Below are 72,089 nucleotides of genomic sequence, written 5' to 3' on the forward strand. Positions count from 1 at the left end.
TTTCTTAATTTGAATCTAATTAAACATCTGCTATTGAGCAAGAAATGATTCCCAATTCCGTCCATCAAAGGTAGGCAAAGGCATTGCTGATGACAGTCTTGACAATTTCCTATATTAAGCTTTCATGAAACAATCTCGTTGATATGTTTTGAAAACGTTTGTCAGTTCAGTTCATCACATTAGCTACCAACCGATAAAGCTGAATCAATAGGCACATTTAGTCGTATTAATTAAACATGAATTTGTATAAAGACGTGTGTTTTATGGCCCGCTAACAGGTAATAGATTTTTATTGATTATTGTATAATGTCCATTGATACCTCTTGTTATCACTGCAGGATATCTTTGCTCATAATATACATGTAGTGTGTGTGTTAAATCGACAAACGAAATGTCATAAGTCGTGCCAGATTGTCGCAAATTAATGTCAAAAATGAATTTAGTACTACGATTTCATCTGAGCTGCCCATATAAGTGGTAGGATATGCTATTCCTTCTTAAAGCATCCGATTCCGGGTAGACAAAGGCATATTATTAGTATATTGAGGGCTTTCAATTATATGGCTTCCATAATTTCAAAAATCTGCCACTATCCCCCTAAATAGGAAAAGGTATTGGGTGGTCTTGAAGGATTTGAGCATACTCTTTGACAAATATTGGCTATAAGGTACCATTTTGGACAAATGTGTTACAATGTTTCCCATATGCAAGAATAAGTGATTATGTTATTTGAACTATAATATTATATGCGTATATGGTCGGTTGGCACCAAAATTTTAAACATCGTACAGTGATTTATATTGTACACCTTACTGCTCCACCGAACCCATCCTTCCCTTCTAGCCTAAATAAATGTACTGTGAATCACTGCATGAATTGTTCTTCAATATATACACAAATTGGTCTTCACTGACTCCATTCAACACGCGACATCCAGGAACTGAACCGGCATCACGATTTTAGCCCTGGATCCGCGCCAAAAAAAGGATCGGATCATAAATTTTACATTTGAATTGTATTAATTAATCATAATGGTGTGTTGTGAGTTTCCTTTATTATAGTTAAGCTGTTGAGCGTTTAAGGCAAAAATCAATATGGCCGCCTCTTTTGTAATAAGACGCTCTTGATGATTGTAGATTGCTGTAAATTAACTTCTTCGATCAACAATTTGATTCAATCAACAATAGTCTACTTAACCAATTTACTTAATCATATAATAAATATCTTAGTAGGTGTACGTAAACTTTTCTTTGATCATTGAAAAATTCATTATAGTACAGGCTTACAAAGTACAAACCTTGCGATATAAGAAAGCATCTTCACACACAAGCGTGTGGTAAACACGGAATTCGCAAGGAGACGCTATGCCCAGGGGCTTTTTTATTGCAGACATGAATGGTTTATCTGAATTGTCGATAACGTCTTATACAAGAATATCAGTGCAATTCCATTGTTTATCCTAACCTTTCCCCTATCAAAAATTCTAGGGGGGTTGGATGGTTAGTGTGCGCGCGCTGTATCATAAAGTCTGTCATTGAGTCGACTGGCGTGGTTTCGAATCCCCAGTTGTACGTGACGTAGGGTCGCCTGTCCAAACTCGTGGGTTTTCTCCGGATCCCAAAATGACCTAGTTTAGTCCCGAAATGACCTAGTTTGTGTCGAGTGGACGTTAAACCCCATTTTTCTCTCTCTCTCTATTAAAAATTCTACAATCAAATAAATGATAATATATTTTAAAGTTTTTCTGTTATTTTTTTCTGTTTTTTTATTATTATATAGACATTGAGCTTACGATTTACTTTGGCGAATTGTGTGTGTATCGGTGTCTTTTGAGAAATTTGATCCATAGAAGACTTCTTCTCAACAAAATATATATTTCTTGAATCAATGTGTTAAAAATATCAGTTGAGAATATGCAATTATAAAAACAGAAGTCAAAGAAATATTTGACTTTTATGTCGTTTCATATTTTACATATTTCTGTTTATTTAATATTAAATATAAATGTGAAGGTTGCATAAATACAGATGGCTAATAGATAACTAACTTCTCTTATTTCATTGTACACTTTCGCACAATACATATCCCTAATCTTTCTCATCGAGGATATAGTTTCACGGTACAGTCTCAATATCAATTGTGGGCTGAATATTCCTTAAGGTTTGTTTTACCAGATATTATTTTACATATCTCTTTCACGAGATTTCGGGCGTAAACCAAATTTGTGTGTATTGTCCGTTGGGTGTTCATTTACATGACGATTTCTCGTTTATAAAACTGTGATCGTGCACGTGTGATAATTCAAATGGGTGTCCATTGTGAGACTAATATCTGTTTGTTTGTTTGTTTGGTTGTTTACATCGTACCTTCATAAGTCATTGGTTTATGTTAGTTTATATATAGGACCATTATATAATAGTAAGTATATTATATTAAAATATTGCATGCTAATCAAGCTAGTCAAAGAGGGACAACTCTGTAATACCGCTCCCCAAATTAACTACACCCCTTCCTTTATGCGACAACCAATCAGAGCGTGACAAAGTTCCGGCGTATTGACACTGTCTAATTTTGATTGGTTCATAGATGTAAAATGTCAGTTAATGCAGTTACGTCGGGGCGTTAATCTATAGATCTAAGAGTGTCATGTTACACCGGGCCAAATTGACTGTCAGTTTTAAAACTTGATATAGCTACACTATGTACAGTGAATACAAATTTAAATATTAGATAAGATTTGACAACATTTTTTCTTGTTCTTTGACCCGTACTGAAACCATACATTGCGCCATATAAACTGAACACAAATGTATAAGACAATAGTGTCATATTAATGGCGGTTTGTCATTTTTGAAAAGTTGTGTATGTGGGTCTTGCATGGAAGATTTACCAGCATGGTGATTATTTACATCCATTTACTAATAATTTAATAGTACGATATTGTCGTTTTCTTGACAACCGTTTTCGGGTGCTTTATTGTTCAGGAAACTTAACCCCTTCTAAAATTAAACTATTTCTAAATTTGTAAATGAGAAACCGAGAAGTCATCACGTGAAACGGACCTTAACGGATGATGGATAGTATAGTAACAGAGCAATGTATATGTCTACGTTTGAAATTGGCGGGAACAAACAAATTTCAACAATTCCTTGAAATCAAAGCCAAAGATATTTCTCAACTGGCGAATATTTTTAGCTTTAATTCTCTCAATTATCACAACCATCCCGGGAATTTGTAACATGAGATATCTAGTCGCAGCAGTTTACGATGGGAAGAGTTGGGGTAAAGGTATCGCTCCCTGAAACACGCCAATCACAAAACTATCAGTAGAGTTATACTGCAATCACATCTGGGAAAGAGCATGTCTTTGGTTTTTATTGCACCGGCACCATCGGTACTGTTCTGGTAGTCGAGTCTTTATAGCGTACTTCCAGGAAATGTCTGGATCCCATTAAATAGGTTGATATTTAAACATTCTGCATCGTAAAAATAAGGATGTGTTTCATTGAAAGACAGCAACTCTTTCATGTGAATCTGTATTATCAGATAAATTTTGTAAGAAATCGCAGATCCCCTTTAAATTGCGGTGCAATAAATTGAGCCACATTATTTAAATTCAAAGTAATTCGCCTTGTACATTTGAAAGGAGTGACAAATATATGGAAAACTGTATTATACAGATCCACAAAAGAGATTGACGCTTTCGGCAGCTGAAATACTGTTTCAACAATATCATTGCCTTACAAAGCTAAAATAAACGATGCTACAACTGATACCACTCTTAAAGCTTATTTCTTTTCAAAGGAAACAAGTAAGAATAGGCCTACACCATGTGTGACATTAAAGACTACTACAACTCTTGACTCAATCAACATGGACTGTTTATAAAACCTTCTCACAGACTTGTTCACATTAACCCGGTTCGCTGCACTTATATACATTGTAACCAATACGTTTACTAAAGCGACATAGTTTGTTTTTTCTCAGTAACCTAACTACTTTCTTTTCTTTTCGTTTCGTTATTTGTTTTCACAATCCACAATTTGATTTTTGTTCCACCATGTTTGTTTTTCATGTGTCAGGATTCCGTTGCAAGTATTCGGTGAGTTTGCCGATAATATACTTGTCTTAGCAAGATCATTTTTGAAGATAAAAGTTTTTGGCAATATCTTGACTTCTCTTTGTGTTTCAGTTACGTGCGAAATCGTTCATATTTCTACTTGTGAATTTTCTTTCAATCCGCATCAGTTACAAAATAAACAGAGATTTGAATTGTTAAACATAATAGAAAAATTCCATTGTTTTAGGAACACAGAGAAAGACAAGTATGAGAAGCTGTAATATTGCCTCAAATATAACTGTTACTTCAAATTAATCTAACATTTCTCTAAGGCATTGTGTGACTTTGTGGTATCAGTAAAGATCAAATACATTAAAGTGATATTAAAATATGTCATCTCATAAAATTTTATATTATTTAAAGAAGTTTCTAGAAATTGTTACTTTAACAAATTTATTTGAAATATTTTTGAATTGATGTCACAAGAGGCACACAATTTACACATTAGAGAAATAAAAACAACACAATATATTTCACTGTTTGCTTAAAAGTTTATTTTAATAACATAAATAAATAATATTAATATTTTACAATAATATGTTTCTACAAGGTAACAATTAGTTTGGTTTTATTTTTGGGGTTTTTTTTCTTAAAAAAAAAGAAAATATTGTCGCTGTATATTATATTTTATAATATAATCATGTCACAAATGAAATAGATTTTAGTCTCGGATCCTGGAATATTTTTAACTTACTATAATTTAAGATGTCACACGCGTTCTAATATATTTTAGTTTTAAAATTAATTTCATTTTTACTCACTGAAAGTTTCTGCATTTTGATCCACACCGACCAGGCCCTGAAAAAAGCACAAGGGATAACAATATATTAATATAAATATTAATTGTAATGTTCATGTTAGAAATGATATTAAATTATCAAAATTATGTTTATAGCTAGTAATACAATATAACAACAATTTATTTATTTTTTTTAAAAAAAGAAATATAGATAAAATGTTTTAATAGTTTAATAAATAATCCAAAATACAAAAAAACGTGGTCATAAAACATTAAATTCATTACACATTTTATGTTTTTAATCATGAATTATTTCAACAAATAACTATTAATATTACCAATAAAAATCTTAATAAAATAAACGGATAAATCTTGAAATTGACAATCCGATTTACATAGTTATTATGTGGAATTTGTTGTTATTTAACGATACCATGTAACGGCAATCTAATCCTCATTATGATCTAATAGTGGTTAATGAAGCATTACGAACTAAATTTAAACCCCACTCTCTAATATTATCAATTTATTTAACTATTAGTTAATAACTGTGTTGTTAATATTGTGTATTTCACGTCTTGATTGACAGGTACGCTGTCAACTGCGGACATAAATGAATTTGAATAATATGCTTTATTCCTACGTTTTGTTAAAACGCACCCATCCTAAATACTAATTCAACAGATTCACTCAATCAGGAAATATGCACCGTTTTACTCACTGTTGCACATTTTCTATTCACAAAATAAATACTCGATAATCTAGAACTAAAATGATATGGTCTCTCTTCCAGGGTCAAATACCAACAACACTAGTTGTGTCGGGGATTTTTATTGGTGGACTTGGATCACGTGATTAATGTTGTTCTCGCACGAGAGATTTCTACTATATATATCACGGGGTAAGTAAAGCCTATATATATACGCCACTATTAACATTAATTGAACAATCTTAACTGCGGTTTATTGCAGTTATGACCCAGAATGAATGGAGAAGCATTAATAGAGTATAAATCTGTACTTTATTATATATTTATGGGAACCTCTATAAGTATGAATGAATGAAAGATCATAGTATTTTTTATCCGATTCATGGCATGAGATGCGTCATAAATTGTTTGCGGCTATAAATTACCCTTTTATAATTTTATTGGCAGTCAATTGCTGTAATTCTTTTAGCGGAATACGATATATTTCTCGCTCCCGTAATAACCGTACATTATCTTACAACGATAAAATAGGCATGTTAATAGTTATTGCAAGTCACTTACCGTAGACAGTTATTGTTTTCGCTTAGTTAAACAAAATATATATCTAATATAAATACTGCACCGACATATTTAAAGGTACATTAAGTCATATCCAGATATATATATTATATTAAAATACCTCATTAATATCAGTGGAAATATAATACAGAAATTGTCGTTTAATATTATTTTGTCATCCAGCTTGTAAAATAAATTTTAAAAATGCCTGGTTTAAATTAATTTTCAAACAAATTTTTATGATTCTGTTTTTTGATATAAAATTGTCACTTTAAATTGAAGAGATGGAAATGTGATTAATAAATATAGAAAAGCTAGTGAGCGTGTGTTTGATAGACTTCAAGCCGTCATATATTTCTGTCTACCCCTACATGTTTAATCCTTGACACGGTAAATTTATCTATAACTTTATTTATGAGAATTTTATGTTGGAGATGCAATAATTTACATGTAAAAGTAAATCTAGCACAAAGATAAATAAGATTTTGTTGAAATATTTTTATAAATTGTGAGACAGTGATTACGCTATTCTGAGCTACTGAAACAACAAAACATCCCTCAAGTATATATTGTCACTTTAAAGATGTATATTTCTTAAAGCTATAATTTTTAAAAACAATATATTAAATTAAAACATACAGCATCTTTTATTTTTTAGATTTATATTTCCATGTTGACATGATTGCTTTTTTTAAAAAATAAAATATACAGAAAAGAAGGGAAAATGAGATAGAAAGAGAAGCATTGATTTTTGTGTAAAACGTCACTAAAACCTGTGTACATTATACAATGCATTACTTAATATATTACGAATATATTACGAATTCATGGTGTGAAGTCTGTATAAACTATGCGTCTATTACCACCCATATGACAAATTTGAAATTCATGGTCAAATATGGTTTCTAAAGGCATATCAACTACAGTCATATTTCTTTTGCCCGTTTGATCTTTTTTTGTATTATAAAAAACGAAGCGAAAAGGAGTGAGGTCTGGCAAAGCAAATTGTATTATAAAAAGATTCAAACATTGACGAATGATAAATGTGAAATAAACGAGAATACGAGTAGTGTTGGATATGATATTTGTGTTGGCGATGTTAACACACCGATCTGTTCTATATATTCATAAATTTTATACACACGTTGACTTAAACGATTACCCCACGACACAAAATGAATAAATAGATTTACATACGCTGTTTTATATTTTCGCCAGACAACCTCAGAATCGGCAGTCTTTGATCACGAAGGCAGAACGTCTGGCTTTTCTATACTAACGATCTTTGCAAGCCACAGTCGGTAAAATTCGGGTAAATGTTCTATCGAAAAAAAGTATTTTAGCTGTCTCATTTGAACTCGCAATAAACAGACCTGTATATGTGTATGTTTCTCCGACACGGCAGAAACTGTGTCAAGAATATCATATTTCTAATAAGCCTATCTATATCATGTTTTAGATAAACGATACATAAATTATCATATCGTCGAAATATCATTATACAAGTATCAAATTCAATGACAAATGTTATGAATAAATGTATAATATCAATATATTTTCATGAATATTAAATAAATAAATTATTTATTAAATATAATTAAATGAGTTTTTGATTTCAGGATAAATATTAAATAAATAGCTGTCATAAATTTATATATTAAAAATTGATTCGTTTTAATAATAATAATAATTATAATAATAAAAAATAATAATAATAATAATAATAATAATAATAATAAACATATCATGTGTAAACAATAATAAACGATAATGAAAAAGGGGACAATTAAAGTATTTTAAAGATAATAGTGAATATTATTTTAATACTTAATGCTCTTATTATTATTATTTTAAATATATTTACCATAAATCACTAGGCTTATAAGAAATAAATTAAATATTAAAAATCTGTAGCTAAATTACGTGTGCTCAAAATAGCCTTTTTACATTAAAAATATGTTTTGCTTTGGTTTATTTTCTGTTGTTTTAATCTGTCATATATATTTAAATGAAGTAAAATAAAAGTCGTTAAAAATCACCAGAAGCAATTCCAACGGAAAAAATCCATTTCCGACAATTTGGACAATAAAACTTGAATTTGAAATAAAAAGAAGAACGGGAATGTTAAGAATCTCTGTGTTTTCATATACATCATAATAAATCTGACAGGAGTTGTCTACTAGTTTCTAAATAGGTTCCGACATATACATCCATAAAAAGGAAAATAACAAGACGGCCGGGCTATGTTTATTTTAAATAAATGTTTTTACATAATAGCCAATGACCCCATGTAATATTTCTTTGTTTTAAGGACGATGACCTATATACCCATATAAATCTTAAAAATATATTAAAATTATATTTTAAGCTACAGAGGATGTTCTATTAATGTTAAAAAATCAAATTAATCGCCCACGTGGAAATATTATTATCTAATAAATTTAACATTTATCCTTTATAATGCTTCTTTTACTATAAACAAACAAAATGTAAAAAAATAAAATCATTGTTATGTTTTAAAAATATAAATCATGGCCGTTAATCGACCAAGAAATGTCTTTTAGCCGCTTTAAAAAATAGGACATTTTCCGCATATTTGAACGTGACTAAACTATAGTTAAACACGAAGGTGTATCGATCGATAAATGTTCTGATCGATAGAAAAAGACTATTGATCAATTTGCACATTGATTAAAATTTGAAGAAGCCTGGTTTCCGTTAGCAATATGGCGGACGGATATCGCCCGTACTGTATATGAATGGTGGGATTGATTTCAGAAACACGGGGTGAATAAAAGTTACTTCGGTTCAATGAGCACCAACAATGACGCTATTTTGACATCCAAGGCAGAATAATTATTAGCTTACTTTAGATGGTGGCTTTAATAGAAACTCACGAAATCGTATACTATAATTTATTTTGTTATTAAGAAATTGGTTGGTATATTTTTTGTCATCTCATGACGGGCTAGCGTATCTAAACACCCTATTAATACACAATACCTGTATGTACATCGTATTTAGAAACTTAACTTTGAAACTGACTTCTATCGCTCCCATTTTCTATACCCCGTAATCTTATTCACGCTACGTCGCGTTCACAAGACAGATATCGTATTCTTCCCTTTCTTATCTATCCCTTAACTGTAATGGAGTAAATTTCTGTATTATAGTATCTACTCTCCGTTGGTTTTACATAGTCATCAACGAAATTTATTCAATTCCATATGACTACCATTTGACACGATAGAATCATCCCCACGTGATCCGTTTCGATAATATAATCTAACCACTATTATAAAACGTATCAGGTTTCATCCCAGACATCTTTAACGGGTATAAGATTAAAATAAATGAAAAACATACCCCAACATCCAAGCAGTATTCGACGTGTTAAAAGAAATCCCAAATTTTTCTTTCGTTCCATTTCCGATGTGATCTGTGTCTAAAACAAAAAAGAGAAACGCTATGGCAGGACTCCGTTTAAAAGACACTGTCGTCGGTACGTCTTTTGTTAAAATGTGTACATCACTTGATTTAGTGTTTTAGCTGTGTACGGTAGTTTCATGTGTTTAGTGTGATAAGCACATATCCTGCACGCAAAAATTATTCTTATCTCATTAAGAATGATTTATAATGTTATCACAAAGGGCGGTAGCTTTGTTGGGAATGCTTTGTAGGGATTTTGAAACAATTGTGGGGCAAAACCTTAAAAGCCAACAATCTGTGTGCCCAGGAAAGTATAAGAAGCCTTAGTCAACATTGTTGTGATATCTTATCATCGGGGGTAAATATTCAAAAAGAAATTTGTGAAACTTACAAAGATTTTCTGCACTATATCCTTGACAAGTCGCTCATGGTGGTATCCTAGAAGTATACTACGTCCCATGTTCTCAGCCTGTGAAAATAGCAACTGAGACGCTATATCTTCTTAACAACATACCAGTCTTGTCAGTGTTAATAATAGAGGTCTATCTATATAGTTGTTAACTCGTCCATGTTCTAACTTAAATCTGCACAGAATGTTAGAATCTACTGTAAAAGTATTGAGTTTGGGGGAGCAGTAAATAACATTTAATGGGTGATGTATAGCTGTCGTATTGTGTAGTAATGGCTTCACGTTATTGTTAAAACCGCCGATCGCGCTTCATTGCCTCGTATGATGGTTTTATTCCCCTCATAAAATATACCTTGTCGTTCAATAAAACTCCGACATTGGCATTTGAAAATCTTTGTATTTTATTTTGCAGGTCTGACGTTTTGAGCTGTTTATGAGAGTCGAGACCAAACGTTAATTTGTTTGGTGGTTTGTGGGAAAATTTGGATGTAGCCTCTAATAATCACCAGTGTTGTGTTTTCATTCAAAGCCTCTGTAATGGAAGGCAATATGAGCGCTTATATGCCTAACTCTTACAACCCAATTGACAATTCATTGATGACGCAGTGCAATGGTGGCCAAACGAATCTCACAAACGGTCCTGATTATGCCGCAGTTCGGCAAATGACAAACTATCATGCTTATAGTCCATACGGGGCTCAGCCCACCTACCCACGTTTCCCACCTTACGATCGTTTGGAGGTACGGCCCATTAACTCACAACAAAACCCAGACTATTATCAACGTCATTCAACAAGTCTACCGAACGACAACAATAACTGTTCCGATTACTCCAACCTTCAACAGTATTCCTCCTACAAACAGCACATAACAGGCCCTCGATTTATCGAGAAAGACTGCAGCCCCCCTGATCTCACACATCCCGACTCCCCTGACCATTCCCCTCATGGTTCAGATGGGTTCGGGGGAGGGGAGAACCCCGGAGAAGATGATAAAGAAGATGATTCCACACCAGTCCCAATGTATCCGTGGATGAGAAGTCAATATGGTAATAAAACTAAACTAATATAAAATACCCCTGTAACCGTCCCTGACTTTGATTATGAATTTACAAAGTATTGCTTCCTCATCTAAATGGAGTCTTGACGACAGATGTCTGCTATGGATACACTTATAAAAACGGCCCGTGTCATTAAATACATTGGTCTTTTGTTAAAAACTTAGGAATAGACTTTTAAGTTTAATCTCAGAACATTCCTTTGGCGTTAATTCAGTTCCACATACATTTCTTCAATACAACTAATAAACCTCTAGTTTCCTAGTTCAGCCAACTATTCTCCAAAATCTGTGCCAATATTCTTGTAGTACGTTTTACTCAATTATATAATGAATGCATGGAGTTATTGTGGATTGAGTAAATTAAATGCATGGAAACCATCATGTTAATATGATTGCCGCGTGAGTGGTAAATTCTTGCTTAAGGGGAAGTAACTCCAATGATCATGTTGGTCACAGGCTACGTACACACCAAAGTGTATTTGAACTTACTCCAATACAGAAATTTGTTTCAGGATTCAACTTGGATTTATTTACGTTTAATATTCAGTACAATTTTCATTTGGAAAAATTAAAAAAAAAAAAAGAAAATCGTTTAGATCAATGGTGGTAAACGATTTAAAATTAACTCGTGAAATAAATTTGATAGCATTTAGTTATAACATATAATTGGTTTGGAAGAGGATATCATTAACGCACAAACAATGCTTTGCTTAAAACGCAAAACTTCGTAACATTTTTGTAATAGTAATTTTGAACTTTAAAGTGCTTGTGTTCTTTTTTATTAAATAGCTTCTATCTTTTGCATTTCAGGTCCCAACAGAAAACGTGGTCGACAGACTTATACACGATACCAAACATTAGAATTAGAAAAAGAGTTCCATTTTAACCGATACCTTACCCGAAGGCGTAGAATAGAAATCGCGCATGCGCTTTGTCTGACGGAAAGACAAATCAAAATTTGGTTTCAAAATAGACGAATGAAGTGGAAGAAAGAATCAAAACCAGATGGAGGAAGTGACGAAATAGAGGATGAAAAGGAGAAATAAAATAAACAAAACCATGAAATCAAATGTTATTTAAACAATCAATTTTCTGATCAAATGGCGCAGAAACAATCAATCACGTCATCAAGGTGGTGACGCTGCTATTTGACTGAAAGTAAATTGACATTCATAGACTCAGAGACTGTGCTAAAATGTCAATAAACCAAAGATTTTGTCTCAAGCCAAAGCTGTGTATACATTTTTACCATTGAAATGCTCGAGATAGGGTAAACTCGGTCCTAAGGGTAATTTGATTAAACGGTATGATGCTTAATCACGTATCATACATATTATTATTATAAACATTAAACGTTTTGTCTCGTTGAACTATAGTATTAAATGTGTAATGTGTTATGTTCTGTATGTGCTACCGTACAATATTATATTAAGATGTTTGTAAATTCATGTAGATTTGTGTTTGTATGCTCTGTGACATGTAGAAACGTGTCCAGATTTCGTAATACCTAGAGTAGTGCCGAGCTGTCTATAATGGTTTATGAATCATCTGTAAGATAACATGAGTAAGTTTACCTGGCGTCATAAATGTGGCTAGAATCCATTCTTCTATTCTTTTTTCGTTTGTTATGATTACCCATTAGTTTAAATACTAAGTGCTAGATATTTAATAGATATGTTCATACCCTAATCTCGTCAAGATATCTAGTGATTCCATTGTATATTCTAGTATATATATATAGCCCTCATATGGCAATTTGTATGGTAACGGTCCCGTTTCTCTTTGCTTTGAGGGAACAAGGTGGAATCATCGGGGTTACCTCCTCTTGGGACAATACGTATTTAGAACACACGTCACTCGTATGAGTAATGGAAAGTAAAAAAAAAATATTTAACCTATATCAATTATCCACGTACTTTATATTGGATTGATCACACTGTGGTTGGGGAACAGAAATGTGAAAATAAAATGTTTAACACAAATTTTGTAAATTTTAATATTCTAAATATTTACAATAAACTTTGATAAATCCGCATCTAATTCGTACAGCAGACCCTAAAAAAGAAAATGGTGATGCACATTTGCAGGATGTATGTAATAGACTTTCCTTGTACATTTAATTGTGAATGTGAATGATTACAAGGACTTCCTTTCAGATAGTGCTAAATACGAGAATTCCTTTTAAAATGTCAACTTAAATTAATTTTATTTTGTAAATTGTATCTCCTTTTTCACTTGTATCTTTCTAAGATTTATTTATGAACGTCTTAAATTATTTTGTGTTATCTATGCAGGTAAATTTATGATATATATGCATTTTTAAAACGGCGAAATACTCAGTAAAAAATGAATTATTACATCTACTCGTTTACAATGACGTATGTACACAACAGTTGGTGACGTCGATGAGAGTTCCGACGCCCAGTGGAATTAGATTTATTATACAAATCGCCGCTGGATTACTGGTGTTCAAGATACCAGGATTGCCCCGGTAGTGTCTTGAAAACGAACATCAAACGAACATCAGTTCTAATAAGTCTACTTTATTTAATTTCTGAGGGAGAATGCCGAACCTTAAAATATCATCTAATGTTGTTGCCTTTTAGGGATTAAATCTTTAAAAGTTTAATTTCTGAGGGAGAATGGCGACCCTTAAAATATCATCTAATGTTGTTTTCTTTTAGGGTTTAAATCTTTAAAAGTTTTAAGATTTTATCCACCGTTTTCATTTTTGCCCCATAAATAAATGGAAGGCATTTTGTTGGTTTCAGTCTTCATTCCAGTTCTAGAATTATACCTTATCTATATTTGACATAAACTGGAAAACCATCATAACCCTGTATTATTTCGTTTGTTCACAAAATGAAAAACCAATCATTGAAGAGACATTTCCCTAATACCTAAATTAAAGGATATATTGAAAATTAGAATAGTTTTAGATCATATAGTTGTTAATTTATATATTGTACATATAGTTGTAGAATGTGTTGATCAAAACTCCAAAATGTGTCAATTTCATCGCATTTGTTTTACCATTGCTGTAAAAATCCACAATAAACTAATTGTATCATGTAAAATCGATCAAATAAAGCATAAATCAAACTCTTTTGAATGATATATGTAATTTCTGTATAAATCCTTTCTTTTTTGTGACATTGGTATATTATATCAATTATGAATATTATTTCCCCACTATTCTAATGAAGACAGCTTAATCCAATTATACCGGAAAATATATGAATTAATACTTTAAATTATCAATGAAAACTTATAAATTAATATTTTAAATTATACTAATAAATGGATATTTTAAAATCGTTATTTATTTAATTTATTAATTTATTAATTTATTATTAATTTATTAATGTATTTATTTATTTATTTATTTATTTCGATATTTCAATAAAAAAAACAAAATCAAAATAACTATATGAACAATAACAATTCCCCACACCTTGGAAAATTAAGAAAAATAAATATAGGAGTATATTATTTAAGAAATCGTACATTTTATATATTTATTAGTCTTGATTAATCATAGAGTAAAAGGTGCAATCATACAGCTGAAAGGTTAATTTGAAATTTATTACACGTATCATAGAGACGCCATATCATTTCTTGATTAAGCAAACTGCGCGTTCTTGCTGCTTTTAATTCAGTATGTTTGATCTATGCATGAACATGAATCAATTCAAGATTTAGAAGCAATAAAATTGACACAATTGAAAGGTATTTGCGTTCATGATTTCGCATAATTCTAAACACAATGATTCATAACACAGGAAGGGCCCAGCATTAAGCACATTGTAGTAAACCTAATTCTTGCATATCTCGCAACACACATTGTCCATATTAAAATTGTCACGCCTCTAAAATGAATTATCTTGTAATTACGGCTAAGCGAGTGTCGTTAACCCTTTATTTTTTTCAGAGCAGAGGTTGTGGGTATGCGTCTCTGAGTCAGAATGTCAAATATCTTAGCAGACCACCGACCTATAGAGGAATTATATATGCATAATTCTCAAAACATTATTCAATGTAAAATGAATGCCCTCTATTTAGACATTTCGGCAAGAATTCGAATAAGAGCAACAAATAATACACGCTATGCAAAACCAATTTAAGTTTCTGCAACAACCTAGCCGATGAAGACGGGCATACGCAATGCAGTGTGCTATGAGGGAGAGGGGCATGCGATATGCAGTGTGCTATGAGGGAGTGTGCTATGAGGGAGAGGGGCATGCGATATGCAGTGTGCTATGAGGGAGAGGGGCATGCGATATGCAGTGTGTTATGAGAGAAAGTTTTAAAATTTCTCCCCAACAGCGACGTAAGGCCTGGTCTTATTTCCAACTGTCTGAGGTCTTTAGTGTGGTGCAAATGTTCTAGACACCTCTCGCTTGCACCAATGACAAGGCTAAGCCAGACTAGAAAGTCCCGAGGAACTATCTCGAACCAGGGACCTCATAGTCAGTGAGCTAGCAACATACTCATCGAACCACCCCTACTCACACTTAATTTATTTGGTCGTATACCAGGCATTTGTAATTCACTGGATATCATTTCCAGATATTCAATAGACAATGTAGGGAAGGTGCACAACAAAACACAGACATAGAAACATAATAATGGCCAGAGTTCTAAAATGATTTCAGGGGGTTGGGTGTGGCCGAATGTTTAACGCGTGTGCGTTGCATCATAAGGTCTGTCATTGATTCTGGTGGCGTGGTGTCGATTCCCCGTGTGTACGTGACAAAGAGTAGGATTTTCTTTCCTCCCACTGATAAAGAAACCTACGCGCAAGCGAATTAATGAAATAAAATTTGAACGATGCGTTAGTTCCGAAATGATCTAGTTTGTGTCAAGTGTACGTTAAACCCAATCTTTCTCTCTCTCTCTCTCTCTCTCTCTCTCTCTCTCTTGTAAAACAGTTTATAACATTTAACAAATTTGTTTTCTTTTATCCAAGTTACAACAGAAAGAGATTGTTAACCATCATTAACATGTTGGTAATTCTAAAGAATTGAGAAAAATAAACCGAAAACGAGATAGTTAATCATGACTCTCTCCCTCTCTCTCTACAGTGATCTCAATAGCTTTATCTAGATATTTAATATAGACAATGAAGGAAAAGTGTCCAAAAACCACAGACACAAAAACATAACAATCGACAAAGAGATTCCATTAGCTATTAAAACCACAATACGAATATTTTGATTCAATTCGAATTCAAGGCAGTTGTTTTAAAGCTAATTAGTACAAATATACCTCAAACTGATCCAACATACCATTGGAAAATATAATACAAAGTAAAATAAACGAAGCTGTTAATATTATTTACCATAAGGAAAAACAATGGAAATGGTAACTCTTTTTGGACTAGTAATAGTCAGAGGCTATAAATATGGTAATTATTCTCGTGAAGCTTGTTCTCGGCTAACTAATGATTATAGTTATTTGTTTTGGCTAGCCCTTGCACATTTCATCTCCGTTTTCTATGTCTATATTTCTTTTTCAAGACGGATTGGAAATGTGACAGCCTGCACCTGAAACATATGGTGTTCGGTCATATGTAGCTAAGATAATATGCAAAAGAACATTCAACACTTTTCATCAGCGAGGGAGCAATAATTCGCCTCATCGCTTAAGACATTTATTTTACTTTGACATATTGTAATGTCGTTAACTACTGGCCATCACACTCAGTTGATTATTGGATTACACTTCTTCCTTTCCTGCCTTCTTTTTCTCAGTTTCTTTCCTCCATTCTTCCCATGATTCCTGGTCTCGCGAGATTCGAGTTTATTTGCTCCTTTTGACAAGGCGCCATTGTCACGTGCTGATTAGCCCCGTTGTCCACTTGTGTAAGGTTCAGTATCTAAATCTTAATCAGGCTTTGATTAGCTGTAAGTTAATTTGGAATATCAGGATGGCCAATGGACAGTCTAATGAAGAAATATCATTTTTGCCTATGTCACGACCATTGTTGTCTTGTACGGTTGATTTGTTATTGTTACAATCAAAACATCGCCTGTCCTGGACACAGAAAGTAATTCACATTGTTCTCCACCCAGGCGAACTAATTGGTCAACGTTCGGTCCAATTCTTTAATTGAATTTTGCATGAGCCAATATTCCGTCCAATGTTCTAATCGGATAACACCATGCATCATACATGATTTATAAGTTATATACGACAAATACGACAACAAAACATGCACTGAACAACAGCTACTCAGATTAAAAGAGAGAACTAATCGATATAAAAGTTAAATGTTTGTGGAGATTTCTCAAAATTTAATATATAAACATCCATCAGTCTCAGGCGTACTGTGAATTTCTCGGAGTTTGCATTATGGGATGATCTTTACAGAATAAATCATACTAGGGGTATACTACAAGGATCACATTTAGGGTCTCTCGTTTTTTTCTAAATGGGTCATAAACAAGGAATGGGAATCATTATACACAGATTATCACAATATTTATTGAATTTATTAGTTAAAACGTTATATTGGAATTGATCAAGTCAAATAAACAAAAGTTCACATTTCCATCTAAGAATTTTCTTTCCTCCAGAACCGATAAAAGGGGAATAACTCGAAAATAATCGATACACTAATATTTAATGTTCTTTATATGACTAAATTAAATGCAGCAGATTTACTTTTAGAATTTACACTAACCAGTTTTAAACCTTCTTTAACTACGCGAAATTAAAACGTTGGAATGGGTTGTACGACCGTTTTCCATTATGGCAATATAAAATTTTCAAAACGGTAATAATTGGAAATAATTGACGAGTAAGCAACATTAGTATAAATAAGACATACTAAGAATGCTTGATTTTTCATTTCCTTTAACAAAGTGTAAACTAGTGTTTAACATCTCGTCATCACCATACTTCTGTCATAGTGAGACTAACATGGTAATATTCATTTGTTAGGTGTACAATGAGTTTGGGAGAATTGTGCCCGGACAGCGGTGTTCCATGCTAACGTTTCTTTAGTGGACGCCAAATTGTGCATTTGTCTACCCATATTTTCGTCACATCGGAACAACTAGGCACACCTATCTTGACAAGAAAGAATCCGGCGAGCACTGTGGCCCCAACACAAGGTTTAAATATTTTTACAATGTCAACCAGAATTTTTCTTTCTAATAAGCTATAAACCCGTTAACGTCATAAGTACAAGTTATGCTGGGTGTCATGCACGAGGCTCGAACAGCTTAATCTTTTCCACTCTAGTACCACGTGTGACATCTGCTGGAGAGACATTGTCTCGTGTTAAGTTCACACAGGATAGTGTTTTGAAGAGTCGTCTCGCCATTCGAATATTGCAGTTTTATTGACTAAATGCTTACCATGCCACCGAAACTTTTGATGTTGAGAAGCTGCCCCTTTCTTAATTATAGTTCAATGGACAATGGCATTAACACTTCGAACATTCCACTCCGTTATCTATTAGAGAAAGTGACAAACAACCGATTTTAGTAACAATAAACTTCATATTTAATGTGGGGTAAAAAGCATATTTTGTTTATTGTGAAATTCTGTGTGAAAAATATTATCAAAACCGAACTGAAATACCAAAATATTAAACAAAATGGAACTGGCTTTCTGCAAGGATCATATTACAGTTTAATCTTAATAATTGTTGCGTTAAATATATCAGGAATTTTATACGAACTTATGAAATCAAATATCAAGGGTTTTTCAATATTCTAAACGTTAAACTGGAAATTACAAAATACTGTACGTAATTCATTATATGGCGTGACAAATTAAAAACAAACAAAAAAAAACAACCATTGAACATTGTAAGGCATTGTAAACTCAAGACAGCAGTCTATACATTTAAAAGTGGGGAATACATTAGAACCAAAAAAATATCTGTTTTTCATTAGAATTCTCATTTAGCTGAACAGTTAACATTATAGGTAACCACTTCTAATTTGCCTCGTTTTTGGCCCTTGTATTTCCTTTGGAAACTGTTTAATGTTTTATGTAAAAACTGTGTGCGGTCACTAAGATCGGTAATGCCCTTGGGCAAAACTTACTGAACGGAATTATATTAATAATCAATTTGATTACTATTGAATTGTTTTGTGTTTTTAGTATTCTCCTGTATGTGAAATATATATTGCCTATGTTATAGATTTGAAGACAATAACCTTTACCTTTGAAAAATCATTATTGGCACGATATCAGCTCTAATATGTATCCCAAACTATCCAGAAGACTTTATACATTTATAATATGAGTTGCAGTTTGTCTTCGGCGTTCGTTTGATTCTTAGCAGGAAATTGAAATATCAATTATACACTATTATGAGATACAATTATATATTTCTATTAATTATATTAGTTCCTAGTAGCTAACTTGACTGAATGTTTGATAATCTCAATGATATAATAGGCACCCATAATTTATAAAAAGGGATTTTCCAAATCTTTGAGGTCAGAAAGCATGATCTTCATCAGGTGATGACTGAGAAAATTGTAAAAGTGAATCGTAACACGAACATAAATAGAGAACTGATTCTGACTAATTTAATCCCAGCTTCTCCATATGTAAGTAGCAGTGATACCAAATTGAAATCTCTTTGTTTAGAGGGGTTGTATATCTCCGTCATATTCGCCATCCGCGCTTTCGTCGGTTGCGCAATTTAATGGCCTGCAAATGGCCATTAAGGTAGCAATTATGTAATAAAATGGTCACCTTAGGCCCATAACTCTTAGTTTTGCTGTCAACCACGGTAAACTTCACCTTCAAATCATGAAATTCCTGACCAACTTAAAACAAAATCTACATATGGTCATCTTTTGTCGAAATGGGAACAACTGATAAACGCGCAACAGATAAGCTGTACAATTTGCTGCTTGTAGTTTCAAATTGAATTACAGTCGTGGCTTTGATACGGGGTTTGGTGATATATATGAAATGTCAAAACGAATGATTGGCGAAAGCAGCGACAGCTGAAACCATTCTGCATTTCAATGAATTTCATTAAAAGCCGCGAAAATCTAATCAGTTGACCAACGGCAAATTTCACCATGCTTTTTGAGTGTTCGATCAACCAAACTAATTTCATTTCAGAAACCAATCGAGAATTAGCTCTACCATACAATTCGGTATTTTATGTTTTTTTGTGTCGAGTAACCCAGTAATAGTTTAAACAGAGAAATATCCCAACTCGTGTCAGTGATGTATATAATATATAAATCATGGGTATATAAAACAGCGGGAGAAGGGTGGGATTAGTAAATGATAGACTTTTCACATTTTTACATCAAAACTGATGTATGTTCATCTTAAACTGAGTAATAAATAATTCAATTCTTTACAACGTTTTCATCCTTTCAAACTATGTTTACTAGCCCCTTGTTTGCGTTTTAGGACAACAATTCGGGGGTTAATACAGTCTGTCGGGCATATTGATGTTAGTCAAAGTAGTGAAAGTGGAAACAAATGAAAAATATTTCATTAAATGGAGGCTTAAAATCTATAAACACTAATGAAAATTGTAGGTAGCCATATCATTCATTAGTACTGACCTAGTTGCATAATGTTTGGACAGATAAGAGTTTTTTTTTAAAAGAACCAAAACAATTGTTTGATTTTAATCGCTATTTAATTCGGAATGGCTGCCCTTTGATATTAGTTCCTTGGATTTTTACATATTTTTAGTTACAAATCAAATTTTAAAGCATGTTTTTAGTTTAATATTCGATTACATCTGAACAAAGAACAATGGAATCCATCTAGTATGTGTATACAAGTCGATTTCTAATTATTAATAATATCTTATAATGATTGATGTATTTGATATGAGATTATGTCTTAAATCTCCCTAAGGCCCCCCAACATAAACCATTAAACATAATACCAACCTTTTCTTCCTAATATATATATATATATCCGCGCCCATAAATAATTCATCTTTGTGTAAATGCTTTCATAGACTTTGCTCTATTTTTTTGTATCACAAAAGACAATAGTATTATTTGATTATTAATCGGAATAAATATAAATTTATGACAATTTAAGTGGTCTGAAGATGTAGGGTATAAAAATACTAGTAAATCAAATTATATAAATTTGATAAAGATTTATTATACGTAAATTGTATATTTAAAGTTCATGATATGTCATAATCAGTCCAATTCAGATCGACAGTTACGTTCAAATACATGTAGATATTAAATAGTAGTCAAAATATCAATTTGAACAATTTTCTAGACAGTTTGTAGAACAGGACGGTAGGGATTTTTATTTTATGTTCATATTACACAAAATGTAGATTCCATCAGTTTAAAAAAAAACATTGATAATGATCAGAAAAATAGGTAATAACTGAATAATATGTCATTCTTAATCTGAAAGATTTAAGATAAATGGTCCAGAGAAAATCCAAAGAGAGCAGTGTTAATATTACAAAATATTTAGCTTCAATATATTTCTTTGCTATTAAGAAATATAAAAGAACTTGAGAAATTTGCTATTATTAACATAAATGGACTGAAATATCGGTTTCCCGTTTACATTATCTTTTACATTAAGGCAGGTAAAATAATTCAGAATTTTGGTTAGTTGTTTATTTCTTTAAGCGGACAAAGGCCAGTAAGTACTATCAATAAATACATGTATTTATTCTAAACTTAGAAAAACAACATGGACGAATTGTTTGGATATTTATCAGCGGGATATGAACAGGGACATTAAATTTTCAACCTGATTATGTTCTTTGCAAAATCCAGAAGGAAATATGGCGACTGGTGTAGATATGATTGCAACGATATTTAGTCCCCTAATTCCCGCCATTCACTTTTCCTTTTCAATTCAATTTTATTGCCTTTCATTTCATGAATCACTCTGAAAACATTCTGTCTTCGATAAGTGATTTAAATATTTGACATTCAGTAAAGGAAGATAACTCTGCGATACCGCTGTGATAATGTTCAACAACCCGCTGATTTCCAACAAAGATGACCCCAGGAACTCAAGAAACGCGGGAATCCATACACCTTCGTCTCTTTGACTCGTTTTGAGGCCGTGGAAAAGTCACGTTCGTCACCTGACTGGCTGAGTCATAAAGGGTTAAAACTGGTGGTTTGAATATCTGTTTTAATCCGCACCGTCTTAGCTTTTATTTTTATATGATGGCGGTTTGCAGGAAAAAGGAATTCCCTCTTTTGTACGAATCCCCCTTTTTCCGTATGTTAATCCTAATAGTTTGACCAAAGTGTATTAATGTAAAATAAATCTGGGATTTAGTTATTTCAATTATTGTCCCTTGTTATACCAACAGTAATAAACGTCGTTGGTTATTGGCTATCAATATAGCTTTATATGGCTCATAAATATTACTGGGACACAGAACAAGTAGACGGAATATTTTTTATGAGAAAAACTATATTAGACATGAAAATACGAAGAGAAATCCATTTTTATTTCAATTTCGAAATTGAGACTCCAAAATTGGATTATTATGGGTTTTGTTGTGTTTTTTTTTTCTTTTTCGGAATGTGTTTTGGAATTATGCCCTTTTTCAATGAAATGTATAATAATAGTTTGTAATTGTTACGAAATATCCATATATTCATATGCATAAGAAAATATACATAAGAAAATAGACATTGTGAAAGAAAAACAAATAGAAAGTTCTTTTAGTGTGTTCTTATTTATATTAGGAAAAATCCAAACCTTTAGGTCTTGGTGATCTTCCAAGTTTGTTTTTCTTTGCGTACTCTTTGAACAAACCAAATCAAAATTCTGAAAATTGGAGTTTCTTAATTTTAACAAAGGAAACGCCAATAAATGTTCTTACAGATCACCAAGCCTTACTTGTGAAAACTTTAGAATTATTTTCGCCAAAAAGCAAACATTAAATAAAAATTTATATTATGAATGTTTTCAAAGCTAATTTGATAACAAAAGACGGGATGTATTCTTTCAACTTTTACATTAAACGATAATTTTTCTGGAGATGTTAATTAACACTAACGGGGCTGTACAATATATAGAGCAATATATCATGTATACATGTTTAAAATGATAATCATTTATGTTATTGTTATGTTGATGAATCCTCTTGGTAATTGACTCAAGACGTTGGAATTATTTACACTCATTTCAGGACCGGGTTCATAATTCAAATCCCGCAGTAAATTATACACTTACGCTAAGGGTCGAGGCACGTGATATATCGATATGGAATATTAATCTATGATATTTAGAGATTACTACTTATAATCTCTGGATTGGATAATATATGAGGGCAAAAGAATATAATAGGCGGTGATTGGCCAAACACAAGTTAATATTGGCCTCGATTATCTGATGTCGCAGCTAGGCTTGATTTATAACGCGGTTGGTAATTATTGGTAAAAGACGAATAATCCTACAAATATTAGCTGAGATGTCTAACGGTGATTACTTTCTACCAAGCCCGATAATAATCTAACGTAGTAATATTTGTGACAGGCAAACACAAGTCTTATATAAATCATACTATTTATACTGTCTATCGTTTATTCCATGTTTACCTTTAATAAGCCAGTCTTATTTGGAGAACAAAAGGGATGACTTGGTTAATTAAAACAGACTAATAAATTACCAAATATAAATATATGAATCCTAGAAAAATACAAATAGGCTATATCGATAACAAGTTTCTGTCTTAGTTAAAAGCTTGGACCATCCCGATTTTAACAGAATCTCAGAAATAGATTCTGTGTCCGTATAAAATTTAAGCGCCAAAATATAGAGGAGTGGTGTATTTATTTTCAGCTCAAAATATCGAGTCGTTTGGACATGAACGTCAAAACCGTTTATCCGGACACGTAACCCATTTAAATATCACCTACACGTTTATCCAGACACTGTATAAAACAGTTTGGGACACAGGACTCCATTTCTAGATGAAGACTGACGGGTTTAAGTTGTTTGAAACCCTATCACGTATATTGAGTTAGCCGCTCGCCCCTAAGGTAGAAGATTTTAAGGGCTTGTAACACAAAATTAAGCAGTTTTATTCTCCAAAATACAATCGAAATTGGCCCTTTAATCAAAAATGGAATAGGGTTTAACGTCCTACTTTTCTGCACCAGTTGGACTAATGAAGATGAGTACGTAGTAAATTTGGACATTGACCTTTCCGCCTATTCTTCTTTTAATTTCAACTATTAACTACGAAGGGTTATTTTACGTTACCCATCGGAACGACTAAACACTTTTCTTAGCCAGTCCCACTGACAAGAATAAAAACGACCTTGGAACTTTCCTTAGTTAATCGAAACGTATGCAATCCTTTCTCCATTAAACGGAGTTATGTGCGAAAATACAAGCGATATTTCTATAGACCACTCGTGTCTTCATTAGCCCAGTCGGGGCAGTAATGTAGGGCCATAAGCCCATTTCATCTTATTTCAATACATCATTTTTGTCTGTTTCAAGTCAATTGTCTTGAGGTCTTCTTAATCTTCAACTTTATACACCATTATGCGTGGTCAACAGCTGTCTGTAATTTTTGACCAGAAAATGCAGGTTTTATTCAAGCAACATGATCATCTGCATTTTTCTATCGATGTTACGTCAACTAAAAAATTAATGTGTCTGTTATCGTTAAAAATCTTTTTTTTAACCCCAATTCTTCGGATGAATCAATCAATCATATATGAACTGATTGGCTGGAACATTTGGTGCCGTTTTCTACCTGATGTTTCTAGTGGAGTCAACCCACTTCTTTTTCCTTGTTTTGAAATGTTTATATTCTATTAAAAAAAAATTGGCAGCTGTACAGAACAGCAGCAATAAGCGGAATTCACAAATGCCAAAAAAAAAAGCCAACATATAAAAGTGGTACCAGTTGATGTATATGAAACGTATCTTCCCTTGAAGGAGAAAGGAATTTTCAGAGATTGTTACTATTTTTTATATCATTGTAACCACAGACCATGTAGTTGAGTCATTCTTCATTCACATTTTTATAGTCAAGAAATTATTCAATCTAATCGCATACATAAAATCTCGGATTGCATTATGTTGTGAAAAATAGAAAAATTCAGCAACCAAAATATCTCCAACTGTTGAAAGTAAAACACAACTAATCGCTTTAGTTCGCGAGTATCCGATAACATTTTCTGCATCGGTTAGCATCAGATGAGAGTTAGACGGTATCTATTGACGCCCTGCAACCTAAAAGGTCACCTTTGTCTCTGGAGAACCAACGACCATTAATGAATACGTGATGAAAAACACTAAATGTTTTAAAACTAGATTAAGAATTGCGCTTAATCCGGAAAGCCACGCCGATCAAAGAAGCCTTGTTTACACTGATAATAAGGAAAGTGTGTTCGATTGCAAAGCGAGAAAAAGGGAAAAAATCTTGACAGTGTTTTTTATTGTCGGCTGTTAGCATGCAGGAATATGATAGGTCTATTAATTCATAGGAAGTTCAATTAACCAATGGGTAAAGCAATGGCAGATAATGGACGTCCATTTGGAATTGAATATCTTTTGGTTATGAATAAAATGTGTTGGTATTAATTCTATTATTACAAAATGGTCAGGTTTCAGCAATGAGTGAGTTTTCATTCGCAGCGGTATACATGGCGTGAAAACAAATTCCGTAAAAATTGCAACTTAAGTTAGGTCTCTGAGGAAAGCGATGATCCATGTATATAATTTGCAAATCACGAGTTCAGATGTGATTACGAATTTTGATAATGGTATACATATTTTTCAAAATCAACACTTTAAATATAAAAATATCGCAAACTACATATACATAGTATAATAAATCACCTTTTAAAAGAATGTTTGACAAGTGAATGCAAGGAAAATGAAAAATAATTCTTGACAATCTTTTAACCAAAGACAATATGAACACATGCATTTGTGAGCTTACTCATAATTTTAAGTAGCTCCTTTAACATTACAACCCCAATGCAATTAATCCGGTATGGCAAAAACCGCTACTTGGAAAATACGAAGTTTTTAAAAATGACTTAACCATCTTTTGTTTAAAACAGATGTTGCATATGTACATAAATTCCCCTCTTTTTTTCTATTGTGTTTTCGGTTATTCGGTTGTAACACTTGTCAACAGACGTCATCCCTCGTCGTGGGGCTGTTGGTCATTTAAATCTGAACACTTGCTAACTACTGCAGCGATCGAAACAAAGCCAGAACACATAGTTTATGGCCTTTCATTTAGAATTTTGGGGTAGAGAACAATTACAAGTTAGGCTAATTGTATTATTGTGAATTGAAAAATGGTAATAAATCTCGAGTTGGTCGCCAGAAGGTGTCGAGCAGTCAACTGAACGAGGAAGACATTCTAACACCTTCAACACATTTAGCAGTAGGCTCCAGTGACTTGCTATTTCCGACAAACGCCAGACGGACGTTTCCAACAATTTGTCAATTAGAAAACATGGCAGTGGTCAGTCTTGTGGTCAGTATTCGGACATATCTTACATGATTTACGTTCCTACTACCGTACACCCGTTGACATGTAAGTTAAAGGTCATTGAGCGCGAGCACATCTTTCTCAATTCGTAATCTGGTAAAGGCATCTGCACGCGTCGATTCCGCGTAACAATAAAATTGAGTTTCTGTGGAACTTACCGACGCTAGACTGTCGGGTTTGATCAAAATTGAACCGTTGATTGAAACGGCAAACGAAATGAGATCGATGGGTAGCGGTCAATTGAATGGCGAGGCCAGGGGAAGAAATCTAATGATTCAATAATGAAGTAGACAGATTGGCGCTGTCCGAATATAAACAAAGACAAAAATATAGCCCCATTGATCATATAATAGAGGATTATATGTATATTAAACGACAATATCTTCTCAATTTGTCTATTCCAACATGGGGGTTATATAGATTCAATATAGAATAGCTTGTTTTGTCTAGGTGTATTCTGTCATGCTATAACTAGTTCATATTTGGAAATCATACAAGGAAATATATCAGCATAGTAATGAAAGATTTTTCTTATAGGTTATAAGTTTGGTAGCTAAAGATGTTGTTTACACTTGATGTATTTACTAATGGGATACTTAAAATTTACCCTCATGAAGATTATCATTTACAAAAAGTTTTAAACTATATTTATATAATCAGTTATTTTGAATCCTGATTCACCAATCTCCAAATTTTATAACCTCTTAGTTTATTTAGTACAAAATTACGCAGTTTTAAATTTCAAGCTTGTTTGACTAAGTGTGACGTATTGTATGACTTTATACGGTTTAGAGGAGGCTTAACGTCCACTCAACACAAACTAGGTAATTTCGGGACTATCATATGGCACAATTTCATTTCATTTCATGGAAGGAAACCATGAGAAAACCCACAAGGTTAGGCAGGCGACCTTACATCTTGTCACATACAAGTGTTGAGTCCAAACATTAAAGGTGAAGAAATCATAAAAATAGAACTAATGTATGTTGTTTTCTGATAATCAATGTATCTAGAACAGAAGAGCACCATGTTCGTGTAGATTACTGATAATAACACGGATTTCCCCTAACAGGTGACATCTAGGCTTGATAAAACCCGGTGGCTGTGAGTCCAGTGTCTCAATTCGTCATATATTTTCGTACATTCTGAACGGAATTGATCATTTTGGACTCGTATTACTTTTAGAGATTCATCTTTTACAATATTGTCCTTTAAGAGGGATTCAAAGATCCTCAAATAACGATCAGTGGTTTTAATACAACAAAAACTTCTACACTATTCTTCTAGAACGATTGATTCTTTATAATAATATAAAATTCTCAGGGCATACCTTGTCAAGATTTATTAATAGAACAACATTGACGATAAAAAACGAATGTCTATAAAGAGATTTCATAAGATTATGTGTTTTGCGCGCAGTAGGTGCCATGTTAACACCTATCAAACTCCCTTTGATGTGATTTTATTATAATAGCATAATTTAGTAATGGGGTGAGGGGTGCATTACCGATCTCCACCCCCTGGGTTTAATCCTATTGTCATGTTATATGAGTCTAACCAAGTGATATAAAACATTAGAGTAGTAAGTGACACTGATGCTCACATCGTTAGAGAAGTAGCACGGGTTGTAAAATATTCTGACACGACGAATAGCTTCCCTACCGCCAGACCGAGTGTTAAAAAGACACCGATTCGGCAGCTTCCGTCGTAATCGGGTTCAATAAAATCATTACGTTGAATGGCCGGCGAGTGACGTGTACACGTCAATATCACTCTCACCCCCTCGTTCTTTTATTCCATGTAATAAAACATATCAACGCCTCATTTCGTCATTATTGTATTCACGTGGTGTTCAATGAGAGTTCGGGACTGACCTACCGGGTCACAAAACCATATATTGTTCACCTCCTCTTCTTTATGACCCTTTGATGTGTTCTCTCATTAGAATAAAACGCACGGGGAGTTCCCGATGATTACATGATCTTAAGACAGCTTTTCATTCTACTGTGACAGGGCTTAAGAAGATGAAGGTTCGTTAAACATGGAATAAGAGGATTGTGTATAATTTGCTAATATTCATGAGGATGTTTGAAAAGGGCGGAATTAGGCTGTAATGGGGTTTATGATTCGTTTTACAGATGTTATTTTCATTTCCATATCTCACATTTCAAATTTTCTTTCAGATTTTTATTAGAACATTTTTTGATCGAAATTTCATATTTTTGACCTCCTTTTCAAAATTTTCTTATTTCCTACGATTTGGGTTCTTTCTTCGCCATTTAATTTGATTATCTCACGAGCAATACATTAACTTGAATATGATTGTTCTTTCGTTTATATCCTTCCAATGTCATTAAACCAATTTTTATAAAATAAACTTTTCGACCAGACAGAACTACAACTACGAATACATAGTATCAAAGTGTATTCAGATTTACTTTGGCATTTTAGATTTTATTGAAGAGGTATACATCAACTCTATATTTATTTATTTTTTATTATTATTATTTTAAAAATTATTTACAGGGATAGGAAGTTGTGTGTATGGGTGGGTGTGTGTGTGGGGGGGGGGGCGAGGGGGGCTATATTCGGGTGTGCTTTATGTTCATAATTTAGAGTTATAATCACCATAATATTACATAATGTATACCGGAAATGAAATAGAAAATTATTTATCGAACCAACTTACAAAGTTAATTAAAAATCTATGTTACCGTTACCTGATGCAAAGAAGAAGGCAGCGAGAGAGTGGGGATGGGTTGGGGGCGATTGCTACTTAAACCGATGGATAATTGGATTCCAATTACAGAAAACAGTATTCATCTCTTCAAGAAATCGAGAGTAGTAAATAACGGGACGCCATTAATAAATGAAGAAATGTAATTTTTCTATTCATAATGTGGTAACCCTTGTATAAAATCAATCAGCCATTTAACAATGATAGAGATAATAGGCAATGACGACATTGGTCATGTTAAACCAATCAAGAAGCGAACATTCCCACACAATTCTTAGTTAGCCATTTTGAATTAACGGCATTTTTGATTACCTGAAATGGGTCTTCGGTTGTACATTTCCATTTTTAACAAAGGTAACCGGCTTCCACATTCAAAATTTACTGGAATTTTTGTTGCAGGAGTTTCATTCAAGAACAATGGAACAGTGCTCTAAAATCTCTATGAGGTCTTTATTTTCGTCAGTAATCAAGAAACAATAAACACATAATGATATTAAAAAGCTCTAACAACGGAATGATAAAGTTTCATTGAAATGATCATGAAGTGTGCGAAGGTGCTGATATCAGATGGAATGTTTCAGGAATAGCGAACTGTATACGGCAATTGCCATTCACAGATACTCCGCCCCACATCTTACCCAGCAGTAAACTGAGCTAGTTTAAATTTAAACAAATTTAATTTTCTGTTTCAGATACTAGAAAAAAATAAATCGTTAAAATTGATTTGTCTTTACAAAATGGCGCCACAACTAGATACGTGTCTTCGATATCACGTATTGTGGAAGCACACGTTAAACACCGACCAGTAAGCAAGAAAGTACTTCAGTTAAAACCTTTCTGATAAATATATGACATCAATTTTCCGGAAATGAAATGAGCAGTTTCACAATTCGTAATCAATGGGGATGGGTGAATTTCAGGGGTCGAAATCTTAAGACTACAAGTTCTTAATTGAAATATGATGTGAATAAGATTTCTTTATAAAATTAGTGATTTAGACAACATGCCATATATTTAGAATAGTTTCATGCTGAATTCAAGTAGGTTATCTATAATATTCTGACAAAATAATGGCGGAATAAATATTTCCAAAAGCCAATATAAAATTTTTAAAAATATAAAATAAAAAGAAAAGATGAGATGAAATTAGTGATTTAGACAACATGCCATATATCATTATATTATATAATTATTAAGTAACTATTTAGAACAGTTTCATGCTGAATTCAAGTCTGTTATCTATAATATTCTGACAAAATAATGGCGGAATAAATATTTCCAAAAGCCAATATAAAATTTTTAAAAATATAAAATAAAAAGAAAAGATGAGATGAAATGGGGCTCAACGTCCTACGGTTCTGCAATACGACCTGTTCTTATTTCAAATGCATACCTTCGTGGATATTTGACGAGCTACCAAAGATATACACATCATGACCGAATAACTAAACGATTTTTCCTTGGTTAAACACATTCCAAATATAATTTTAACACATAATTATATTTTGGTTTTGAACTGTTCCATTCTCATAACCACATAAAACCCTTCGTCTTCAGAGGAATTAATAGTAAGTTGAAAATCATCTGTGTAGCTGTTATCGCTCTCTACTTCAGCCAACAATGATAAATGCTTTCCTTTTTTTTCTTAAAGTCCTGGTTCTTCAAATCTTTGTTACGGATCAACCTTACTGATCTATGTGTTAAAATTATATTTAGAATGCGTTTAACCATTTCTGTCACATATGTAGTTCTGGTAAACACCAACATTGTCCTTTAATAAGCAGTTTAGCTCAATCCTTTTCAGACAGGGTATCTGAAATTGGATTACTAAGGCAAAACGAATTTAATTTCAGGGTCCACTGAATTTTCAAAACTTAAATTGTTGGAAGTAAAAGCTTTTGAGAAAAGCACCTAAGTATATTTTGTTTAAAATTAATTGTTTTCCCAGAAGAAATGAGGGTGTTTCCGAAGAACAGAAATTAAAATTGGTGTGGCCTAAATACGTCATGTATAATATATATAATATCGAAACCTAGATTGGTGATGGGGGTTAAATAGTATTTATTTTATGGGGTCATCTGAATGATTATTGTCCAGCTGCAAGGTGTCCCCAATGAAGTAATTAAAAACGCTAGTAATTATTATAATATAATCAATAACAATGGTCGGGGGCATTCAATCAATACAAGAACGATGGAGAATTAACATATCTACTAATATACTGAAGGGCTGCAGTCATTTTATTAATACAAAAAATAACTAGTCATACATGTTATTTGAACACGTATATAGATCGGCGATACCGGTTTTTCGATCTTGTGGTGCAGACGAGGGATAGGGGGTAGGGTGGCAAGGAGAAAGAGTTCAGTCGTAGAGCAATGATTACGAAAAACAAAGATCCATACATTTGTGTTCTTTGGTTTGCACGTAAAAATATCTTTGATAATTAGATTCCGATTAAAGTTTTTATGTCACAAAATACAGCGAATTGCAAACAGTTGTAATACATCATAAACATGTGATCTGCTAAGTGTTATTGACAAATTAACCTATTGAAAATTCCTTCAAAATGAGCAATTTAAACATTTGACTTTTGTCCTGAAATTTTACACTCTGTGGTACAACCGGGTGTCGTTGTTGACACAGTACCCAGTTTGGCGCGGTTCTTTGCGCATGCTGTGTATTTTATAACAGTCTGAAATTAAAGTTTGTCGTGAATTCTTAATTGATTACTTGTATTTCATCAACCTCATATATTTATTCTTAGAATAAATCTTTTACATGGTAGTGTATTTGAAACATATACACATCAATAACTGGATACGGTGGTTATTATTATAGATACCTTAATTAAAAGATTATGGTCATGTTTTTTTTAAAAAAAATGAAAGTAAGGTAAAGACCCAAACCGAGTGCCGAAGGAAACCACGTCGCAAGAGTCAGTGTGAAATGCTCTCTAAGTTTGAAAACCGGATAATTCAAAAGCAATGGTTGTTTTGACTGCTACTGGCGTGGATTTAGTAACCCCGGTTGCTATGAGATGCATTAGTACTCATAGATGTTAATAAAAAGGTTATGGTCATTTTAAAACAAAATGATCTAAAGTAAGATAGCGAGTTGAACCGAGCGCCGATGGAAACCGCGACACCCAGTTACTATGAGTTTGAAAAAGAGATAAAATCAGTGGCATTGGTTGTTGAGACTACTGCCGGCGTGGATTTAGTATTTCCAGTTGTTGTCAGATGCATTCGTACCCGGCTAAATCTATTTGCTAAGGTCAGCTCAATTTTTGTCAAGGTCACTGAAATGTAATAAGGTTAGGACACGTGATTGTTGGCGAGATTGTAGGTTACAGTTAGGGTAAGCATTGGGGCTAGGTCCAGGGTTAGCGTTAGCGCTAGCCCTGTTTACATCTCGTGACCTATGACGAAAAATTGAGATGGCCTTATCATTTAACACTAACCATTAGTACCCATAGATACATGGCTTAATAAAAAGGTTAAGGTCATTTAAGAAAGTAAAGTAGGGAGTCAAACCGAAACCGCGACACTGAGTCCGTGGACCTTCAAGTCTGAAAAACAGATAAAGTCAGTGGCATTGGTTCTTGAGATTACAGCCAGTGTGGATTTAATATTTCTAGTTGCTATGGGCTGTATTAGTACTCACTACAAATAATTAATATAAACCAGGCCGAAGACCTTAGGTGGTTTCCAAAACTAGACAGCGATATTCATAACAAGAGGCTATACGGGGGTTATTGATAGTTAAACACATCTTGGCATAATATCAATCGAACAATAAAAGATATCATCTGTTTTCTAATTAATAAATAGTATTTAATTAGATATCTGTACTTGTTGTCTTGCCTTTGTTAATGAGTTTTTAACACGAGGTCACCGAATTAATAACTCAATTAACATCGCTTAATCACTTGACCCCAAAAAACGAATTGATATTGATTAATATTGTAATCATTTGATTAAATATAGTAATACTCACAATAATACTGATATTATAACCAATATGAAATTGAATCACATACAATGGCGATAATAGAGATTTATCAAAGGAGTCAAACTGGAATAGAATTTATCTTTTTAAAGAGAAAATTTACAGAGACAATGAATGGAGAAAGTAATGATTTCATGTTTCTCATAGGGAAGTATATTTTCGTTTAGAAGTCTTGATTTTGTTCTAACACGTTATAGGATTTAGGGTAGTCTATCAATGCATGCATCGGATTTACAGATGTTTTAGAGGCTTTATTACTACCCATACAAGTTAAATCTTATTAATTTGTAATGATATTGAAACAAGAGTAACAATAGGCTAACCAAATTATCAAAAATTCAAGCATGAGGTATGTTTTACAAGCATTCATAAAACTAATTGAACGCCAATATAAAAAATATCATACATACTAATTTGAACATATGGGTTGTAACTGTAGTCAAATGGCGTCAAATGTTTTTTTTTTCTTTTTCTTATCATCCGTCGAAGTTCCCCAAGGCATTAAAATAGTCTTGACTAATAGCATATGTTTTTTTCTTCTAGAAATGTTTACTTAATATCCTTTTAAATTAGTTTGAATAATCATTGTGCTGGGCAAATGTCTATTATTGTGTAAATTTGCAAACCATTTTGTGGTTTGGGGCAAATTAAATATACGGACCAGTATGTCACATCCATGCAATTTATCAATTTCCACAAACAGCTAAATGATATATAGAATATATAAGCTACACAGATTAGGAAAAAGATTTACGATGAAAGCGATTAACAAGGCATTGATATATAGAGACATCGGCTACAGCTAGAACAATGGAAATATAAATGATAATAAGTAACTCAAAACAAGAAATGAAATGAAATGGGGTTTAACGCCCTACTGTTCTGCTCCTATACTGGGATAATGAAGACGGGCATACGCCATACAGTGTGCTATGAGGGAAATTTTGTCCTGGCAGCGGCACTATCGCCTACTCTTATATCGAATTGCAACTGCCAGCTGATGATGTTTTACGTGCATTCCAATATATATATACGGGACCTCGGTTTTTCGTCTCATGCGAAGGACTAGACAGCTGTCCTTGTCAGGCCCTCGGTTCTGCACCACTGACAAGGGAAAACCACGTCGGAAAATCTGGATGAACTTTCTCGGCAAATGCAGGGATCGAACACCAGACCTCCAGGCTAGCGATCTAGCGTCTTAACCACCCAGCCACCGTGACTCCCCTAACTCAAAACATACAGAGGAATATGGTATAACATTCACTCATTACTAACTAGGTCATTTCGGGACTAACTGAATGTACAATTTTATTTCAATAATTCGCTAGGGTACGGGTTTTTAGCAGCGGGAAGAAACTAAAGGACCCAGAGAAAACCCACGAGGTTACACAGGCAATCCTAATCTTTGTGTGGGATCGAAACTACCCCACTTGACTCAATGACAGCCCTTATGATCTAAAGCGCACACGTTAGACTATTCGGTCAACCAAACCCGAAAATCGAAATCTACGAATAAACCAGATTTCAGTATTTCCAGTATAATATTAAAAGAAAAGGGATGCAATAAAAATCGAAGGAGAATGTCTCGACACAATATATACGAAAAATATAAAAATAAACATTTAGAATAACATGGATAATTCACGTGTGACATTTAATTGCATATTGCTTTATAACAACATCACAATAATCAGAATGCAAAGGTTATTATGAGAAATGACATGAGTTTAACGCCCTGCATGACTGCACCAATCGGCCTAATAATGACGGATGTATGCCAATTCACGTGTGCCATGAAGAAGGAAATTTTCTTCGGATAGCGGTGTTTCCACCTCATCTTCGAATTCCAACTGTCAATGATTCTTTTACGTACACGCCAATGTGCATACGAGATCTGGGTTTATCTTCCCATCAGAAAGATTATACGTATTTCCTTGTGAGTTTTCCACGAATCAACTTCTCGTATTTTTTCATATAATTGAAATATTATGTTAGTCTTTTACAATATAGTGGTAGTGTGTGGTAGTATTTGGCAGTATTTAATCGGTATTGGCTGAAATTGGGTAAATCGTCCTGCCACTGCAGCCCTGACAAACGGATACAAGGATGATCAATTATCGGGAACTTTCTCGGCCAACTCCAGAATCGAACTTGGGACCTCCTGGTTATTGAGTTAACGCTGTATTCCCTAATCAACTGTGCCCCACCCCACCCCATTTTTCCTTAATCCCTGAAAACATTGTTGTACCAATGGGCACACTAAATCCAAATGTGAAGATGGAATAAGGGTGAGCGACGGGGATTTGTCACATGAAATTATTTGTATCACAAGATGAGCGACGTCTGTCAGATTCGCACTAGGAGCAAGCGTACCCTGTCCCGTGTAAATCACATGACAGCGTTACAACGTATCTAAATAGGCTGAAAGAATATATTCTAGTATGACCTTGAAAAGATACCAAATGAGTTTGAAATGAATGCTTTAAAAAGGCAGGGACCCATAATACAAAAGCTTCAGGCAACCTGTGTAAAATAAATCATATTCATTCCTGTTTTTTTATAATTAGACAATCTATAAGATAAATCAAAACATTGAACATTTAGTGGATATTTACTTTCTTTTTTTAACATTTCTGCATATGATAGCAGCTTTTATAACTGTGTTATTCATTTTTTTATTTTAATTAGGCAACTACGTAAAATAATTTTATACATAGTTGCATATAATACAAAAAGGGTATATAATTTTTTTACGTAGTTGCATAGAGTGCCACAAGGATATATATATCTTTACTTTCTTTCTACATTTTGTATATATCTTAGCACCGTGTATGACTGTTTTTTGTATAATATCTACTGTTGTTTTTACATTAAAAGGAACACAGACAATGCATAAAAGTATCAAGATTAAAGAATTCTAAAACAACGTGATCTGCATAAGTTAATTCAATTTGATCAACATTATAACAATATTATACAATGTGATATACAGAATAACAGTATTACTATATTTACTACAATGTGATCTACATAATAACAGTATTAATATAGATAATACAAAGTGATCTACATACACGTAATAAAAAGTAATAATAGTTAATACAACGTGATCTACATACATAACAATAAAATTAAAAGGGCTATAATGTGATCTACATAACAACAGTATTAATATATTCACTACAATGTGATCTACATAATAACAGTATTAATATAGATAATAGAAAGTGATCTACATGCACGTAATAAAAAGTAGTAATAGTTAAATACAACGTGATCTACATACATGTAATAACAGTATTAAATGTGATGTACACAATACTAGTATTGAAATAGTTAATATAATGTGATAATATAGTTACTACAGTTGTTTATCATCTATTGAAAGGTTGTACTGCTGAATAGTCTAACATGTGTGCTTTAGATCATAAGGGCTGTCATTTATTCAACTGGTGTGATTTCGATACCCCGATTGTACGTGACAAGGAGTAGGATCGCCTGTCCAACCTCGTGGGTTTTCTCCGTGACCTCCGGTTACCTCCCACTGCTAAAGACCCCTACGCGCAAGCGAATCATGAACTAAAATTGAACCATGTGTTAGTCCCGAAATTACCAAGTTTGCGTCTCTCTCTCTCTCTCTCGCTCTCTCTCTCTCTCTCTCTCTCTCTCTCACTCACACACACACACACATCTATTGTTTGATGCATTTTATTAAAGGTGAGAAAAACTGAACAGTGTAATATCGTTTACTGTCTTTAGACAAGTGGCTCTAATACTGACGAGGAACTTCGCAATACAGTGAGCTATGTATCTAATTATTTGTTGAAATGTTTACGACCGTGGGCCAGCTATTTGCTGGAGGCGATTACAGACCGTAGTTAAGGTCTCATAGAGGTTGATTAGAGACCGTCTTAGGCCTGTAATTAACAAATACAGTGAGGGAATTGGAACTTCTGGCATTCTGAATCTCTGGAGTGATGATCGTTAGAAGAATTTGTTTTCTGCTTATCGGGATTCTTGGTTAAATCTTTGTTAGATGTCGGTGTGCATTGTTCTTCTGGGTGATACTCATTGATGAAAGAGCAGCACATCAACCAATTGAGACAAAAGCACAAAAACTATTTTACACATGATTCTCAAAGATCATTTTATATGATTTATTTGTTTCGTTTGCTTGTATTATAGTTAAAGATTTTGTATTTCTGACTAATGTACATGTATTTCCACTGCTCTTTAGCTTAGAATCCCCGGTACTGTATTTTTTTTGTACAAAATTTTCTCGATATAACACTACATGAACTATTTGCAATTACTTGTTCCATACAAAAACACTCCTTCAAAACTATGACTTTAGATACAAATAAGTGGGTATTAACAGTATGGTTATTCTATTTCTAGAAACAATAGTTTTTTTGTTAGAACATTACTGAATGATCACAAAGAATGTTTAGTATGGAAAAGGTGTAGGAGTGAGAATATTCAACTGACATATGGAATATGTTATTGACGCTTGGAGACTAACAATTCGATATTGTTTTGAAGGATACTTCGCTTTATATGGCTCCTAGAACAGGATAGGCTTACATTTACTATAAGAATACATCTTCTTATTTGAGGAGTTCACATAGTTATACGTTTGTATTCAGTTCGTTATTTGGAGACCAACGGAAGATTAAAGGGGCCACAGAGGACTGGTACTTGATTGATTACAGTAATGAAGGATATCTTGAATGAATCGACTTTATAGTCTCTTCAATACTTTAAACGTGTTTTTGTTTTGTATTTTCATGAAAGATTAGAGGCGATAAAGGGAACATGTACTCATCTATCACAGCAATTAAACAAATGTTATCTAAACTATTATCATGTCGTCTTTTTATTATAAATGAAATATAGTATTTGATGTACTTATACGTCTTTCTCAGTTTTTATGATTTCCTAATTACCCGTTGTCATTATTCTGACCAATTCCTCAACCATAACATTTTATATACCGATAAGTGTCTCGTACTAAGGGAGCCACGGTGGCTAAGTGGGTAAGACGATGACTCGCTAGCCTGGAGGTTGCGTGTTCGATCCCTGCATTGGCCGAGAATGTTTATCGGGATTTTCCGACGCGGTTTCCTCTTGTCAGTGGTACAGGATGGAGGGAGCTGACAAGGACAGCTGCCTAGTCCATCGGATGAGACGAAAAGACGTGATCCCATGTATACATTGGCATGCACGTAGAAGATCCCTTGGCAGTTGGAATTCGATATAAGAGTAGCCATAGTGCCACTGCCCCGGCAAAATTTCCTTCATAGCACACTGCATGGCGCATGCCCGTCTTCATTAGCCCAGTCGGATCAGAACAGTGGGACGTTAAACCCCATTTAATTTCATTTCATTTGTCTCTTACTAAAAACAGGATAACACTAACATAAAAGGATATTACGCCAGGAAAAGGAAGTTCGGGTGAAAAGATTATTTTTAACAAACATTTTACTACCGTTTTTTTATATAAGTAATTGCTTACATGATATATATCGACATGTTCGTATTCAAGCACTACATGTCTATATCTCATTCACGCGCCGTTCACAAGGCCACGCCCAGTTTGGCCTCGGGCTGGAAATCTGTGAATGGCGCCAATAAGTCCTGACAGGATGTCACGTGCCGCGAGAATACTTGTATTTGTACTTTTTGATTGACATCATCCCAATAAAGGGTTTGTTTGAGGCTTCCGTAGTGATAGTGCATTATGTAAGGTGTCACATATTTTCTAATTTGGGTCAATTTAAAATCGTCCCATTTACTAGTCAGTGAACGAATTAAATTCTGACCTGAAAAGATAAAAACCCAATATCACGAATTGTTTATTTTCTTTTAAGTGCGATTAATATCGTGCTAAATGAAGCAGATCAGAGCTAATATAATAAAGCCATGTGTTTACACTATGATCTATATAATATATCGTGGATACAGGTCGTATTATACTTAACTTATTGTTTTTCTTAACCCCATAAATATATTTCTGTTCAGAAGCACGCGAGTCCTACATTTTATGACTATGTTTATATAGGTATAACTGACAAGCAAGGAAAATCCCAACATCGCGACCAAACTCATAAAAGCATCTTTTCGTAGAGAGGGTCCGTCTCGCCGATCGTAAAAATGACATAAAGTTATTTTTTCTCCTAATTTTGCGTGCGTCAACCGTTCGTTAACTTCACACATTTGAAAGACAAAGCTTACATAATAATTTTGTTACAAAAATAAAATGATTAAAATCTGTGAGAATAAAGAATGTTCTTTTTAACACAGATCTGCACCCAATCGTCTCGACGTTCGTAAAAATGACATAAAGTTATTTCTTCTCCGTCGTTTCCGTCAGCTTTTCGTTAACTTCACAGTTTGAAAAACAAAGCTTACATAATAATTTAGTTACAAAAATAAAATGATTAAAATATTTGAGAATAAAGAATGTTCTTTTTAACACAGATCTGAACCCAATCGTCTCGACGTTCGTAAAAATGACACAAAGTTATTTCTTCTCCATCGCTTCCGTCAACTTTTGGTTAACTTCACAGTTTAAAAGACAGCTTATATAATAATTTAGTTGCAGAAAAAAACAAATGATTAAAATCTGTGAGAATAAATATTTTTTTTTAAAACTAGATCTGAATTCCATTGTTATAATAATAATCTGTTCTCGTATCCTAGTATCCACTATATATGTCAATACGTTTCTTACAATCTACCACCCAACTAACTATAAGCCTTTCTTTCGTGTCGGCTACGTTACTAAAGGCCAACAGCAATAATACAGAATAACGTTCTGGGGATTCGAAGCTAAATAGTACATCCGGTTTTCCGACATATTGTAACCATCTCGTACGATGTCTGATTTGACAGAGTCCACTGTATATCAAAATACTTGAAATATAATTCGTTCGGTGTTAATCCCTTTGAATTAATATGTATGCACATGGGTTATATCCAATACTTCACTCTCTGGAAAACGTAGACTACTTTTCTAATGTACCAACTACACCATTTTATCTCCTTTAGAATGGTTATTCTGGAACCGGTACATCTCCAGTATTATCTTTCAAATTCACCAACAAACGTCCTTTTTTTTATTTTAGATGTAATTTACCATTTTCACACTTACTGTAGACACGACGCATAATTAAACCCTACTTAAATTTTATGCTTTCAAACACAACTATGTTAAGAAATAATGCTATTAGCGAAGTATTTAGGAAAAAGAAATGAACTGAAATGAAATGACGTTTATCTTCTCGCAATGCTGTACCTAAATGGCTAATGAAGACGTGCATATGCCATGCAGTGTATAAGGAAATTTTGCCCTGGCAGTGGTGTTGTGGCTTATTCCTTTTCCAAACTGTCATAGAATCTTTAAATGAAATGAAATGAAATGCGGTTTAACATCCTACTGTTCTGCTCCTAAACTGGGCAAATGAAGACGGGCATACGCCATACAGTGTGCAATGAGGGAAATTTTGCCCGGGCAGCGGCACTACGGCCTACTCTTATATCGAATTCCAACTGCCAAGGGGTCTTTTACGTGCACGCCAATGTGTACACAGGACCTAGGTTTTTCGTCCCACCCGAACGACTTGTCAGGCCCCCCGTCCTGCATCACTGACAAGGAGAAACCACGCTGGAAAATCTGGATTAACTTTCTCGGCCAATGCAGGGATCGAACGGCCGACCTCCAGGCTAGCGAGCCAGCGCCTTATCCACTTAGCCACGTGATCCCCCATAGAATCTTTAAAGCACTTACAATGGCATATATGCGACGTCGAATTTTCGCTAAAATTCGAATGACTAGACATTTGCCCCCACAAGTCATCCCTCCTGTACCACATAGGGTAACCAGGCTGGAAAACCCCAAGGAACTTTCTCGACCAAAACCACGAACGAACTCTTGTTAGTGGGCCAGTGCTATACTCAACGATCCATCGTGGCTTCCAAAGTCTATCGCAAAATAAAACATAACCTGCATCTCCACCTTCTGTTTTTCGAATTCTATTAGAGATATTTCTTCCCAATTAAACGATTGATTCGGCACACTTTAGTGCAGCCCAAAAAATCCCTAAGGTTCTTCCCGGCCTCGATCGATACTCGAAATCGGGATCCACGGCTCGAGCAACAATTTTGATTGCGAGGATCTTCATTGTATATTTTGATCCTTATTTGAACACCAGGGCCACGATGTTCCTCGCAACCATGCTTGACAACAATATCAACCTCATCTGGAAACTGCTAAATTCCGAGTCAATTTATAAACTTAATGCCGCTTAACTGAACTGAAAATAGAACAAAAAGGAAATCGTGTATAGTCTGAATGTAGCTACCAGAAAGGAATAATACTGGTATAACTGATAGTATTGAATTCATCTGATGTTGTACTGGACTTTTTAACACCAGCGTAATGATCTACTCTGGGTTTCTATGCTATAGCACAACAATTCGAAAGAAGTATTCATTTGGCCGGATGTGAGTTGATTTCATTATGGTGTAGATTAGCGTGCGCTTTAGATCGTAATGTCTATCATTGATTCAACTTATCGTGGTTTCAATGTCCAGCTTGTGCGTGGCAATGAGTAGGGTCACCTATCCAACCTCTTTAATTTTCTCCACGTCGTCCAATTTCCTCAGTCGGCCAAAGACTCATGCGCGCACGCGAATTATTGAGATACAAACTGAACCATATGTTAGTCCCAAAATGGCCTGGTTTTTGTCGAATGATGTTAAATCTTATTGGATTTTGAACTACGGAAAGCGGAGATGCTTATAGACACACATTGCTATCAACCGATCTCGTTAATGCAACATTAAACGATTTTAGTCATGTTATAAGTTAGCTTAAATCCCCAGTGTGTTGACGTTCATATGGATCATAAACAAAACCAGCTAAACTAATCAGTCAACTGATTCATGTAACGTCGTTCTGAAGCTGTACAGGACACATCTCTCCTCAGATTTCACCAATAACATAAATGTTAATAATCGTCGCGATAGCCGACTCTAACTTTTCTCCAAATCTTAGTTGGGTTGAATTTTTACAATAGATTTTGCATGAGGAATAAGCTCCCGTCCGCCCCTGCCCCCACCCCCCACCCAAAAAACCAATATTGATATGTGTATGCGGGGAAGAGGGAGGGTCCCCCCACCCCCAGTGTCGCCGAGTAATATCTTGCTGTGTGAAACATGCTACAGTCGATTTGTAGCATATCTGACCCATGGTATATGTTTGATACTGGTTAAGCATTATGATTGTGATTGTAATGTTGAAAACCACATTGAAACCGCGAGGGGGCGCGCAAAACCCCAAGGGGGTACAAAAACTCAAAACCATGACGGACAGCGCGTCATTGGAAATAGCATACAAGTAAACACGTGACTATTCGCTATATATTTCAACTTTTGTAATACTCCGCCCCGCCCTAATCCCTTTAAAAATGGTCTGTGACCGTAGTTAAGAGGAGGCTGACATATTCCATAGAAGTTGATGAGATCCAAGAACAGACCCACTATTTGACTCCTAGTACTAAACCATTAACGACAGAATATCCAAAATAAACTGATTGAGGGGGCTTTATCACGCTCACCTTTTCAAGGTGAGTAGTATTCCGAACGTGTTCTGACTGTCACCAGTTCGTCTACACATCTTGAAAACATCAAAGCGGTGCAGTTTTTATTTCAAAGACGACACTCACCAAGGAGACCAACTGTCTGTAGACAGTGTCAGATTCATAAACCCCGTTTACATTACAAATTTTAAGAGTGCCAGGAACGGTACCTGGCACGGCACGGTTAATTTTTTTTGTAGTGTAAACGGGTCCAACATAAGCGTGTCGTACTGAGTACCGTGCCAATCTGGCCCACTGAAATGAGGTGGTCTTGGCACGGTACCAGGCGCGGCGCGATTAAATTTTCTTAGTGTAAAAATAACCCCGTTTACATTACAAATTTTAAGCGTACCAGGTACGGTACCAGGTACGGAACGCTTTTTTGTAGTGTAAACGGGTCAAACGTAAGCGTGCCGCGCCTGGTACGGTGTCAATCTGGCCCACTAAAGTGAGGTGGTCTCGGGACGGTACCAGGACCGGCTCGCTTTAAATTTTCGTAGTGTAAACACTAACCGGTCTGAGCACGGATTACTGCGCATGCGTCAAATGAACCTTGACCTTTTTCCCCGCAAACTTTGGCAGCTCTGTCATCAGTTCTTTCAAAATGGCTGCTCAAACTAAAACAACCATCATAATTGTTTTCATCTGGGTAATTTATATAGGGACTGAAATTAACTTTTCTGTGAAGAGTTCCACATTTAGCGTGCTTGGCACGCTTCTGAGGCCGGTTATTTTAGAGTAATCTAAACGGGTCAATTTCTTGAAATTTTTCGCGGCCTGGTGCCGTGTCCAGAACGGCACGCTTATCGCGGCCAAGTGTAAACGGGGCTTTAGACGCGTCTATAAATAATTCAAGGTCTTGAAAATAGAGATATTGCTAGGAAAGTTAGCGAGCTAAAATCATGTATATAGAAATAGTAATTATCAATGGTAATTACACGCCTAGATCTTTTTTTGTAATCGATTATGAATTTGTCTTTTTTTATTTCAAAACTGACCCGTGTCGTAACCACGATATCTTAACTAAAGTTCTTGCCTATGTATGGTTACGTACTTTTATCCCAAATATGGTAATGTTTTCGAAATGATGGAAACTAGAAAATCATTTTTATTATTTTTTCGTTTAGTGGGCCAAATTCTTTTTCCTAAATATGATAATCTTTCGAATTGATCGAAGTCTAAAAAACAAACATTATTAATTTTTGTATAGTGGGCCAAAATAAGCCTAGTCATTTTATATGAGAGAGAAAGAGAGAGAGAGAGGTGGAGTTTAACGTGCACTTGACACAAACTAGGTCATTTCGGTACTAACATATGTTTCAATTTTATTTCAATAATTCGCTTGCGCGTAGGGGTCTTTAGCAGTGGTAGGAAACCGGAGGACCCGAAGAAAACCCACGAGGTTATACAGGCGACTCTACTACTTGTCACGTATGCGCTAACTATTCGGTCATCCACCCACCCACCCCCTCACCGTCATTTTATTAACCTATATAAATAACCCAATATATGGAAGAAACATTTAATGTATAATTAATGAATTAGTTTAGCAAAACAGATAATATGATTATTAAACGATATAATCTCATTTTACAACTTCAAATTACATTTCTACTTTTAGCCGGTACACATAACTACGGAGGATTGCTTAACGCCCTTTTGACAAGAATATCATTTTTATTTTTCGCTTTAATATCCCTTTTGTCTATACCCCGAGGCTACATATTAACCTGTCTGATACAACATGTAAGTAATCTTCTTAAAAGTTTATAATAAAAAGTTTAGACCTTGGGGTTGTTTTGTACAATATGTGAGTTGAAATGTATAAAAGTACATAACGTATTTCATTTTCCACTTTATGTTTATCTAACATAATATTCAGTAGTTTTGTACTTTATTACGGCCCACTCTATGTATATATAAAAATTCAGTATAACCTAATCCGCCCTTACAATCCTTGGTGTAGTTTTGTCCAGTTTTTAGGTTGAAATATATAATAGTACATAATTATCGTAATTCATTTTCCACTCCGTGTACATGGAAATTTAGTATAATCTAATGCGTCCTCATAACCGCTAGCGTAGTTTTGTCCAGTGTTTGGGTCAGAATATATAATAATACATTATAATGGATTTCATTTTTCCACCCTGTCTATATAGAATATAATATTTAGTATAATCTAATCCGCCCTTATAACCCTTGGCGTAGTTTTGTCCAGTATTTGGGTTTAAAGATATAATAGTACATTATAATGGATTCCATTTTCCATCCTGTCTACAATAATACTAACATACGAGTACAACATACGTTAGTTTGCTATGAGAACTCCTCAAATTAGAAGTAGTATCAGGTTTTATAAAAAGAGAGAGCATATCTGACTCTTTCAGAATTGCTAGGATTCATCTTTCCAAAACTTTCCAAAATAACTTGGGTAGTCCGGAATAGTTTATTACCAACTACGTTATGAGGAGGTTGTGTTCTGGCTTTTAAGACGGTGCTCAGACGAAATGCTGACAGCGCCCAATCTAGAGACAATCGGAAAAGGGGAACCTTCTCTAGACGTTGTCCGACACTTTTACTAGGGAGGTTCATCCTACACTTCTAATTCCCACAGAAGTTGGGGGGTTGGATGGCTTAGTGGTTAGCACGTGCGCGCTGTATCATTAAGCCTGTCATTGAGTCAACTGGTGTGGTTTCGAATCCCCGGTTGTACGTGACAAGGAGTAGGGTCGCCTGTCCAACCTCGTGGGTTTTCTCCGGGTCCTCCGGTTTCCTCCCACTGCTAAAGACCCCTACGCGCAAGCCAATTATGGAAATAAAATTGAACCATATGTTAGTCCCGAAATGACCAAGTCTGTGTCGAGTGGACGTTAAACCCCATTTCTCTCTCTCTCTCTTTCTCCCGCAGAAGTTTTATAAACCAGTTCGGTGAAAAAAAGTTATTATACTATAATGCACGTTCAAAACATGAATGGCTGTATCCGTGTCCCATTTCTTAATTGCATAGTGGATACAGGACTGTTCCGTTTAATTTGCGTAGGGTATGAACCATTAAAATCTACCAGCACCCTTGGCCGCAAGCTGTGCTGCCCCGGATTATGGATGTCGTACATAAAGGAGGTTGTCTAGAATTGCTGATACTGCTACTTCTTATTTATTAATATAGGAAGCTTATATGGTTGTCACTTTCTTACATTGTTTTATATTTATTTTTGTTTTTAACCTAATAAAAATGTTATTTTTGTATGTATGTGGGTCGAGACCAGGTACTCAAAAACAACTGTTGGGTTGAAAATGAAAGGATTTTAAAACATCACGTCAGTAATTTAATCCACGTGGTAGGTTTTTACTTTGAAGATATAGAAACACATTACTGGAAAACTTTGTATCAAGACGCCGGATGTCCTCAAACTTGTCTGTCATATCTTCTGTCCTTGCTATTTTTGTACAAATGTGACAGCTTTCATAAGTCAAGCCTCTTGATCAGACAGTAAAATAACCGTCCCAGATGCAACAAAATATTTGTGGTGTTCTTTTTCAAAGTCAAATTCGGTATAAATAAGACACAGACCTTTCATGAGTTAAAAAAAGCAACGTTTCAACAATCGACTTCTTGTTGTTTTTAAGCACATGAACAGGTGCAGATTAAAGAAGAGGGCAAACATTCTGAAAGGACTAAATTTGGAAATATATTTGTAAATCGATTCAGTCCATACAGAGTTAAACACTGAACATAAATTTCAAGCTGTTTAGATAATAACCTTAATGGCTATAGCATTCGCAAAAAATTCTGCGACGCTTTCAAGGGTAGAAACTCTAACAGTAAATTTGAAAATTCTCTAATTTAAGAAATCTGAACCAAATCAGATGTAGTATACAATGTTTTAGAAAAAGCAAGCATACGCTGTCTTGAACAAGACACCTGCCATAACTTATATTTAAGTGGTAGAAATTTTAGCATTTATTTTGAGAAATCTCAAATAAATGAGATAATACGATGTTTTAGAAAAACAAGAGTACCCTCTGCAGTAGTTATATTTCATTGCAGCCTAATTTTGAGATACAGTATCGGGTGTTTTAGAAAAATCAAGCATACACTACCTTGTGCAAGACACCCTTCAGTGCCTATGTTTAATTGGTTCGATAATTTGAACTCGAATTTTTTAAATATTATTTCACTTGGTTTTGAATTTCTTTATTGTTGAGGATCTTCTAAAATATATTTTAATTATCTATCCATGTTTGCATACGATGTTGTTAAGTTATAAATCCCAACATAAAATGAGACCGCGGTTGCTCTGTGAGTAAGGCGCTGGCGGTCTAACTAGGTGGTCCAGGGTTCGAACCCGGTGTTGACCGAGGAAGTTATCCGGGAATTTCCAGCGTGATTTCCTCTTCCCAGTTGTGTGGGGCGGATAGCCTGGCAACGAAACGTGTACACGTTGGCGTCCATATAAAAGAAACTTTGACAAGAATTTAAAAAAACCCAGTAGGCCGATATAGCGCCACTGTCCGGGTAAAATTACCCTCGTAACAGATGGTGTGGCATACACTCGTCTTCATTAGTCCAGCCTATGCAGAAAAGTGGTACTTTAAACCCCAACTCATTTGCAACATAAAATATCCGTAAGCTGTTTTTATGATTTATTAGGTGTCGAATACAAGTTGCTAAAACACTTTATGGAAGATACGCTATATTTTGGTTGTTTTTTCGTATATGACGTAGGACGCGTGGCTTTCGAAGCGGATAAGGTATCGGGAGGTTTAGTTGTGACAGCTAGAAACATAGTGGACATGACAGTTTACTCTCCACCATAAATCATCTATTCATTTAATACAAGTTTCGGACCATAAATAGTGTCATTATGTTCACTCTTGAATGACTATGATGGGGTATCGGACGAGACGTCGTAAGCTACGCACACGCTATTTATGTACCAGTTTTAGAGTAGGGGATAAGGGAAAGAACGTAAAATAAATGTAACGGACGAAGTTTTGTGACATATCTAGCGCCAAATTTTCTTGGGCTCTTCTTTGGTTTTATAACGAAATGATGTAAGATTTTAGTAAGGAAAGCGACAGCGAGGACACATTTTCTGTTTAGATTGCAGCCTTTTTGACGCGTATCGTTGCGTAACAATTTTTGACAATCTCTAATTCATAGTACATGTTTATACACAGGGTATCATTTAGTTCAGCCATTTCCATTTTCACATTATCAAGGGTTAAAAGGACAACTGACTATTGACATACGTAGAGGTGATTTTCTAATTTTAAAATGATAAACAAAATACAAAAAGTTTTATTATTTCGATACTAGTTTTGAATGACATTTTGAACATGTTTATGCTTCGAACTCCACTCCTAGCTCAGTGTAAGTCGTGGTGGCTCGTTGGGGTGGGTGTGGGGGCGCTGACTCACTAACAAATAGGGTGGGGGCATTTTCTACCCAAGTTTTAATTAGAATTTCTAACGATTCTCAGGTAGCATAAAGTATCAAAAGTACCAGCGCAAATTCTTGAAAGTAATCAGGATTCGGATAGCTATCAATCAAACAAGCCCAATATGATTACAGTAGATTCTAGACGTACATTACTCTCTGTTAAGTAAAACAGCCATATTGTGCATTTAAGATAGCTAGACCGGTAGTCATATGGTCACGCATGACAATCGATTGACGTTAAGATCTTATTTTGATAGATAAAAGCCAGTGCTGGGGTGTAGCTGATTTTTTTTATTATTTTTAATTTTTGTTTATTATTTTATTTATTTTTTTATTTTATTTTATTTTTTGTATGTGTGTGTGTTCCACTTTCCAACTTTCCAAAAACTTTTCATCAGTATGCGAAATGATAAATCAGATTAACCCAATTCAGTTATTGCAGTTATTATTTTTTTATCAAATAAAAGAGTTTTAGCTCCTTTAAATTGTTTGCCCTGGTCTTAAGAAGGGAAACAAATATTTCTGTTTAGTTCATATTTAATGTTGACTTGTTATAAGGCACAGCGAGATTAATGTTGGGTATATACAAGTTTATTAAACATTAATAGTAATATGTACACATCTATTGTATTTGCTCAGGATATGCCTACACGATAGGAACGGGGGAATTGGTAGTTTTGAGGTGATGGAGTGCGGAAAAGTTGTGCTTCAAATGCCGGATTGGGGGTTGAGATTCGACTGATTTTCTGTTCTGAACTAGGACTAGTAATTCTTTAACCACTAACTTCCTTGTTAAATCCAGGATAAGCCTACACGATAGGAACGGGGGAATTGGTCATTTTGAGATGATGGAGTGTGCTTCAAATGCTGTGATCAGTATAGAATTCCGGATTGGGGGTTGAGATTCAACTGAGTTTCTGTTTTGAACTAGAACTAGTAATTCTTTAACCACTAACTTCCTTGTTAAATCCACGACACCTCTTGCCCTTTAACACATTGACTAATGAACGTTTTTGAAAATCTGATTTTGTTCTGCACCTAGCTGTGACGTCATTTTTATAGATGATTTACCTATTTCATGTCTGTTTACCTCCTGTTCCTGTCCCGCCCCAAAATTACGAATATTTACTCAAACCGGGCAGACAATATAAATTTAAAACACTACTCATCCTTTCTGACCAACAGGTTAACAGAATTGCTACGCAAAAGGTTCAAAAAGTGGGGAAGAAAGTGTTCTATAAATATCTGCATAAAATCACGCTTACAGGATCATCAGTCGGAATCCAACATAGTCAATAAAAATCAAACACAATCGCCCATCTAAGTATAAAATATTAAAAGGCCAATAGACAATTCCACCAATTCAACAAGTACGTGTATCACCATACTGTTTCGTCTATATGACAAATATGTTGGAATAATATTTTGTCTTGATTTAATTTAAATAAAAATATCACTTAAATAAATTTCTGAAATACAGTGTTATTATATCGCTTTAATCCGATAAGTACTCAGCACTTACTATCTCTAAAACACCTGATATCACTTCCCATTTATAATCATTGCTAACACGCATACGAGCTTGCCGTCTATTCGTTAGTTTCCTTCTAGAACATCCAACAACTCATTTTGTTTTTGGAAGCTCATAAGGTCAACCGTTTTCTTTCTTCCGTAGTTATGCTATTATATTTGATTGCTAATAGAAATTTGTCAAGAAATTACATATTGATTACAACCAAAGTATAACCCAGTCATAGAGAGAGAGAGTCTGCATTTAGATTCGGAATTTTAATGAAAAAATAAACATTTTTGTCGAAGACATCAAGAGTCTGCCAACTTGCATTGTTACCTATAATAAAGTATGATATTGTTGGCATCAAAGCGAACCAAGAAATCTTCTCTCTACGTCAAGCGGCTACATGTTAATGAATATTTATGAGGTATCGGTGACCAGCAACTATAATTTCGTGAAAGCTAATTGGTCAATCGCCTAGCTGACCAGGGGTGGTATTGCAAAGGCACAGCTGCTGTCCACAACAGGACTGGTCAATAATTAAACAGGAAGACATCGGACTAATCAGTTTAGCCATGGGTGATCGTAGACTAGATCAACTGTACATTCATTTTCTATACATTAAATTGAACTTTATACGCAGTGTAGAAGACTTGGAGTTCGAAACAACAAGCCAATGAATGCTAATCAGTATATTGAAAAATAACTGGAAGCAGATGATATGGCGAAAGGGTGAAATTTAATCATCATTTTTACGACTGATTATAAGTAATGTTTACAAATGTATCAACCGGATACATTGCTTACTTCACAATTAATTTACCGATAGTTTAAATGGATCAACAAATAAAATGGATCAACTTATAAAAGTTACTATTTTTCACATAATTAAATGTAGAATAAACATAAATTGCATAACATTTATTTGAAATACTTTGTACTGACAAAGTACATCATTCCTATCAATATCAATCAATTTCGAACGTTATCAAAACATCAACTTTTAATTTCCTCACGCGGATACCGATAACAAAATGTTAGCATTATCATAATATCTATTTCAACAACCTGTTAATATCATATCAATTTCATTAAAACACCAACTTTTTACATGCATGGTTTGTAGTAAATGTGTTGTTCATATGTATGTGTTGTTCATATGTAGGGTGGTGGTGGATAGCCGAATGGTTAGCGTGTGCATGTTGTATCAACTGCCGATGTTTCGATTCCCAGGTTGTACGTGACAAGCAGTAGGAGTGCCTGTCCAACCTTGTGGGTTTCCTACCACTGCCAAAGACCCCTACGCGGAAGCGAATTCTTAAAATAAAATTGAACCTTGTGTTAGTCCCGAAATGACCTAGTTTGTGCTGAGTAGACGTTAACCCCCCCCCCCCCCCCCAGCTCTCTCTCTCTCCCTCCCTCTCACTATTTATATGTATGTCTATGTCTTGTTTATATCTATGGTTTATGGTATGAAATGGGGTTAAACGTCCTACTGTTCTGCGCAGGTTGGGCTGGTTTGTGGTATGTGTATTTGTTATTTATATCTATGGTTTGTAGTATGTCTATGTGCTGTCTGTATATATGGTTTGCTTACACGTATGGTTTGTGGTGTATATGTTGCTTACGTCTATGGATTGTGGTTTTATCTGTTACTTACATCGATGAATTGTTTTATATGTGTTACTTACATCTATATTAGTAAGTGCAGGGGGACGGCACTACACATAAAACAAAATCTACAAGATAAACCTGCGGACAAGACAGAAAATAGACATTGCACCAAATAAACAAATATAAAATCAAGTGAATGGATCCGGGGGCCAGTCGTAAGCGTCCACTGCGCTGTACAGTTCCGGGTCTGTAGTGACACAGACCTCACTCAAATTTGAAAACAACCAGGAATACAACCCAAAGAAACCTTTGTGCAATGACAGCATGAGTCATGATCTGCTATATGCTACACGAAATACGAATGTAAGCATATGTAGTAAAATTCAACTATACAAGTAACCATATCGGTGGAATGTATAAAAAAAGTAGTCTAAACCTAAATGCTCTAAAATCAATAAAGAAACGTTTCAGTATTCAATACACATAGGCCACATAAAAAAACTGAATACAAAGAAGCAAAAGGAAATGTAGACTGTGATACGTATTGCTTACATCTGTTTTGATTGGTGTCTGTTTTGCTTACATCTATGGTTTGCAAGATATGTGTTGTTTACATATATGGTTTGTGGTGTATGCGTTCTTTACATATATATTTTGTGGTGTATCTGTTACTTACATCTATGGTTTGTGATATATGTGCTCCTTACATTGATGGTTTGATTGGTATGTGTTTGTGATAGATGTGTTTGTGGTGTGTATGTTCTTACATGTATGATTTGTCTTATTATGTGTTGTTTACATCTATGATGTGTGCTAATATCTATGGTTTGTGGCATATGTGTTGCTTAGATCTATGATTTGTAGTACATGTATGGTTTGATTGGTATGATTGATGGTTTGATTGGTATGTGTTTGTGATAGATGTGTTTATGGTGTGTATGTTCTTACATCTATGATTTGTCTTATTATATGTGTTGCTTACATCTATGATGTGTGGTACATGTGTTGCTAATATCTATGGTTTACGGCATATGTGTTGCTTAGATCTATGATTTGTAGTATATGTGTTGCTTAAATCTATGGTTTGATTGGTCTGTGTTTCTCACATCGATGGCTTGTGCTATATCATGTGTTGTCTACATATAAAGTTTGCTGTGTATATGTTGCTTACATCTATAGTTTGTCATATGTTTTGCTTACATCTATGGTTTGTGGCACATGTGTTGGTAACATCTATGGTTTATGGTATATGTTGCTCGCATCGATGGTTTGTGCTATATCCTATGTGTTGTTTACATCTACAGTCTGCTGTGTGTATGTTGCTTACATCTATGATGTGTCATATATGTGTTGCTTACATCTATGGTTTGTGCTACATGTGTTGCTTAAATCTTTGGTTTGTAGTATATGTGTTGCTTACATCTATGGTTTGAATGGTATGTATACACATAGGTTTTTTTGTGTGTGTTGTTTAAATCTATGGGTTGTGGTGTATGTGTAGCTAACATTAATGTATGTGTCAATGTATCATGTATGTGTTGTTTACATTTGTGTGTGTGTGTGGGTTGCTTACATCTATGGTTTGTTGTGTATGTGTTGTCTACATCTTTTGTTTGTGTGTGTAAGTTGCTGAAATGTATTGTGTTGTGGTGTTATATCATGAGTTATTGAAACCAGTTTTGATTCGTTATGTTGTATTTGTTGATTATAAATCTATGGTTAGCTGTGTTAAATATGTTGTTTATGCATCTATGGTTCGCTGTGCTGTATTTGTTGTTTATAAATCTATGGTTAGCTGTGTTTAATATGTTGTTTATACATCTATGGTTCGTTGCGTTGTATTTGTTGTTAATCTATATACATGTAGTTCGATGTATTGCACATAGCTCGCTTACTGTATACACACATATATATATATATATATATATATATATATATATATATATATATATATATATATAATTTGTATGTTATATTTGTTATCTATTTATAATCTATGGTATGTGGTAATGCATGTGTTGTTTACTCGTTGCTTTGAGTATTTATTTCTGTATCTATGGTTTGTTGTATAGTGTGGTATTTGTTAAGATCTATGGTTGTCTCATTATCTAGAAACGGATTTCTAATGATATATTTGCTTTTGTGTAGCTTGTACTGATGAAGTTGTGTCTAGAATATATGGTTTAAGTGATTTATTTTCTTTTTGGAATGGTTTGCAGTGATGTATTTCTTGTTTATACCCATCTTTTGATGGTTTGCAATGGTGTATTTGTTGTGTATATACCCCTGTTTGGATGGTTTGTACTTTGCAGTGATGTATTTCTTGTTTATACCAATGTTTGGATGGTTTGCAGAGATGTATCTGTGTTTATACACCTGTTTTGCGCATTTAACAGTAATCACTAGTATGTGATATTTGTGGCTGTTTTTTAATTTATATTTCGGGGTGATCGAAATTAGCCCAGGCAATACCTTTGTTAGATGGTATGCAGTGGTGTGTTTGTTGTTTATATGCATCTATTTGGGTGGTTTGTATTTTGCAAATGATGTATTTGTTGTTTATACCTATGTGAGGATGGTTTGCAGAGATGTATCGCACAATCCTCAAAACGGTTGACTGACTGAGAGTCATGTATTTTCTGTTTATGTTGTAATAATGTATTTCGTATTTTATTGATGTTTTATATGAAGTTTATTTCGTTTGCTTATATCCTTGAAATGTTGGCTATAACATTTATTGCGATATAAATAAAGTAATTATATTGTAGAATGATTATAGCGAGGTAATATGTCTGATGTGGTGATACTACTTTGTTGGGAGGCAATTATAATGTTGTATAATTCCAAAACACGCCTCATGCAATAATGGAAATTAAATTAAGTGGCGTTTAACGTCTTACCTTTCTACACTAACGGAAATAATGCTAACGTAATGTGCTATGGCGGAAATGTTGAACTGATTTAGATTTCCAACTGTCAGGGGATCTTTAACGTTCTACCAATGGTATACATGGGATCTCGGATGTATATAGCGCTTTTATTTCGTTCTTATATAATGGTGGCATTTAAAGTGGTGTGTTGTTTGAAGTGGAGACATTTAAAATCAAATGTGTATAGATAGCACGGTGTGGGAACTGTTGCTCTCTAGCTAGATATGCATACAATATATAGTTCATTGGCCTTTCTGATGTGACTACTTCCGGGTCAAGTTGCATTTTGCGTAAAATTAAAATTCAGTTACTAATCAAAATTACTGATGATTGCGCAAAACCAACGACGTAAGTGTCAATCGCATATCGAACAAGAATATAGCGGTAATGACGTGTTATGACGTCTACGTAAGAAGCCACTGTTGGCTCAATAAGTAAGGCATTGATTGGCTCACTGACAAAGAGGTCCCGGGTTCGAAAGTTCCTCTTGATTTTCCAGCCGTTTTTCCTCTTGCCAGTGGTGCACGGCAATGAACGGCGTCTAGTCGTCCGGATCGCATAAAAACGGTGTTGCATGCCGGTAAAAGAACTCTTGACAGTTAGAATTCGATTTAGAGTAACACCGCTGTCCGGGGGAAATTAAGGCACACTGTATGGCTTATTCACGTCGTCATTAGTTTGGTTGATGCAAAAAAGCAGGACGTTAAACCCCCATTTCTTTTCATTTCGGCTTCTTAATTGGTAGGAATAATGATGATTGTGAAATGTAGTTGAAGTACATTAATGGTACTTATTTGATATGTCTATAATATATTCATGGTTGGGATAATTATCTTAATTGGTTGGGATAACGATGATTGTGAAATGTAGATGAAGCACACTAATGGTACTTATTTGATATATCTATAACATATTCATGGTTGGGATAATTATCTTAATTGGTTGGGTTAATGATGGTTGTGAAATGTAGTTGAAGTACATTAATGGTACTTATTTGATACATCTACAACATATTCATGGTTGGGATAATTATCTTAATTGGTTGGGATAATGATGATTGTGAAATGTAGTTGAAGTACACTAATGGTACTTATTTGATACATCTACAATATATTCATGACATAGTGTTATAATAATTGTTTTGCTATACGTTACGTCGACTTATTGACTATCCCGTGATACAAAAGTATTAATATAATTTTGATTTGTGCAATAGACATATGTCGTGTGTGATATAAGTAATAGCATCAACCAGGTGATAAAATTTGACACTTGTTTTAGTTGTTTTACTAGTATACACGCAAAAGACATTAAACGAAGGGAAATTGACTTTTTTACATCATAAATGTCATAAACGTCCGATTTTTCCGTTTTCTTGTCGTTTTACAATATAATTTACTTGCCTTTTATTTTGTGTTTTCTCACAATAAACTTCGAAATCTGATAAACTTACCTTTCGGCTAGGTCGAAGTTATAAATTCAAATACCGTCTAGATAATGAATGACTAGCTGGGTGTCGTGAATAATTATGGATAAAGACAAACTGCTATAATATTCTGCAACTATATAAATCAATGACTTCCTTGGTTCATATAATGATTGGACACCTTATTGTGACAGATAGTATTGGATATTTGTAAAAGGATTATATTATTGCCCCTTGATTGATCAATTGAAATCGATTTTTGAAACGGAACTGACATTGGCAGATAATATTTAAGTATAAACTACAGTAATATGAAATTATAGAAACTAATTATTTATGTCAATTTTTTTCAATTAGGCCTAAATTATGTATTATTGGCGAACTTAAATAGTAACCACATTTACTTTAATCTGTGTTGTTTATAAAACCGCTAATATATTTTATTTTTGAAGTGCCACAGTGAAAACGAAGTATGAAAATATGGGTACTTCAGAATATATGTAAGTCAAGTCGTACTTCGTGGAGTTTTGAACATCTGAAAACTATCTAACTGACTAATAAAATAATCATGTTTTTGACGAAAGTTATAGAATGGTCCCTCTACGATAATAACAGAGCAATATTGTGGCGTCACAAATGCAGATCTAAACCTGTAATACGCGGTAATTTGATGAAAGCTTGAAACAAAATAATGCAATATTTTCTTTTAACTGATGACAAATTTTAGCGTTGTGGAGAGTAATGATATAATTATGGTTTTCAATAGTTTTGAAGAAAGTTATTATAAAATAAAAAGCCCCCTGTCGATAACAACAGAGCTTATCAACGAAGAACTAACCCTGCAACATGCGGTAATTCGGCGAAAGTTTTAAATTCATACAACAAATCACAACATAAATATTTTTTATCTCAGTTGATAGACTAATCATAGCTTTTTCGAATAAGAACTTCCAACAGGTTTGTGGAAAGGTATAATAAAATAACGACCCCCTGTACGATAATAACAGAGCAACATATTTGATGTCATAAATGCAGACCTTAACTTGAAATCCAAACAACAACAAAAATCAAATATGTTCTTTCAACTGAGAGAATAGTCATCGTTTTTTCAAATAAAAGGACCCAATAGTTTTGTTGAAACTTATAATAAAATAAGCAAACCCATGTAGCATACCAACAGGGCAATATTTTTGGCATAACAATTGCAGACCGAAATCTGTTACACCCTGTAATTCGAAGAAAGTTTTAAATCCAACCAATGCAGATCTAAACCTGTAAAACGCGGCAATCCGACAAAAGTTTTAAATCTAGTTAAATATTTTCTTTTAACTGACAGAATCTGCATAGCTATGTGGAGTAAAAACTGTCAATAGTATTGTAGAAAGTAATAATAAAATAAAAACATCACACTATGATAATAACAGAGCAATATTTTTGACGTAATAATCTGTCACATGCGGTAATTCCAAGAATGTTTTAAATCCAATAAATCCAACCAATAGAATAATCAACGGTTTTCTTTCAACTGATAGAATAATCATAGCTTTGTAGAGATTCCTAAGATAATAAAAACTTCCAACTATGATAATAACAGAGAAATGTGTTATGGCGTCACAAAATACAGACCTAAAACTGTCATGTTGATATACAATATTCATTACGTCACGAAAAGCCCAACTCTTTGATGTAGAAAATATTGGATGTTTTGGTACTATCTGTTGGTGGACATGATTGGTCAAAGCGAGGATTTTTCGGCTCGCGACAAATTAGACCAGTCGATCACGAGACTAGGTATTTAATGTCATGGATGAATGGTTATAGGAGCCGCGGAGTGACAGTTTGAGTGCGGCATCAATGGTTTGATGTTCGTGTTACGACGAATGAAATATGGCGGCGAAAACGAGGATATAACTACCCTAACTACGACCAATCTTTCACTACCCTCTAATTTAACTTGTTTTGCTAGAATGAAAAAAATTCCTTCTTGTTTCATCACGGAAATTTGTCTTGGGTTGTAAATTGCCGAACACCAAGCACGTGTATGGAACATTGGTGATATCAAAGACAAGGACGTGCCTCCAATCGACTTTGATAACTTCTTCAGTGCAAAGTTCAAAGAAATACAGGACTTTCTACAAGTTCTATGGCGTTTTTGTGTAGCTGTTCTTTTATGAATACACTTATTTCAAAACCATGTGTAGCGGCTATTTTGTAATAATGAATGCATTGAGGTGAATGCATATGCTTAGTACGATTTTGTGATCTATTTGCCAGCAAAACAGTCCAAACATTTCTAGTACCACTAATATAGCGAGTAACAACGTGGGGAATTTGTTATGTTTGTTGTTGGTATGTGTACAATTATAAACGGCTACATTACTGATGGACTGTACCCATAATTTATACTAAACTGGAAATGTTGTCTTTAATATATCTAGCAACTTCAATGTCTATCAAACGCTACTGTTGCTTGCTTCGGTATTGGCTCGGTCAGTTTTCGGGAAAAAAAATCGCTGGATTATTTACTACGAAAAACCGTACAATTTAGAAAAGAAGAAAAATGAGACTAAAATTTAATATTTTTCGTTTCCAAATTGATTTATAACCCTGAAAGTAATTCCCGATTTTCTTGGGCTCTTGACCCAACAAAAATTCCATTTATTTTTAAAGAAAATGTAAACCACACTAAAAGTAAATATTTTGTATATCCGTATAATATAGTGCACGCAATAACAGATAGGAATTCCTAGACGGGTGTGTCGAAATGATAATAATTTTTTCGTGTTTTTAAATTCGAATAGTTATTCGATTATTTCCTTGTAGCCTATTGGAAAGGGATATATTTTTAGAAGAAGAAACTTTGGTTTAACTTATACATTTATATTTTGAATAATATTATCAGATCCCTGGAAACAATAACATGGAATACAGCCTTAGGAGATTAGACACGTTACATTATTTTAGATTTTAAAAATGAAATAAAAATCTCAGAAAGAATAACATATTAATTGGGTATGATGATAATGGAAATTAATATGTATATACATATATTTGTTGATGTAATATTTCTACATAAAAAATATGGGTTGGTGTACTGTAAGTGAAAACATGGAATACAGATTAAAAAATATATATCAAACTTTTTAACAGCCCCCACCCCTCCCCCGCAATATGAATTCTGAATAACATTAAACTTTTATCAGCCCGTCCCGCAAAGCATGAATTAAACAAACTTTAGAGAGCGTTTGTAAGTAGGGAAAGGTCACTATTGACTTGTTTTCATAGTAAAAAGTTAAACCCAATTTCATTCCATTTCTATTGATTTGAGAAATACATTAAGCAATATATAATCATGTAAGATTTTAAACAAAAATTAAAATGCATTTTGGATTTACATAAATGACATATTTTTTCCGTTGATCTAACAAGCAATATATTCAGTATTATTTTTTAATATATCGGCTAGACTTCAAAGGGTTTAATTGATTTCATTTTTCAATATATTTAAAAAAAACTTTTCACGTGTCGTTTGATGGGATTATAAGAGGAAAGTATTTGAATAACCTTTAATTTCATTAAATAAATCAACCTATTGTCTAGAATGAAGAGACTAAGAGTAAAGAAAAGATAAATCGAAACAAAAAAGAAATAAAGAAATGGGATCATTTCCGAAACGAAAGATAATGAAATAGTATACAAGAGAGAAATATAAATAAATACGTCAAATGGAGAAATGAGAAGAGATTATGACTTTTCTCACAAATCGCTGATTTAAGAGGGTTTTAAAAAAAGAAGGGTTGAGTGAATGACTCTAGTGAGGACAGTTAGTCAACCATTTAACACACAAAGCAATGAATCATGGCCCGATTAGAACCAAATGACTGTCTTTTTTATCTTTATAGAAGTCAATGTTTGGAATTGTGTAGAGTAAATCGGACCAAACGCGTGTGGGGAATTTTTCGATCTAATATCAGACTTTAATCGAATTAGTTCCGTGTCATCGTTCTGTCATTAAGATACAAAAAAGCACTAATTTGTATCCAATTTATTATTGTCAATTAGCAATTAAAACATATAATGTGTGATCATTTGATTGAATTTAAAGTTGTTGATAAATCTGAAAATCATATCATAAACGTCACGGAGTTGTAATCAAAATATGATTATCTGGCTTAATGCATAATTATGATGAATATGAAAAGTTGGATCGTATTTTTTTTCATAATTAACTCGGTATAATTTTATTGATTTTTTAAATTTATTTACTTTTTTTTTTAAGGAAAGAAATTCAGTTTAAAAAATGTTCCACATCACACCAATTAGCTAATTGTTAATTGAATGTTTTGTTTTTAATAAGCATGCTATAAATATGTGGAACACGTTAATTAAGGCTCGTTCAGAATAATATAAATAATATTAAGACCGCTGGGAAATAATGGTGATATAAGGTAAACTATATATTACAGTAATGGGCCAGGGGGTATATCATAATTTGCATGACGATACCGGTGTTAAAATTCAAAGATGGTGAAGATTATAATAGAAATGACTTACATTTCATTCTCATCTTTCAGTTACAAATCTTATCTCATATGACGAAAACGTCAAAAGTTATCGATACACGTGTCAATTGCACTATCATAACAAAAACTTAGCTACGACCCTTCACTCACACAATCAGGTGAAAAGCGTTTAGCCTGTATTGACAGTCACGTGATGTATTAAGCTCCACCCATTGGTCTGTATGTGAAGGTCATGTGACTTAGTTTGTCGTCTGCAGGGAAAGTAGGGGTGGTTTATGTGGTATGGTGTATGGAATATTCACTTTGAAGACAAATCATAGTAGAGAGATAAAGTAACCGAGTTGGCATGAGTTCTTACTACAGTAATATTTTACCGGCTACCGTTAACGGTAGCAATATGGAGCATCTCTATCCTCCCGACGCAAAAATGGAGAATATGTATACGCCTGGCGGACAACAAATGCCATATGATAACTGTTCTTCAATATATTCTTCAGGATCATATATGCGATATAGTGGTTATAGTGACAGACATGATTCTAGGGGAGGGGGAGATGTGAAACCCCAATCCCTATCTGTGACAAACTGTGCTCCCCAAACCTCATCCCCACCCTACCCTGTTTATCCGAATGGAACAGAGAACTATAACGTGTCACATTTTGATAACCGCAGTGTAGATTGTAAAACATCGGACTTACAAGGACAAATGTCTAATTATTATTATCAACAACAACAAGCAATGTCGGGCATGCAAGAAGTTACAAATACACCAAACGGTTATCATAACGCAATGAACGGAATGAGTCCACAAAATATGACAGTTTATCCGTGGATGAGACCAGGAACAGGGGGTAAGCTATTAACCTTCTTAATCTGTAATTAATGGTAATTAAATGTGCAATTAAACGACTATAAATGTTTTATGTTTTCTACTAATAATAATATAGCAGAATATATTCAGCTACGCCTTTTCCTTTCGTTTTAATAAGCCTATTGCTTAGAATCTCGTTGCTTATTAGAAGAACAGTATTAAAAAAGTGCATCAAATTTCGTTATTAATTTAAGGCTTTTGTGTGAATTGATCGGGTTTCTTTTTCCTGCAGGTGTCAGATATATACACCTGTTCGTCAGTTAGAAAATGCAACAATATTAGCTTTTTTCTATGGTAAAATAAAAACGACCTAGTTTATAAAGCGATCGACTACAGTCTACAAAAGCTACACCATGTAGAACAAGAATTAATAATTGTATTATAACATTAACGCATTTTATAATAATAATCAACAAACAATGATAAAAACTATGTGAATAAATTAAATTCATACTATTATGATTTATAATCGTAAAATAGAATACTGCAAGGATCCCTTCTTTTTCGTCTACCAATATATATATATATGTTCTAAATTATACTAATACGTGTGACCTATTGCCATAACTTGGGGCGCTTATCATAAAACGTATTCAAATAGCTATTTACCGCCATAACTTAACGACTCTTTTATGTTTATGTCGAAGAAAATCCTATTAAATGTACAACTCTTTGCGTGAATTCGTATCAATGGATAACAATATCCAATAGGGTTTGATATAAAAGAGTCGTTTAGAAATAACATGTGTATTATTTGAAAAGAGTGAATAAATTGGATAATTCTTTGTAATCATCTATGTGCACAGAGCCCATATTTAGCTAAATTTCCATTCTTAAATTAAAGAATAATAACTGTTGTTCACTAGGTCAAATCCAGATTCGTTAAGATGCACAAACTCAATTGAAACAGATTTCGGGGGCGTGTGATTAATACTAGTCCAATGTCCGTAATATATACATATCTGTAGAGTATATATTTATTTTTTGAAATTCTATATAGAAATATGTTTTTAACTTTTTCCCGTAAGAATGGGGGTTATTTTTTTTATGACGTGGAAATTTTCACAGTAATGAACATGAACGGGCTAGCAATTCTAAAAGTAATACGTCACTGGTAAGTGAAAAGCTGTGTTCACCAAAACATAAAACAAGGACTTAATTAATTTTGCTGAAAGTGTTATTTGACCGTTTCAAACCTTTGTGTCAACTGCAAATCATAAAACTGGGACGATAAAAAAGTTGCCAGGGAAAATAAGCCATAAATATTCACAGTCAAAATGGCGACTGATGAAACAAAACACGATCTAACCAACATAAATTAGATCGGTGTCGAGTAATGATTGCCTAGAATCAATAATGTGCTTCAATGACTCATTTTACTAATCGCACTGATCGAATCCTGATCGATTTTTTAGAGTTTGTATGAATTGGGCAACATGTGCATTGACCACTAACCAATTTTATTGCCTTGAACTTTTTGTAACCTTCTATTTTTTTGCTTCTCAAAACATACGAACGCCATCCCTTTTCGCGTCCTGCAGCGTGTTTAATGTAATAATAAACAGGATTTATTTTATATCTCAGATACAATCTATCATTAACACATCGTCTTCTGTCCGTTTTCCTATAAAATACTATTCAATTGACGCTTGACCATAACTTATGGCTACTACATGGTCATCGGAAAACTGACCACTGCTTTTTGATTTCCTCTGGTCAGTTTTATACTTATTTGATTGCGATGAATGCCATAAAAATCGAATGACATTTATATTCAGAGATCTATAGCTCCTATACCATAAGCCCAACACATCATCGTATTATTGCTAGGTTCTAATCAAATTTTATACCTATTTTATAGGAAATGGTGACGCAATGCAAGCAGCATTCATTGGCAAGTAATCAAATATAATTTTAATTTTGAAATGCTAATAATTTAGAAAATTTTCATAGATTTTTGAAATTGAAAAAAAATACAGCTTAATTTAGTTTATAAATATCCTTACAGTGTTTTCTTTCAAATAGTATTGTTAAAATAAATTCAATATTTATGCTTAATATTTTAATATTGAATATAATCATACTATTAATATAAAAATTTGTGAAATTTAGTATCTGTATTTAAAAGATAATATATATTGAAAATAAATATATTAAATTGCAGTCGAAATAACTAAAAATACCAAAAAGAAAATCGACATATAAATTTGGAATAGGCAGTGCAAGGGGGTCTTTATTTGTTGTTTATGATATGTGTACATATAGGAAATAGAGTTATTAAATAACATCTATAACATTAAGCAAAAAAATAGCTCTCAAGACAAAGCCTTGCTTTATACCTTTATGAACATTTCACATATATACACTACTTTGTTTAAGAATTATTATACTCGGGGTTTAATCTCCATAAATAATTCTGTGTATACTAAAACCATAAATTGTAGCCGTCAAAATAAGAAAGATACATCTTCGTTCGGTAATAACTATACGTTTCATATTTAAATTTTGAAAACTATCTGCGATCTCTTACCAACAATTTTACATCGTATATTAAATATATATTATACAAATCAAGAATCTCACTACGTCTCGAAGTAATGGCATTTTCATGAATCGCCTTAATTATTTCTTATCTCATTCACTGTTCCTTTAAAGTTTCTATTCACACATAAGCGGGTCAAGATGTGTTCTAGCGATAGTGAATGAATTAGATAGATGCTGTTCAAATTATAATAATTTTGGTTTGAAAAAAGGCAATCCACACAAAGGCTTTAAGTTATAGTGGTTCTTCTATAAATAAAGGCATCCCATAAACTATCCTAGAGAAAGGAGGGCCTTCATACGATATATGATAGCATTAAAGTGGTCCCTAATAGTCCGAGCGATGACTTGTCCTAGGCTATTTTACTTTGTCCCACTCGTTTATCTTCAAAGGTAAAAAGAAGTGCGAGCCCTCTAAAGCATCTTAGGGCTGATTTATAGACACCTTTCACTTTACATTCAAAGCGTTTGACTTCTTCTCTTCGTGATGATCAATAAACACTGCTAGAAAATGGCAGTCATAAATTGTATCCGCCCGTCGCTCATTGTAAATTACTATTCCGATGGCCCGAATCGCTAACAAAAAGAACCGTGTTAAACTGACATAGCTGAAGCATATTTACTTTTCTATCAAATTCTTAACATGTGTTTAATACGTCGAGACACGGAGGTATAAAGTATTTTGTGGTCCGGAGTTGGTGTTCAGTGTATGTTTAGTGATGTTGTTTAGAATATGAAAGTGGTGATATATCGCTCAATCCAAAGAGATGCTTCTTTTTCTTCTTGCTGTCTCATTAATATCATCATTTTTGACACAGATTGGATGTATCAGAGATATAATAGAATAAAGATTTATGTTGTGGTAAAATGTAGATTTATATATCACAGAAAGTAACCTTATATACTTATATATGTATACACATCAATAATATTTCATGCTTCTCTTCGTCTTGAATTATACTTTTGCGACTGTTATAATTCGTTTGCAATTCCTTTTTGATATTAGGCATTGGCTGTTGTGTGAATCAAAGTCAATTTAAGTATCTATTCCACACAGGGTACACCTACTCTTTTTTTAACCCCGAAAGTGTATTAGATATATTTAAATTAATAAACAGGACATAATTTACACGAGGGTATATTCTTCAAACTTTCTGGATGTGTATCCAGCTATTTTTTTTAAGATAATACATACAGTTTTTGTTATTGCTTTTTGAAACCACAAAATTATAGCTTGCACTGCAAGTAATTTATTGCTTTCATTACCATTGATTAAGACATATTTTGCATCTAAAATGTGAATAATTAATGGAAGAATCCGATTACAAATACGAATTTTCCACCAAAGATTCTACATAATATAATACAGTCTTAATAATACCAACACAGCTACTTCAAACAACATAAACTATCTAAATAGTCATAAATAAGTACGTAAATGGAGCATGCTAACATCATCTCTTCACCTCTGACTTTACATAGAGTTATGACCTCCATAAAGTCACACTAAAAGCTTGTAAACCTGGTTTGTTCTAAACGAAAATAAAATTTGTTTTATATGAAAAGTCAAAATTTGACCATGTATGTCAAAAGATTTTTTTTTGACTGATTAAATTAAGACATTTATTTACACACGTTTCAATTTTACTGAGACAATTTTGAAAATTTGCCGTGAAGGAATTTGAATTGTCGCCCGAAGTATTTTAGTTCGTGTTTTCATGAAGCTAAAAGTTTTCGAAAAGGACACTAAACTCTTCAAATGATCCAGTTTTTTTACATTTTCCAACATTTAGATATTATATTCAAATTTTTATGCTGTATAAGATAATATCTCCCCAGCAGCAACCTTAAAGGGGTGACAGTGACTAAAATCAAGTGTTTCATTATCCTAACAGAACACCTAAATGATATCGTAAATCTTGTACAATATACATGTAATGCTCCTTTCTTTAACTCGAATCATTCAACTTTTTCAATATTCTTAAGTAAACCTATCCATGTATTTATTTGTCCATTTAGATATCAAAATTAAAGGGCGTGTAACTTAATATACAATTTATCTGCTGTATTAATGATTAAAACCTCTCTGATTAGTAAAATTGTGGATATTTTATCTGAAATCGCACTTGTAACATATGTATATCTCCATGTGTTTATCGCATTTAATGCGAATAAAACGAAGTGTTGATCTTAATACCTCTCTAAATCATTTATCTTTTTTTTACAATTTTACATATAAACAGTAGCAAATTTAGTTAATAGTAAAATACTTCAATTCCAAACTTTTCCGAAAATTAGGCCAATAGTTTTGTTTTTAATTTTCATATCAAAACAGAGTACTGGGTCAGATAAAAATGATTTCTGTGTTTATCCATTGGTTTACATGTAACATCCGGTAGCGTCGTTTTGCTTATTCATAGATTATTAAAATTGCTCATTTTCGACCAATGATCTTGAAGTAGATATAACAGTTACTCCTCAAATTGAAAATAACATGTTAGAGCAACACACTAGTAGGTCAGATGCGAATGCCTTCCATATTATCCTTTAGTGTCAATCTAACATCCCAATGTGTAATTTACATATTCATAACTAATTAAAATATAAATTATCCATTTTAAGCCAATGATATTTAGGGAAATATATTTATTGATATTTGAGTCAAATCAAAATGTTACCCATATATTTAATGGGGATGTTCTTGATGTTCAGGATACGATTCTAAAAATACTCTTGGTGTCAACGATCTCTCTTTACTACATTTCTTCCAATAACCACACTTTATACTAATTTAGTCTTTGAAACAGTTATAATACAATCACAAAATATGATCATTAACGAAATATAATAAATAATGTCTAATATAAAAAAGCAGAAATAAAACTGATGTCTAATTTGGCAACATTTAAATATTGAAACAATTTCTGTACAATATTGTAGTAGCTGATCTTTAAAAAAAAAATGCCATTGTTGCTTTTTATTCATTTCTCTGAATTAACGTATTTTCTTTTTCTTTTTTGGAATTTTTATGTTATTGATTTATTTACTTAAATTACATGGTTGTTAGCGAACAAGACTAGTGCACATCGTGCAAGTTAACGGTATTACCAGACCATCGATCGATATTATCAAGAAAATGTTGCCTATTAATTGAATATGAAAATATTATCACGGTTTTCTCACAGACTGGTGTGTTTTTCACAGAATAGATCTTGCCAGTTATTTTTTAGTCTTCCAGATTCTTATGGGTTATTTTTTTTTTTTTTTTAATATTGTTTTTGACTGCTTGTGTTTTTATTCAAAAAGAAAACGTTCGCTATACGTTAATGTTATACCTTACATAGATATTTAAACATATTTGAATAATTATTCCATTCATATATTACTTTTGATGTTCCTTAATACAATTTCTTCTCCTATATATAAAGATAGCTCTGGATATGGAGTAAAGTTAACTGGGGTTATACAAACTGATTTTTAGAAAGAAAAATTGTTTGTTAATATTGCAATTTTATTATTTAAGAAGTTTATAAAGTCATTAAACATATCCACTATAAGTCCTCTTTTCACTATGTTACACAATGTTATCAAAAACATCAACAAAAAACGACTTAGATGGAAATAACTAGAGGGATAACTTATATCTTAGATATCAACAACTTAATACAAAAACTGTTTGCCTGAGCGTTTGATCTAAAGCCACAAAAGGCTAATAAATCGTCTTCTTAACGGGGCGTTTATGACTCTACAATTAATGAATAGTAGTATTTTAGTGTCGTTAGGCATATAAAACCCGTTGAACAGTTCTGTACACGGGGCAATATTAGCCTCATCTATTTAACAGGACTATAGGCATTAATGGTTATTATTCAATGATCTCTAAGTTTGATGACAGTTTTATTTGAGAGGTTTTCTATTCGTTGAAATCTTGGTGTGATTATTATTTATTCATTGTCAGATAAAAACAAATCAGATTGTGGATTTATAAAAAAAAATGTCAGCCATCAGATTCAGAGATTTTATTTCTCTCTCTAATGACAAGGAAGCGTCAATAAGACTTCATTACGATTTGATGAAAGTGTACTTATTTCCTATTTCTATTTAATCAATATAAAGATTCTATCGTTCGCTAGTCTCCGTGTGTAAATCCATAGAAGATGGGCGAAAGGTTGGCACTGACAGAGGGCGGAGTTGTACATTGTTCCACTGGATAAGTCTATACACGAAGTTATTTACCCTTATTTATAAAACATGATCAAAGCCATCTAGATATTTCTGACCAATTTATTCGCTTTGTTCAACTTGTGCCGGGTCGTGTATCAATAAGTGGAAATAGGTCTGTTTGATTTGTAGTATACAAGAATTCGATTTAGAAAATAGCACTATCTCTTACAGGAATCGCTCACCTATCATTATGGTAAAAGTTATGGCGTCAGTAGTTTGTTTAGTTTCAAACCAACCACTAACATGGGAAATCCATTTTACTAATTGTACGTACATGTAGCGCTAGGAACTTTGCTTTCCATCCAATTACACCAAGATGTTGAACGTCGACTGTGCAATTGGAGCTTTAAATGCGGAAAGGTTAAGTTTGATTAAATAGTTTTGTTTTTAACTAAAGAGACATTTTACTTAAATTGGCATTGATGTTTTTTTGTTACTACTTGCTAGAATGGGGACATTTTATGTAATTGATCAGCTAGTATCTCTAGCCATATTATATAATATACATAAACAAGTACCTTTAACCATATTTCTAATTTACATCAGCTAGTATCTTTAACCACATTTCTAATTTACATCAGCTGGTATATTTAACCTTAATTCTAATGCACATCAGTATATCTAACCATATTACTAATTTACATAAGCAAGTATCTCTAGATTTCTAATTTCCCACAGCCAGCTAGTATTTCTAAGCATATTATGAATTTACAGAAGCTGGTATCTTTAATCACATTTCTCATTTACAACAGACTTGCCTGTGAAATTCATATTTTACAAAGAACAAAATGTCATAATTTAAAGATATACCACTGTGTAATATGTAACCGAATTTAAATTACTAGTGTATGTATTCTGTCCTTAATAGGTTGTCATTTTAAAATCAAAATATGTTTAAATTACACCAGATTGCGATTTTAAATAGAAAAAAAGCATGTCAAAATTTAAAGATATACCTATTCGTGGTATGTTATTAAATTTATATTATTAGTGTACTATTCTGTCCTTAATGGGCTGTCATATTAATATAAATACATGTACAGGAAATTGCAATCATCTCTCTTACTTCATGATCTGATCCATATTTTATAATGAACAGCCGTTACTTTCGTTCTGATTGGTGAAATGTTGGGGGGGGGGGGGTCAGTGTAAATGTTGTACAATTATCTTTTTGAAAAAAAGGATAGCGTTCTATAAAACATTATAATCAAATTCATTTACCAACAAACTGTTGCCAAATTCGTTGCTGTGAATACAATACATCTACCCTAACAACCACAAGACCACATTCATAAGTCAATAAGTCAAGAGACGTGCCATTACGTCATTAATGATGGCGTGTAAATAGAACGAATTAGCAACTGCAATAAAACACACAATGGCTGAGGTGTCATTGAAATCTTGTTGATTCGATCGGTGGTGTCCGTGGAGCTTTGTATTCATTTCTTCATCAAGATCAACTTAAAAGAATAGATTTAAGATTATTACTCCGCATGAAAACACAGTGATAAGATCGACTATTGAGTAAGGTACAATATTGCCCAGAGACAGTTGATCTTTTGGTCTTTAGCCCGAAGCATTTGCTATAATAACGGTTGTAAATATCATACCTATGTAATAGATACCTCGTAGTTTCTGTTGCTAAAATTAGACAATGTTTATTTAAAGTTAGCCAACAGATATTCAAGTTCATGTGAAATTTGTCATTTCATTTTAGCACTTCCCTTTACAATTTGAGTTTGACATTTATAAGCATGGTTATGAATATTGTTGTCCTTTTTTGTATCACAGAGATGTTGTCTTTAAAGTAGATAAATATTTTTAGGTATAGAGCAAACGTTTTTCAAAATCATTTTTTTGTAAATACGAGTTTCACCGCAATTCAAGAAAGCTTATTTATGTTGGATAGAACATTTTGTATGATCATGTTATAGATATTTATTACAGGCAGGCAATACAATGTTCTAAATTTTAAAATTATAATATTTTAAGGGCACTAACGGGCAGAAGTGGACACGGGGTATTTGGTTAGCGGTGTAAGAGGGTTGGGGGTTGGGAGGGGGGGGGTCTATCTTCCGTGTAAATTTGAAAAAAAATCACCAGGGTTTCAATGGGGATTTGTGTCGCATATCTGGACCCGAATATAACGTTGAATTTCAACAGCTACATCAGCACAAATATACACGTTTCCTGGAGAGAGAGAATAAGTGATATTTTATATTGTTATTTGGGTGTGATAGGGCTTGGCCCAGTCAGATACAGTCATCGAATTAACTGGCCAGTCTAATTATTAGAACAGCTGAATAACTGTATATGGTAATTCTATAAACATTGAAACGTTGAATACAAATTCCGGTTTTAACTGAGGTTTAAAGGCGCTAAATCGCTATTCTTTGGCATCTAGAAATAGACACAAATGGGTCGCCTTGCATATAATTAAGGTAATATGAATGTATATAAACTGATTTACATTAAATCGTTTCTGTTTTACTATAATTTCTAATCAGTTATGTTCGGCGAAATACGCGAAGAGTGAAAACTGAATGACAGTCTTTGCCGTCTGGTTATTCCAGTCTACACCAGTAGTATTCTCCTGTGGGATATGTATAGCCTCGTTCATCCAGTCTTATTACAAATGGCGCTCGAAAGCATTCTGGCACGCGATTCGTCTGCCAATTTTAAAATGTCCATTCTTAAATATTGGATATCCATCTTTTCACAGTAAGATAACAGCATCAAAGCTGATTTAAATAGACCAATAAGTCGTGTTTGCAATGTCGAAGTCTGTGGATGGTAATATTAACGACTTGCCTCCTTTAATGAAGAATCTTATGGATGGAATGTTTAAATAATTGAACTGATTTTAAACAATATCGAACATAGTTCATCACTGTTAATAGATAAAACCTAACCGTGACTGTTAACTGAAACAGAAAATAGGTTCTAATCAATATTGTAATATATTCCGTCATATAATCATATGAATAAGTAATGGGTTTTCTATCTTTACCTTTCAAACCGGTCGAACTGAAACAATGCTCAGGTGGCTTTTCTTGCACGAACCATGTTAATTGTTTGCAATGATTTTGATTGGAAAATGTTTATTCAAGAGCATTAGGAAAAAAAAAACATTATCAGCACAATGCAACGAGTCAAGGGCATTTGATTAAAACTGCATTAAATTGTAAATGAGCACGTAGTCCATTAAAACTAGAATATAGATAGGTACAATATGAATGTTATTGTTTCATTAAAACTAGAATATAGATAGGTACAATATGAATGTTATTGTTTCATTAAAACTAGAATATAGATAGGTACAATATGAATGTTATTGTTTCATTAAAACTAGAATATAGATAGGTACAATATGAATGCTATTGTTTCATTAAAACTAGAATATAGATAGGTACAATATGAATGTTATTGTTTCATTAAAACTATTGTTTCATTAAAACTAGAATATAGATAGGTACAATATGAATGTTATTGTTTCATTAAAACTAGAATATAGATAGGAACAATATGAATGCTATTGTTTCATTAAAACTAGAATATAGATAGGTACAATATGAATGCTATTATTTCGAACTTGCTTTGAGTCTCTCATAAACTCTAGGGTAAATTATGTACCATTCTATAGACCTAGATGTGTATAGATTAGTTTTTAGGTTAAATGACTAGACCTGATTATACATAAATAAATTTGTCGATTTAATTACGTCTGATGTGTCGTTTTTGCTTTATGATGGGTATCTGTCTATATTAAAAGTTTTTGCTTCACACATTGAGCCGGTGTAGAGATATTATAGCTATTTTTGTATTCCACTGTCGAAAGTTTAAGAAAAACTATCAGAAAAAAAACCCCAAAACTTCTGCCTAATACTTTGAAAAGAACATTTAATCTTAACGATTTTGTCCCATCACTAATCCAAATAAGTCATAGTAACACAGGCCAACCCTTGATTTTAACCTAAATTAGAATGGTGTAGTTCCTTTAAATTAATTTGCAACGAGACTGGGTTTTGTATCGATCGGAATTGTGGACGTAAAAGATCCAAGGTGAGTGGATGGAGTAGAAAAAGGGACGTTAAACCCCATCTCATTTCGTTTCCAA

General features: G+C 33.6%; 2 protein-coding genes and 1 long non-coding RNA gene across 3 annotated transcripts in view; 2 read left to right on the forward strand and 1 right to left on the reverse strand.

The window, feature by feature from the left end:
* Positions 1–4,665: 4,665 nt before the first annotated feature.
* LOC126820533 (uncharacterized) lies at positions 4,666–10,382 on the reverse strand. Its single transcript, XR_007679997.1, has 3 exons — positions 9,947–10,382; positions 9,493–9,571; positions 4,666–4,918 (listed from the first exon to the last, which is right to left on the reverse strand). It is a non-coding gene; the product is annotated as an uncharacterized LOC126820533 (long non-coding RNA).
* A 119-nt stretch (positions 10,383–10,501) lies between these two features.
* LOC126820532 (homeobox protein Hox-B6) lies at positions 10,502–14,135 on the forward strand. The gene is made up of 2 exons (XM_050548554.1): positions 10,502–11,012; positions 11,834–14,135. The coding sequence occupies exons 1-2, from the start codon at positions 10,502–10,504 to the stop codon at positions 12,067–12,069; spliced, it is 747 nt and encodes a 248-aa protein (XP_050404511.1). The 3' UTR covers positions 12,070–14,135.
* Positions 14,136–60,109: 45,974 nt separating this feature from the next.
* LOC126820531 (homeobox protein Hox-B7-A) overlaps positions 60,110–72,089 on the forward strand; it is a 17,504-nt gene continuing 5,524 nt past the window's right edge. The window contains exon 1 of the mRNA XM_050548553.2: positions 60,110–61,187. Within this exon, the coding sequence (XP_050404510.1) occupies positions 60,683–61,187 (505 nt within the window). The 5' untranslated portion in view covers positions 60,110–60,682. The remainder of the gene's footprint in view (positions 61,188–72,089) is intronic.

Source organism: Patella vulgata, chromosome 5 (genome assembly GCF_932274485.2).
Source record: "Patella vulgata chromosome 5, xgPatVulg1.2, whole genome shotgun sequence".
Classification (NCBI taxonomy): domain Eukaryota; kingdom Metazoa; phylum Mollusca; class Gastropoda; family Patellidae; genus Patella; species Patella vulgata.

What these genes read in the sequence shown, in the direction of transcription:
- LOC126820532 (XM_050548554.1), top strand. Translation starts at nt 10,502, where the DNA reads ATGGAAGGCAATATGAGCGCTTATATGCCTAACTCTTACAACCCAATT. An exon ending in GTGGATGAGAAGTCAATATG is followed by an intron (nt 11,013 to 11,833) that starts GTAATAAAACTA and finishes TTTGCATTTCAG; the next exon opens with GTCCCAACAGAAAACGTGGT.